The sequence below is a fragment of the Manis javanica genome, chromosome 7 (assembly GCF_040802235.1).
Source record: "Manis javanica isolate MJ-LG chromosome 7, MJ_LKY, whole genome shotgun sequence".
Taxonomy (NCBI): Eukaryota; Metazoa; Chordata; class Mammalia; order Pholidota; family Manidae; genus Manis; species Manis javanica.
In genome coordinates, this window is record NC_133162.1 from 77,432,412 (window position 1) to 77,504,500 (window position 72,089).

Here is a 72,089-nt window from a genome sequence, read left to right on the forward strand (position 1 = left end):
CCTGTCAGAACGTGGGACCTCTGTGGGCCTGGCATGTTGTGCAGACTACCTTCTTCAAGCCCAGAGGGACTCAGCAAGACCCCCACGGCACTCAAAACGCAGGCTGAGGTTTGATTCCGCTCTGACCGGAGTTAGGAAGGTGAGGCCCCAGGGGCCCACCAGCAGTTATCTCAGGAAACCCGAGAGACAAACGCTCAAGCTCTCCTTCCTCCCTTCCTTTCCCGCTGCCCCGTCTCCCACCACCCAGCCACCAGCAGCCCCCACGAGTCAGGTCCGCCGACACAGCTGCCCGAGGCTCCGCAAGTGGAACCCCGTCCTCGGGGAGTGGGCACTGTGTCCTGCGCTGCCTGCCAAGCCACCGGCACAAAGTCCTCCTGCCCCCACCCCACCCCCACAATCTGAGCCGAATTATACATTTTAGTGGGAATCTGAAGACCCTGGAATAAGCCAAGGGAAGAATAACAGACCTGAGAAGGGAGCCTGGCATCTGGCCCTGACTACATCGCTGGAGACATGCTTTGGCCTCCATCTACCACTCTCATGGGATATTCCTCTATTTGTTCAGAACTTGGACATATGGGGATGTATTTACTGTATCTGCTCAGAGACCCCAACACTTCCCGAGTCCTGCCCCGATCCTCCTCTTCTCAGTAAAGGATTGGGAACTGACAGTGAAGGGTCATGAGAAAGGCCCCACCTGGCTGCGGCCCCACCTGAGGCCCCACCTGAGGCCTGGGGCTTCCACCCCCCAGGGGCACAGAGGAGGAGTGAGATACAAGGACGCGGCCCTGCTCCCTCCACTCAGAGGGCTCACTCTGGCCCCAGCGCCAGATGGGCAGTTGTGTCAAGCCCTGTGCTCCCTGGTTAGAATCAACCCAAGAACGAGGGGAGGAGGATTCAGACAGTTTTAAACCTAAAATGGTTGAGCAATCACTAACTCGGCAGAGTTAACCAGGAAGTGGTTACTTTACCTCTATCAATCATAGAAGACAAAGAAGCCAGACTGGAACTGGGAAGATCGTGGGAGCTGCACTTCTCTTATGCCCAAGCCTGTGGGCAAGCTCTGGCCAGCCACAAAGGCCCTTCCTGCAGCCTGCGGCTCTAACCCTCACGACGGTGCGTGCCACGGCTGCACCTGCGGACGCCAACTCCCTGCCCCTCCCGCAGGCCGTCCTTGTGGCCAGCTTGTCACACAGTGTGACATATGTCACACGAAATTGCAAAGGAGGGTAGCAAGTTCCCTTGGATCCACTGATTATAATCAATGTTGCTGCCTTCCGGTAGGAATGGCCCATTTGCACGGAAAGTCCATGAACTTCAGACCATAAACAAAGATCTAGCCTTCCAAGCTTTCCGAGGATTCTGCCCCAAGGAGACCACGCACCGCCTCGCCTGCTGCTCCACCGCCCCTGCTGGGTTGTCGTGCGCGCCCCTCAGAGCCGCTGGCCTTCGGGGGACACCATCCCCACTCCTGGAAGGTGCTGTACGGCCGACCCTCCAGGGGACACCACCCGACACTGACGGGCCAGTGGGCTGCGCAGGGCCCCATACAAGCCTGCAGACACAGAGCTCTCCACTGTGGCCGCCAGGTCTGGGTCAATGAGCAGCCCAAGTAGGCAACAAACGTGCTGTAAGGACTGCGGGTTGTCGCCACTGGGGTCCCCCATCACTGTTCCCTCTGCCATCCACCTGCACATTGGAAGAGCCTCCAACGGCAGGAGAGGGGATCGTATATGAGGTGGCCTCTGAGCCCCAGGAAGTGAGAGAGATTGTGCCCTAATCTCGATGGGTAGGAGAAGCTCTGAGGACCTCCCAAAGGAGGGGCCACAATAATGTAAAATAGCCCTACAAACCTTTAAACGGTACCCAGCTTTAAAGTGCACATTTGAAACCTCCTAAGTGTCCAACAACCTGAGCATAGTTATAATTAATAATAACTGTTTAACTGAGGGGGCCGTTTCTATTCACTAATATGACCACATTGCATCTTTAAGCATCCAAGAAACGGAAATGTTCATGGTGATTTTCTCTGATAGTAACAAATTTTTCCTCCTTGCATTTTTCTGTATTCTTACAAATTGTATTGTTCCTAAAATCCTAAAACCATCTTTGCTTTAAAAAAGAAAGGACGTTTGGAAGCAAGTGAGGATTATATAAAAGAGCACGTTCCCCAAGAAGATAAGCAGTTGGAGTGTTTGACCTTGGGCAAAAAGAAAACACCATGTGCTTCCAACAGAGGCAGTGGGTGGCCCCAGGAAGCCTGCTCTGGTGGCTGCATTTGGAGGAGCTGGGCCAGGCCTGGAGGGTCTCCCTCCCAAACAGGACCAGATGCTGCCTGCTGAGGGAAGAGCTCCCATGGTGAAAGTGGAGCATGAGGGGTGGCATGGCAGATGGAGCTGAGAAAGGGACATGTGGGGGCAGGGGGTCCAGTGGTCAGAGGTGCAAACCTGGGGCTGACTTCCTGGCTTCAGGGTCAGGGGCAATCTCTTTAACACAGCCTCCCCAACAAGGCTTCTCCCAGGAGGGTGACGGTGCCCCCAACACATACCCCACTGCCACTCAGAGCACAGTCCCTCCCACCCCAGTGCTCCTCAACTGTACTTTAACAGCTTGAGCCAGCATCTTTTTCCTGTTCAAATCCCCTACTCTTTTCATAGAAACTATATCAATTTACCAATCATGCTATAAATTGCATGTCTTTTTCTTTTCCCAGAAGGTCCCTAGGACTGTCATTCTGATGTTCCCTCCAGTGGAGGGTGAGCAACCAAGAATCTCCTTGATCCCTTTGGAAAATGAGCATTTAAGCCTCTAGCAGCCTTGCTGCTCCCACTCTGTCGATGAAGTAAACTGCCTAGAACTCATCCAGGACTTTGCAGGAAAGAAGAGGGCGAAAGAAACTTAAAAGTGCTATGCCTTCTGGTGGTCATGAGTGAGACCAATCACACCAAAATACCTATTAAATTTCCCCAAAGTACTTGAGTTACAACCAGTATTTGCTTATAATTTTATAAAGTAAATTATACCATTGCCAGACCCCTTAATTATAGTACTGTTTGTACATATTTATCTGTCCTTGACCAATTTTTTTAATGAGTTGTCTTTTGTGAGGTTTATAATTTTTAGTTTCTGTTTTCTAACTTAATGTTCCTTTTATTAATGTTATTTTTGTCTGATACTTCTTTGAATCCCCCTTTCCAAGAAATGAATGTTGAGTGTTTTCTTCTTTTGTTTTTTTCTTTATTGATGGTAAAAAAAAACACTTCATGTGAATTTTTTCTTAGTATTACTTTGATAAATACTGCAGATGTTCATATGTAGTGTTGTCATTCAATAAATATTATGTTGCTGTAGTCTCTAATTTCCCACTCTAGCCAATTATTACTTGAAATAGAAATGAGCAATTTTAATGCATAGTTTTGTAATTCCATTGAAATATACGTTGTGACCAGTTTTGCTATATTGTGGAAAGGGTTTATAGCCTGCAAAATTTTCTACTTTTGTAATGTATTGGTTCTTTATAGATCATAATTTATAAAGATTTCAGACAGTAGGAAGTCTCTAAAGCTCAAATCCTGTCAATTGATTCTGTTTTATTGTTTTGTAATCTATACCTATTCTTGCCAGCTTAACTTAATATAAACTGATAATAGTAAATTCAAGTTTCTAAATAGCACATTTTGTCAAATATTCCTTAACTCTTAATGTTTATGTCAAAATCTTTGTCAAAAAATAACAAAATTCACAGTTTTAAAAACAGTGTCTTTAGTATTGATTATAATTTTTGTTAAATGCTGCATATATAATCCAATTTCTGTTGACTAAATAATGCTTTTTTAATGTTAACATTAATGTCAGTGTTTTGTTTATACTTGATAAAGCCTTTCTGGGTTATTTTGTTTCAAGGGACCCTGGTGCAGTCCAGTGCACACCCCATCAAGACAACTCAAGTGAGTTGGAAGGAGTGAGGCCCTTGGAGTCAGACCTGGGCAGAATCCCAGACTGACCACTTTGGGAGACCTTGAGCACAAAATGGGTGCCTTGGGTGGAGGGAAAGCCAGTGCCTGCAACATAGGGTTATTGTGAGGATTACATTATATGTAACATGCATAAATGTGTACATAGACACACCTGTTTCTAGAAGCATCAGACTTGGGACTGCTCCCAAGTCCTTTCTTGGGAGTTTTTGTCTAGCCACTAAGGCTTATTATTTATGGGGTACCTAATATGCATACTGAATTATAATTTGTAGACAAATCAACATTGAAGAACCTATGCTGGAAATCTCATGTTGTGGAGAAGCAGAGAGGAAAGAGAGGAGGCAGCAGATCGATCCAATAGTTAGGAGTAAAACTGGGAGGAAGCAGTGTCTGATGGACCGTGGGAGGGGGAAGGGGCTTCTGTGCCACCAGGGAGGTGCACTGTGGATGTTCCCAAACCACACCCAACTTTTTATGCTTGTCTATTTCTTGTTTTTATATGAGTGAATGTATTCCCATTCACTTCTACCCTTTTTAAAAGGTTAAGCAGGAAAACAGCGCAGTTTTGATCCTACAGTTGTTATCCTGAAACAGTATCAGCCTCACTTAAAATATATCTTAAAATAACAATAAACATGCAAAACTGTATTTGCCCTTCATGAAATGTAGGACTTCAGTGTTTCTTTATGTCTCTCAGTCCAGTTTCCCATCCTTTCCTATTCTTTTATTATTTAGTCTAAATAATAAATACTTATTATTTCTGTTTAAAAATTATAGAAAAAATATTGTCTCTAATTTTATTTGTAAGCACTGCTAAATGTAGAATATTTTCCAATTAAATATTTTAAAGTTTTATCCATGAAGGTATGTCTGAAAATGTTTATCAGAAAAATGTAGGGAAAGAGCTTTCAGCAGCTCATTTTATGACTTAAAAACAACTCACTTCAACTCCTAGCACAATAAATTTTATTTTAAAAGTATTGTAATTAATAAGGCACCAAGTTCAGAATCAAATACTGGAAAAGTCACAAATAAAAGTTTACTAACATATAAAAAGCTAACAGATGACAAATAAATATTTATCATTCATTATGGAGTCTAACAACTCATCTTAAATGCTGAGTTCAAAACTCATTTCCTTTGCAATACCTGTGTGTGGGAGGGGGTGTGTGGGATGGGGCAGGGGTGTGGGGGTGTGTGGGGGTGTAGGGTGTGTGTGTGTAAGGTGTGGGTGTGTGGGGGGTGTGGGTGTGTAGTGTGTGTCAGTGTGGGTGTGTGGAGGTGGTGTAGGGTGTGTGTGTGCATGTAGGGCGTGTAGGTGTGGGTGTGGTGTGGGTGTGTAGGGGGTGTGGGTGTGGGTTTGTGTGTGGGTATGAGTAGTGCTTCATCTATTTATCTTGGTCCATCAGATTTGTTAGTAATACACCCTCTCCTACTGGGGCTTGGTAATTTTTTTTAACTCCCCATTCTTTCAAGTAGTTTTGAGGCCACAAAGAATTTTTACCGCCCAATAAGACTAACAGTTCTGTCATATTACTTAGCCCATGTAGTATCTTCTTTTGGGCTCCCCAGAAAGTAGACCCTGAGACAAAGACTTGAGGTCAAATATTTTGAGAAGCACAGTCAGACATTAGGAAAATGAGCCACCAAAAGAAGGAAAATCAATCAAGGGTGTGTGAAAGAATGTGAAGTACCATTGTGGGTAAATGGGATGCAAGCCTACTGGGGCCTCTAAGGGAATAGAGAACACACTCCAGAGTTGTCCCATGGAGAAGGGGGCAAGCTGAGGTATTTCCTTTCCATGAATTCCTTCAGAGAGCCAGGCAAATTCCTGTGACTAAAGAAAGTCCCCAGGCAAGGAACTCAGAATCTTAAGGTAGGAAGCCCTCCATATATGGGAATACTGTCCCCTGAAGTGTAAGGTGAACCAGGAGAGAGGGTGGGCACCAACAGCATCTACTATTTATATTATAAAATCCTACAAGGAGCACTGGGAGCTCTGCCAACTGAATGTATTTGAAAGCAACTGCATTTCAGAGCTACTTCAGTGTCTTTGGATCTATGCCACCAGAACACCTTCCCATGAGGACCCCAGGTATGTGAACAAGAATGGAATCCCAAAATTACAGCAACTTCTTTAGTCGTAGCAAGAGTGCAGAAAAAATATTGTCTCTAATTTTATTAGTGAGCACTTTTAAATGTAAAATATTTTCAATTAGATATTTTAAAGGTATTTCTGAAAACATTTATCAGAAAAATGTAGGAAAAGAGCTTTTAGCAGCTCATTTTATGACTTAAAAATAATTCAACTTCTAGTGCAATACATCTGATTTTAAAAGTTACAGTTGATAAGACAGCAAGTTCAGAATCAAACACTGGAAAAGTCATGAATAACAGTTTACCAGCATCTAAAATCCTAACAGACTACAATAATTTTTAATAGCTGGAATTTTTAAATAGTTGGATATCAGGAATAAAAAAGACAAAAGCATAAAAAGTGATGTGTTCACATGTCCCCACTGATACATTTGCCATATATTTTACATTTTTAAAATGAAAAATATGTTCCAAAACACCATAGCATAAACCATTTTCTCAATTAAATCCATTTTCATAGCACTCTGAAAACAGCTGTCTTTGATAATGTGACACATCAATTGTGCATTGACCCTATAATTTATCTCTTCTCTTTTTAAGTCAACACTGAGACTTCTATTTTCAGAAACTTAATAGCCATCAAGGTACACTTTCGTGCCTGAAAAATACTCTGTACATGGATGCACCTGGTTGCCATAATGAAAACACACACCCAACTCAGCAATCCTATTAGATTTGAACATTTGGGAAGATCCTCTTGTTGCCAAACTGCACCACCTCCCCTCCACTGGAATCATAGAACTGTATCAGCACTAAGATGGAAGTTTCTGAAAGAAAATAGCTCTATAAAGCTGCTCTTCAGTCCTGAAGAACTTAGATCATGGCAAAACAGTCAAGACATTCTTCAAAGCTCTGCAGTCTAGACAGATATGTGTGTGACCTGCCAATAAAGGCTGGCAGAGATCGTGACCAAGGTCTTTCAAGACAGTTCTATGTTGGGTCTAATTTCTACCATATTTAGAAGAACTCTAGTGTCTCTTGTACATTTAGAAGAAGTGGGGTCATATCAGGTCTGAAACTGACCAGTTCTTTTTTATTGTATTCTTATAAATGAAACCTGTTGAAATATATGGAAGGAAAGTTTAGTTGAAATGGATCTGCTAAATATAAAATGATACTTTACAGGTAACAATCTCTCATTTTTCTTGGAAAAAGAAAGTTTTTATCTTTAAGTGCCAAGAATCATGGGTTTCACATTCAATTTTTAAAGTCATTGCAAAAGTCCAGACCAATTGAATGTGAAAGGAGCCAAGATGGCGGCTTGAGGAGAGCAGCAGAAATCTCCTCCAAAACCATATATATTTTTGAAAATACAACAAACACAACTATTCCTGATAGAGTGATCAGGGGACACAGGAGAGCAGCCAGACTACATCTACACCTGTGAGAACCCAGTGCCTCACGAAGGGGGTAAGATACAAGCCATGGCCTGGTGGGAAATGAGTGCCCCTCACCCCAGCTCCATGTGGGAGGAGAGGAGTTAGAGAGGGAAGGGGGAGGGAGCCCAGGACTGCTAAATACCTAGCCCTAGCCATCCGCACCGGGAGCACAGACACACAGTGCATGGGGTGCTGGACACTAAGAAAATGGGACAGTAAAACCTGTGAGTGGGTCCCCGTAGCTGGCACCCCTGGGACAAAGAAAAGTGAGTGCCCTTTGAAAGTCTTAAAGGGACAGGGACCCCACACCTGGATGGAAGCTCCCCAGCACACTCAGCCCAGGAGCTGGGAATCCCGGGGAACTCCAGGTGCCCTGAGCCGCTGGGTGGCAGCACAGCTTGGAGGGCCCTCATGGAGATAAACAGCTTCCCACCAGTTCCCCCTCCAACGCGGTTCCGCCATAGCAGAAGAGCAGCCTGAAGCCAGCCACACGCACAGCAACCATGGAGCTTACCCCAAAGAGACCAGGAAAAAATAAGAGGTCCCATCTGCATGCAGCTACCCAGCACAAGCCTCTATGGGTTGATGTTCTCCCAGGAGAGGAAGGCCACAAACTAGTAAGAAGGGACATTCTCCCAGCCGACACACACGCCAGCTCCCCACAACTACTTCTATTGCCATGAAAAGGCAGAAGAATTTGATCCTGACCAAAATAACAGAGACAGCCTCTGAGAAGGAGCTTGGAGAGAAAGACCTAACCAATCTTCCTGAAAAAGAATTCAAAATAAAGGTCACAACCATGCTGATGGAGCTGCAGAGAAAAATACAAGAGCTAATGGAAAGTAGGAAGGGAGACTACAGAAATAAAACAATCTCTGGAAGGATTTAAAAGCAAAATGGATGAGAAGCAGGAGGGCATAGATGGAATAGAAAACAGAGAACAGGAACTTATAGAAGCTGATGCAGAGAGAGATAAAAGGATCTCTAGGAATGAAACAATATTAAGAGAACTGTGTGACCAATCCAAAAGGAACAATATCCACATTATAGGGGTACCAGACGAAGAGAGAGAAAAAGAGATAAAAAGTATAATTGAAGAAATAATTGCTGCAAACTTCCCCAAACTGTGGGAGGAAATAATTGCTCAGACCAAGGAAGTACACAGAACTCCCAACAGAAGGGACCCAAGGAGTACAACACCAAGACACATAATAATTAAAATGACAAATATCAAGGACAAGGACAGAATTTTAAAGGCATCTAGAGAGAGGAAAAAGGTCACCTACAAAGGAAAACCCATCAGGCTATCATCAGACTTCTCAACAGAAACCTTACAGGCCAGAAGAGAATGGCATGATATATTTAATGCAATGAAACAGAAGGGCCTTAAACCAAGAATACTGTATCCAGCACGATTATCATTTAAATATGAAGGAGGGGTTAAACAATTCCCAGACAAGCAAAAGTTGAGGGAATTTGCCTCCCACAAACCACCTCAACAGGGTATTTTAGAGGGACTGCTCTAGATGGGAGCACTCCTAAGGCTGAACAGATGTCACCAGAGAAAATAAAATCACAGCAAAGAAAGCAGACCACCCAAATACTAACTAAAGTCAAAAAATAAAATCAACTACCCACAAAAGCAGGTAAAGGAAACACAAAAGAGCACAGAATAAAACACCCAACATACAAAGAATGGAGGAGGAGAAATCAGAAGGGAGAGAAAGAAAGAATCACGAGACAGTGTTTATAATAGCTCAATAAGTGACTTAAGTTAGACAGTAAGATGCAAAAGAAGCTAACCTTGAACATTTGGTAACCATGAATCTAAAGCCTGCAATGACAATAAGTACCTATCTTTCAATAATCACCTTAAATGTGAAAGGACTGAATGCACAAATCAAAAGACACAGAGAAATAAAATGGATTAAAAAGCAAGACCCATCTATATGCTGCTTACAAGAGACTCAACTCAAACCCAAAGACATGCACAGACTCAAAGTCAAGGGATGAAAAGACATATTCCATGCAAACAAAAGGGAGAAAAAAGCAGGTGTTACAGTACTGGTATCAGACAAAATAGACTTCAAAACAAGGAAAGTAACAAGAGATAAAGAAGGCCATTACATAATGATAAAGGGCTCAGTCCATCAAGAGTATATAACCATTGTAAATATATATACACAAATACAGGAGCACCAGCATATGTGAAATAAATAAAGAATTAAAGGAAGAAACAGAATGCAATGCATTGATTTTAGGAGACTTCAACACACCACTCACGCCAAAGGATAGATCCACCAGACAGAAAATAAGTAAGGACACAGAGGCACTGAAGAAAACACTAGAACAGATGGACCTAATAGACATCTATAGAACTCTAGATTCAAAAGCAACAGGATACACATTCTTCTCAGTGCACATGGAACATTCTCCAGAATAGATCACATACTAGGCCACAGAAAGAGCCTCAGTAAATTCCAAAAGATTGAAATTCTACCAACCAACTTCCCAGACCACAAAGGTATAAAACTGGAAATAAATTGAACAAAGAAAGCAAAAAAGACCCACAAATACATGGAGGCTTAACAACATGCTCCTAAATAATCAATGGATCAAAGACCAAATTAAAATAAAGATCAAGCAAAATATGGAAACAAATGACAAAAACAACACAAAGTCCCAACTTCTGAGGGACACAGCGAAAGCAGTCTTAAGAAGAAAGTATATAGCAATTCAGGCAAATTTAAAGAAGGAAGAACAATCTGAATTGAATAGTCTAATGTCACAATTATCGAAATTAGAAAAAGAAAAACAAATGAGGCCTAAAGTCAGCAGAAGGAAGGACATAATAAAGATCAGAGAATAAATAAATAAAATTGAGAAGAATAAAACAATAGAAAAAAAATCAATGAAACCAAGAACTGCTTCTTGAAAAAATTAAAAAAAATAGATAAGCCTCTAGCCAGACTTACTAAGAGAAAAAGAGAATGAACACACATCAACAGAATAAGAAACAAGAAAGGAAAAATCACGATGGACCCCACAGAAATACAAACAATTATTAGAGAATACTATGAAAACCTGTATGCTAATAAGCTGGAAAACCTAGAAGAAATGGACAACTTCCTAGAAAAATACAACCTTCCATGACTGACCAAGGAAGAAACAGAAAATCTAAACAAACCAATTACCAGCAAAGAAATTGAAGCGGTAATCAAAAAACTACCCCGGAACAAAACCCCCGGGCCAGATGGATTTACCTCAGAATTTTATCAGACATACAGAGAAGACATAATACCCACTCTCCTTAAAGTTTTCCAAAAAATAGAAGAGGAGGGAATACTCCCAAACTCATTCTATGAAGCCAACATCACCCTAATACCAAAATCAGGCAAAGATCCCACCAAAAAGGAAAATGACAGACCAATATCCCTGATGAACATACATGAAAAAATACTCGACAAAATATTAGCAAACCGAATTCAAAAATACATCAAAAGGATCGTACACCATGACCAAGTGGGATTCATCCCAGGGATGCAAGGATGGTACAACATTCGAAAATCCATCAACATCATCCACCACATAAACAAAAAGAAAGACAAAAACCACATGATCTCCTACATAGATGCTGAAAAAGCATTCGACAAAATTCAACATCCATTCATGATAAAAACTCTCAACCAAATGGGTATACAGGGCAAGTACTTCAACATAATAAAGGCCATATATGATAAACCCACAGCCAACATCATACTGAATAGCAAGAAGCTGAAAGCTTTTCCCCTGAGATCGGGAAGAAGACAGGGATGCCCACTCTCCCTACTGTTATTCAACATAGTACTGGAGGTCCTAGCCATGGCAGTTAGATAAAACAAAGAAATACAAGGAATCTAAATTGGTAAAGATGAAGTTAACTGTCACTAATTGCAAATGACATGATATTGTACATTAAAAACCCTACAGACTCCACTCCAAAACTACTAGAACTGATATCAGAATACAGCAAAGTTTCAGGATATGAAATTAACACACAGAAATCTGTGGCTTTCCTATACACTGACAATGAACTAATAGAAAGAGAAATCAGGAAAACACTTGCATTCACAATAGCAGCAAAAAGAATAAAATACTTAGGAATAAACCTTACCAAGGAAGTGAAAGACCTATATCCTGAAAACTATAAGACACTCTTAAGAGAAATTAAAGAGGTCACTAACAAATGGAAACTCATTCCATGCTCTTGGCTAGGAAGAATTAATATCATCAAAATGGCCATCCTGCCCAAAGCAATATACAGATTCAATGCAATCCATATCAAATTACCAACAGCATTCTTCAACAAACTGGAACAAATAGTTCTAAAATTCACATGGGAACACCAAAGATCCCGAATAGCCAAAGCAACCTTGAGAAGGAAGAGTAAAGTAGGGAGGATCTTGCTCCCCAATGTCAAGCTCTACTCCTAAGCCACAGTAATCAAGACAATTTGGTACTGGCACAAGAACAGAGCCACAGACCAGTGGAATGGAATAGAGACTCCAGACATTAACCCAAACATATATGGTCAATTAATATACAATAAAGGAGCCATGGACATACAATGGGGAAATGACAGTCTCTTCAGCAGTTGGTGTTGGCAAAACTGGACAGCTACATGTAAGAGAATGAAACTGGATCATTCTCTAACCCCATACACAAAAGTAAATTCTAAATGGATCAAAGACCTGAATGTAAGTCATGAAACCCTAAAACTCTTAAAAAATAAAAAAACATAGGCAAAAATCTCTTGGACATAAACACGAGCAACTTCTTCATGAACATATCTCCCCGGGCAAGGGAAACAAAAGCAAAAATGAACAAGTGGGACTATATCAAGCTGAAAAGCTTCTGTACAGCAAAGGACACCATCAATAGAACAAAAAGGCACCCTACAGTATGGGAGAATATATTCATAAATGACAGATCCGATAGAGGGTTGACATCCAAAATATAGAAAGAGCTCACACACCTCGACAAACGCAAAGCACACAATACAACTAAAAAATGGGCAGAGGTGCTGAACAAACACTTCTCCAAAGAAGAAATTCAGATGGCCAACAGACACATGAAAAGATGCTCCACATTGCTAGTCATCAGAGAAATGCAAATTAAAACTACAATGAGATATCACCTCACAGCAGTAAGGATCACCCTCATCCAAAATACAAAACAACAACAAATGTTGGTGAGGTTGTGGAGAAATGGGAACCCTCCTATATTGCTGGTGGGAATGTAAGTTGGTTCAACCATTGTGGAAAGCAATTTGGAGTTTCCTCAAAGAGCTAAAAATAGACTTACCATTTGACCCAGGAATTCAACTCCCAGGAATTTACCCTAAGAATACAGCAGCCCAGTTTGAAAAAGACAGATTCTCCCCTATGTTTATCGCTGCACTATTTACAACAGCCAAGAAATGGAAGCAACCTAAGTGTCCATCAGTAGATGAATGGATAAAGAAGATGTGGTACATATACACAATGGAATATTATTCAGTCATAAAAAGAAAACAAATCCTAACATTTGCAACAACATGGATGGAGCTAGAGGGTATTATGCTCAGTGAAATAAACCAGGCAGAGAAAGACAAGTACCAAATGATTTCACTCATCTGTGGAGTATAAGAACAAAGAAAAACTGAAGGAACAAAACAGCAGCAGAATCACAGAACCCAAGAATGGACTAATAGTTACCAAAGAGAAAGGGACTGGGAAGGATGGGTGGGAAGGGAGGGATATGGGTGGGGGAAAGAAAGGGGACATTACGATTAGGATGTATAATGTGGGCGGGGGGCACAGGGAGGTCTGTGCAACACAGAGAAGACAAGTAGTGATTCCATAGCATTTTACTACTCTGATGGACAGTGACTGTAATGGGGTTTGTTGGGGGGACTTGGTGAAGGGGGTAGCCTAGTAAACATAGTGTTCTTCATGTTATTGTAGATTAATGATACCAAAAAAAGAAAAAAAACAGCATGGGATTTTGACTTCAGGTCTATCAGATACCAAAGCTCATGTTAGTGAGTCCTGTATACATCTACTGTAATACTTACACTAGCAACACTGTGAATGTGCACAGGCAGAGGAGAAAGCCATGTATCTGTTGTGCTTTGCCAAGGTCACAAATCTTGGTGTGACTGCAATTGCAATAATTTCCATTTAGAGTCTCCATGGCAGCTTCACAGGTAAAACTTAATCTAAGCACTTCTAGGTTATATTATGCTCCGTCAAAATCAGCAAACCTCCTCCCCTGTCTATTTCTCTTTGGAATTAATTCTAACCTCAGGAGTTTCCACAGTCTAAAATTATTCATGGGGACAAACAATGCTGCATGACCTTCAGTTGTTTATGTTCAACAGAACTACAGGACTAGCTGAGAGTACCAAATCAGCTCCCAGATATCAGCAGTTGCTTTCTAATTCTTGGTGGGCTTATAGGTTGTGTTCAAGCTTTTGCAATTACAAACAATTCTGCATTGAACATCCTTGTTCATATGTTTTTCATATTGTTGGAAATGTATCTTCATGGTAAATTTCTCAAGTTGGTATTCCTGGGTGAAAAAATACATGTATAATTTTGCTGGATATTGCTAGCTATTGCCAAGTTCCCCTGCCATTTGGGTTGCATTCCCACCAATACTGTCCTAGAAAGGCTTTCTGCACAGCCTTAACAGAATGTGCTGTCATACTTTCTAATTTTTGCCCATCTGTTAGGTGAAAAAATAGTATGTGTGCTGTTTTAATTTGCTTTTAATTTCTGAATATTTTAGCATATTTTTCTCAGGTAAGTGCCATTTTTCTTTTCTTTTTTCAATCTTCATTATCGAGCTTTTGATCTTTTGCCACTCAATTATGAGGAGTCCTTTAGGTGTGAGGGATTTTAGTCATTCCTCTGTGAGACATGTTGTACATATTTTCTTCTGGTTTGTCCATTGTCTTTTGACTTTATTTATGATGGTTTCTTGGCCATGAAAAAAGTTTATTTCTGTGTATTTAAATTTATCAGTCATTTCTCTTAATGTTCTGTATTTTGGGTCCCAGACTTTTTCCTACAGTGAGGTTACAGAGGAAGTTATTCATGTTTTCTGCTATTACCTGTACGGTTTCATTTCTTACATTTAGATTTCAATCCAGTTGGAATTTATTTTTATGTCAAGTGTTAGGTATGGTTCTACTTTTATCTTTTTCCACATGGTTAACCAGTTGTTTCAGCACCTTTTCTGTAAAAGCCCATTTCTGTACCATTTTCTTGAGATGCCACCTTTATCAATATTCTAAATTTCCAAATAGATAGGGTCTATTTTGGGGCTTTCTCTCCTATTCCACTGCTCTGTTTGTCTACCCATGCACTGATACCACACTGTTTTAATTATAGAGGCCTTATAGTGATGCCAGGGTTCTTGTTTGCGGAGCCGAAGAATGAGCTTTACAAACAGCCAAGGTAGGAGAGCAAGGTACAGGCTTTTATTTAGAGATAAAGTGAAAGGACAGAGCTCCTGGCTCATGCCAGGAGGGGACAAGAGAGTCAGTCCATAGTGGTGCGTTGTCTAGGGGGTTTTATAGGCAGCTGAGGATTTTTCGAGAACATGGAAAAACTTAGGGGTGTGAACTTATTAAGTGGTCCCTGAATATTTAGAATTAACTTAACACAAGTAACTTCTCTCTGAAATACTAGCATCTTGGCCTGGGAGCATATGAAACTAGGCCACCTGCTCAGCCCCCAAGGTGGGCCAAGGTATTGTTTGCTAAAGAGTAGGTTAAGAATTTCTAACGTCTCAACTTCTTGGGTATTAAAATGCAATCTTATCTTTAAGATGGAATCCTTCCTGCCTTTTACTGTGTTGTTTATGCCTGGGCTTACTTGCTAAATTAGTTACCCAGTTTGCAAAATCACTTCATCAGATCTGAAGGAGGAAAGACAGCACATAGGCCTGGGCCTTTTAGTATGCTAAAGAGAACCTTACACATGATTATAAATGGTTAGCATAATAAAACATGTGCTACTCTTCTTTATCTGGGGAACATTAACTGATTTCACTGAACAATGATTTAGAGCTCAATGTTTAACCTAGAGTTTTAGTAGGGAGGTTTCCTTGCATGTAGTTACATTGCTCTGACTGCAAATATCTCTCCCTGCCACCTCCGGAGGCCCTCACCCTACTCTGACTACATCCACGGTCCCTGTCTCAATAGTACGTTTTCATGTCTAGTAAAGCTAGTCCCCCTCAGCTTTCCCTGTTCATTGCTTTCCTAAATATTCTTGCATATTTGTTTTTTTTCTGCACTGCATTCTTACTAAAAGAGCATAACCTGAATTTAATGAGGAAACAGAGAAACCAAATTTGAGGGTAATTTTATAAAACAATAGGCTAGTAGTCTTCAAGAGTTAAGGTCGTGAATGAAAAAGAAAGATAAAGGAATTTTCCAAGATTAAAGGAACCTAAGGAAACATGACAAGTGAACTGTGTGCTCCTGGATGGAATTCGTCACGGGACACAAACAAGGGATGAGATTTGAGTGAGGACTGTAGGTTAGATTATAATAGTGCACTAATACTAATTTACTGGTTTTGATTGTACTGTATTTATGTAAGTGTAAGTCCAGGGAGAGGAAATTCCAGGGCAAAATACCTCTAAAAATCAAAATCAGTCAAAGGGAGAAATAAAGTTTAAAACCTGTTTATTGCTTACAAACCGCACTCCAGGGTTCTCTCTCTTCTCTGCTCTGGAGGAAGTAAGCAAGCAAGCAAGCAAGCCCCTCCCTTTAACCTCTCTGATTCAGAAACACCCTTGGTTGCCCAGGTAATTACCCATTGATATGAAGATGAACTTCTCTCCAGCCCAGAGGATATGCAAATGTACTAAAGCCAGGCAAGATATTCTGGAAATGTTACAATTTTACCCACAGTAACTTACAAACGTTTGAAGAAACTGGATAAAATATATATGGGAATTCTTTGTACTGTCTTGGTAACTGGAAAACAAAACCTGAAATGAATTCAAATGAAAAATAAAACATTAAAAGAAAAATTCAAATCATATATAATAATTACATATAATAAATATACTCTATATAATACATACTCATTATAAGCATTTAAATATACAGATTATAGCTTATATATTTTATATATATATACATATATTTCTTTATATATAAAGCCAATCTTTTTACCAAATGCAGGAGTTTCAGATTTGCAAATGGAAAGAGTGAAGCATATGGATGAGCAAACCTAATCCTGATAGGGAACATTTCCTACAGTAATTTAGGTTTAATTAAAATGTCCCTTCAAGAATTGGACTCATAGGAGGGTTGCAATGTTTTTTGATAGATGTAACAGCCACTTCTGACAAAGATTTTGGTTATTATTTGAGGGTGCAGGCTGAATGCCTGACTTATGATGTATTTGGGTGAGTAGCTGAACCAAGGGGAGGTAGGTGCTTAAAAGAAAAACAAAGGATTGTTGGTTAAACTGAAGATTTCACTTGAAGACCAACAAGATGACAAATAATCTCTTAGATGTTGAAGCATGTATTTTCCCTGAAAAATATGCTTCTTTTCTGGCAAAATCTTGTGTCAGATCATATTATTGAGAGAGAAACTGCGATAAATATATGGGAGTATTACTTAATATCTTGTAGTACCAAAAATCTAAAGACCTGTAGCCGATTTAAAATTCCAACACTTGTAACTATGTTAAACGGTTGTGAACTTTTCAAAATGCACATGAATTTAAGTTTTATATACTATATGATGCGTAGATTTTTATGAATTTTCAGGCATGGTTATGGCAGTGCAAGAATTCTCTAATGTGAACAACTTCAATAAAAGACATGACTGAAAAACACGAAAAGGTCTATGGGAGAAGGGCCAGTAAAGACAGCAGATTAAACCACAGGTTTATCCCAGGAAGGGGAGTTCAAGACGGCACCATCCCAGGGGAGGCAGGAGGGGTTCTGTCAAGAGCATGGTTATCAGTCCTGGGCAAGAGCAGGGATTGCTTTACCAGACTGGAAGAAAGGGGTTGAGGGAGCACAGAGCCTGTTGTTTCTGTTTGCTCTGCATTGCTTCTCACTGCTTTTGGTTAACAGTCCCAAATGTATGTTTGGAGACACACTTCTTTCCATTCTGTGTAGTCTTGGTAGAAGTACTAATTAGAGGAGTGGGAAAATAACCTAAGAAATGCCAGTTAGATTCTATTTATCTTAGGAATTTGAAACTTGAAAAGAGAAACACGAAGGCAAATGATTAGAGCTGAGTCCTTCTGACGACAGTGGCTCAAAGGACATTATGAGTTTCTCTAGTTATGCTCTTCCCAAAACCTGTCTGCTTAACTGTTCCTTAAGTTCTGTAAGCTTTGAACTATCTTTACAAAAAATTGTATTTTGAGTTTCCAGTCAAATTCTGTTTTGTGCAAATAAAGAACTGTGTGAGATACGGAAAGTGTACACACAGAAACCCTTTAGGTACTAGGTGAGAAGAGGAAGTCTGTTTTCTCTCACAGAGGCAGGTGGGTTGGATATGTTGAAAAATGTGATGAAGTTTATAGAAGGGAGCTGATCAAGGATAAGTATAAAGATCAAGGATAAGTTAAAAGACTGCTAATCAGTGCTGAAGGTCCAGCCAAATTTGCAGAATATGAATGAATTTGTGGTGATTTCTTTCAGGAACTTAGGTGCAGAAAAGGAGAAAGGGTATAGTTGGACTGATTTAAAGTTAGGAGCTGGCAGAGAGTATGTGTCAAAACATAAAGTGAGGATATTAAAGGACTGTCAAGGAAGCTGAAGGCTAAACCATGGGCTCTAGGCAGCACAGGCAAGGAAGTAAAGCTAAAAGGGTGGAAAGGGCGGGGGGAAAGAGGCATTGAGAGACTGAGGCTTGGGTTAGTTGAGAACAGACCAGTGAACAAGAGAGAGATCTGAAAGTTTAAGAGGCTTTTCTATAGATTTAGAAGTAAGAAAGTTTCAGGTGGTAAGATCCAGGTGCAGGTGATGAGGAGCTTTGAGAAGTGGGATATAGAGTAAGGTTGTTAATACACCTTGAAGCCAAGTTCATCCACACAGCGACCGAAGTGGCCCATGATGATGTTAGATAACTCGATAACTCATTCGCCTCAATTTTACTAATCAAATTCTGAAGTTTTTGGATTTGGGTTTTTTTTAATAGTGGGATGTCAACATATTGATTTCAAAAATAAATTTATATATGAATATATAAATTCTTATGAGTAACTATTGCTGAATGTTTTTTGTCATTTTAGCTACACCTTTAGGAGATACTCCTATGTAGGACTTTAAATTATATTTTTGGACAATGTCATTATCCATAGTTTCATACATTTTTTTTTAATTTTAAAATTATTTATTTTTGTGAAGTGATTTTATTTTTAAAATTTTAAAATTTTTTATTGAAGTGTAGTTTACATAGTTGACATACAATATAGTATTAGTTTCAGGTGTACAACATAGTGATTCAACAATTACCCTACTAAATGCTCGCCATTGTAAGCATAGTTACCTTCTCTCAGTATACAAAGTTATAATATTTTTTACTATAATCCTTATACTGTATTATTTTTAATGATGACTAGCAGGTTGGTAGATGGCAACTGAAAAATGTAGTTCCCTTAAGAAAGACTAGCTACACTGTAACATAACGGCTAACTGTGCGGGTTCTTGGTTCTGCCTCTTTACTGACTGTCTAACCTTAGTTATCCTCCCCTGAAGTCACTTAGCTTTTTGTGCCTCAGTTTCCTCAACTACAACATGGGAATAATAGTACCTACCTCCTAGGGTCACTGTGAGAAATTGGATTTAAATAAAATGGGAAATACTGAGCACTTCATATATGTTTGCAATTATTAAGGGGGAGACAAGATACCTATGTAAATGACAATACAAGGTAATCCTTTGATATTACATATGAAACATATAGAAAGTAACTGAGGGGCATATAAACTATACTGGGGATAATCAAGGGAGTTTTGTGGTGATAGAGGCAAAAACAAAGAAGTCCAAGAGTTAGACAAATGGCACAGGAGAAGTGGTCAGATCTGTTGAATGCCCATGGTATGGCAGGCACCGTGCTAGCTGTTATACAAATATTATCACATTTACTATCACATCCCTGGGGATAATTTATTTGTCTTTCACTGCGGAAAGCTCAGGGAGGTTCGATAACTTGGTCTTGGGCACAAAGGCATGCGACGAAATTGGGATCTTTACTTTAAAAAGTAAGTTTAAGTAGCACAAGAGGGACTCAGCAGAAGGAACTTCAAGAAAGTGTGAGATAAAATAGCTGATCATTGAGCATAGTGGGGAGCTGGGAGAGTTGAAGATGCATTTGCAGGAAGGGATCAGATTATATAGGGTTTTTGCCCGCCGTATGCGAAGCCTGGACTTGAATCTCTGGGCAATGCCAAGGGAATAAAGTATTTTAAGTAGGCCCTACAAAGTGAGTTGACATTAAGCATGTTACCAAAAGCATGATGACAGCTAGATAGGTCATTCTCCATTTACTGAGCACCTGTATACCGGCTCTGGGACAGGCAACGGAGGTGCAGCATGGAAGGGGCTCAGCAGGGACGAGCTTTTCCTCCTGCCACATCGCCGACGTCTAAAGCCCTAGACTGGTTCCACAACTGCCCTTTGCGCTCCTCGGGACGCGTGGGCTGGCTGTGTGCTCCAAAGGCTGATGACGGCGCAGTCATCTGCGCTCTTCGGTGAAGTGTGACCGGACCGACCCCACCCCTCCAGCGCCGCCTGGCGTCCGAAGCCTTCCGTTTTCCAGCTTCGCCAACCCAGCTTGCATGCCGCCTACCTCACTTCCCCAGCGGAGGCCGCAGCTTCCTTCCGGCTGCGCCACACGCCCGGTCACGTGCGTGTGAGCCCGACCTGCTTGGAGCTCGGCTTCCGGAAATCTGCGTGTGTGGGAGGGTGCGGTCCCCGCGCGCGCCGGCTGAGCCTCACTGCGGGAATGGTGAGGAGGGCGGGCCGTGGTCTGGCGGGGGTGGCTCGGGGCTACGGCCTCCCTGCGGCTCAGCCCCTCTTCTCGTCCTTTTCGCTGCAGAACGGGACAACCCCCGACCAGGAGCGGACACCGGCGTCGGAGCCCGTGTGGGAGCGGCCCTGGTCGGTGGAGGAGATCCGCAGAAGCAGCCAGAGGTGGTCGCTGGCGGCCGACGCGGGCGTGAGAGGCTGGCCCCAGGGACGGGAGGGGAGGGCAGGCCGCCTGGGATGGCCCCCGGCCTGCGAGCGGGAGGATGGAGCCTTGATTCCCTCAACATCCAGTGCGCCCCGCTGCTTCTGGTCTTAACGCATCCCTTCTCTCCCTCGAAAACTCCACTGTGGCGGTCTCTTGGCACCAGGGCGGGGGCTGACCGTAGCCGCTGAGCGCCCCCACTCTGCCTGCTGCCCAGACGCGGAGTTCTTTGCCTGATTTGGGGTTCTTAGCGATGCACCTGAACGGGGCAGATAGGTTTCCGCCGCGCCGGGGGATGACTGTGGCACTGGTGAGGCGGTTCCAAGTTGGGACCTGGACTGATTCGGGGGTAGAGCCGTCAGTATGTGGATATCCTTGCATGGTACTCCTCAGGGCAAGGACCCAAGACGCTCAGAACTGTGATTCTTAAGTCCCATATGAATAGCACTTTCTGGATCAGAGTGGCAGTTTTATTTTACTCTTTGTGATCCCTGTACAATGACAACCAAATAGGACTTGAAAATTCCTCCGGAAATAAAATAGCAAGTACTCGTTGACTCCTTGCCACTGTTTTGATGAGCTTTGGTGATGTCTTTGAATTGTTTGGTTTTAGTACCGTCAGAAATTATCACTTTCACATTCCAATACACATCAACACACAGAGGTGAATGGGAATGGGTTCTTGTTTTGACACACAATAGATGCATAAAATAGTGATACTACTGTACGTTTATTTTTTAAATAGCTACTACAGTTTCTGCAGGAATTTTCACAGCAGACTATCTCTAGGACCCGTGAAATCAAGTAACAAGTGGATGGACTAATTCAGGAAACTAAAGCCACAGATTGTCGCCTACATAATGTCTTCAATGACTTCCTTATGCTGTCTAATACCCAGTTCATTGAAAACGTGAGTTATTACTTAGTTACCTCGAACTTACACGTAATACTTTTTCCTAGGAGCAGGAGTCATTGTGATACTATGTAATCTATTAATAGGGCCCCTCCCAAATTTTGATAGACACAGTGGTTCTGGGTAATTGAAGCTTCTTTCTCTAGGGTTAATCCGTTTTTTAAAATCACTAAAGTGAAGAAAATATTTTTTCGCCAAGCCTTTAAAAAGTTTAATAATGAAATTTCCTCATATTCTAGTCTTTCCCTTAGTATTGAGAATAGCTAGCAGTTGTGCTGAATTGTGTGGCCCTCAACCCTTGTGCACATTCTGTAAGGAGAGCCATACTCCTGCTCTAATCCTTTGGACACCAGCATGTGGTTGCAGTCACTGTGTCCATATGTTCTGATAAAGTATATTATAGGCCTATATGTTTACTTGGAATATTCTCATTAATGTTTTGTTGTTATGGCCAAATCTGGTAAGACTCATCCTTAAACAATTATTGAGCTTTAACCTGTGTGTGATTTTTGTCTGTATATTGTATTTCAAAGTGCTAGGCCCTGGTAATACATAAATTAGAGCGTTTTTTTAGAGAAGATTACAGTTTTCTGTTATAGTAATAGAAAGGGCTCAAGTGTGGCTGGAGCTGGGTGAGTGAAGAGGCTGTTAAGAGATGAGGATGGAGTGGAAACTTAAGTTGATCTGAATTTCTCATAGGGTGACTGACTATCAGCATTACTTAATTTGTGAAAAAATGATTTTGTTAAAGTTGGCTATCTCCTGAGACTGTTAGATGTACAGTAATAGGAAAGATTTGGAAAATGGAAGATTGTAAAAAGCCCAAGAATCAGGATTAAGATCAAATACTGTCATGTAGGTATCTTATGCATCATTGTGCATTTTTTAGTAGTTTGGGTTGAAATACTACTGCTAGTAGCTTTTTTAGGCGCTATGTGTGAAATAAAGATCTTAATAAAATTCTTAGAAATCTCTTTGTTAGTAAGTTTAAAATGTAATGAGAATTCTAGTAAACTCTGTAGTTATTTTCTGATTGTACAGAATGTCCGTGCTTGGTCCTGAGCATCTTTCTTACTGGAAGAGGAAGTTTACAGGACTCACCTCTACTACTGATAGATGCAGCCCCATCAGGTTTTCACTAAGCTGAATTTGGTGTCCTCTTAAATATACTTGTTGCTCTCATTCTGTGCCTTTTCTTGCCGAATTAGGTGCCCAGCTCTTCTCTGTAGTCAGTGTTGCAGCTCTAGATTGGGCAAGGAATAGAATTTGGAGGCTTCTTTTGTACCTGATGTGCCTGTATCCCATTGGTACTCGATTGATACCTGATTGATCTTTGACGATGGGGGTGAGTGGGGATTACAAATTTCTCTTTCTGAATCACAGCCTTTAGGCCTTTTTTTTCTCCAGCTGTTTTTTTTGGCCAAGTTTTCTTAGATTCTGAGTTTTCCATGATTTAGTTTTTGTGGGGTTTTTTGTGTGTTTTCTTGACCTTTTTCTTCCTTTTTTTCTTTTTCTTTCTCTTTTTTTCTTTTTTATAATAGTTCTTTATTTCTGTTCACTTCTTGGACTCCGTTTTCCATCCATCTCTCCTGCCCCTTATGCCTCTTCCCCTTCCACCTGCCGCCAGAATTGCACACTAGATGGGCCTGTTGTCATTGGCAAATTTATCTGTTCCCCAGGCCTCCTTATGCCATTACATGTTCTTTTCATTTGTGGCAGAGCATAATGATGTGGCAGAGCTAATGCTTAATAGAATTCTGAAAAAAATCTACATACTGGAAATACATATGGCAGTGATTTAGCTTTTTATGTGTTTTCTTCAAACCCTGCCACTGGTACTCATTCATGTATTATACTTCTGGCTTGAATGATGGTGCTATTTGGTTCATGGCAGTTTATTGGAAAGAAATTCAAAGTCAGGTTTCTGGATTTTAGTAATTAACCTGGAGTAGCTACCAGGTTGCAAACTGCATTACAGAGTTGTGAAACTGAAGAGCAATCAGGACTTTCTAGGGCAACAGAAATTAGTACCTTTAGTAAAGGCTCAAGAGAGGACTCTGAAGGGGGAGAAAGACTAGTTAACAGTGGCTAGTGCATAAATGTGTTATCAGAAAGGAGTACAGTTCTTAAAGCTTCATTAATCTGTTAATTTAGGAATTTGACCTGAAACATTGTGACCTAGTTAATGACTTCATTAGTAGCATGCCCCACAATTACAAGTCTACATTTTTTTATGTGATTTGATACATTAAACTCCCCTACTAAATCAAGCCCCATATTTTTGTTAAATGTTTTCCTTGGGCTCGGCACAAGCCTTATATGTGGGGACTCATGAGTATTTGGATGAAGGAATGAGAAAACAGATGAAAAGGGCAAGGGCTGTATATGATCTGTTAAGAAGTCCCTGGCTTCTAGTCCCTTTTTCTCCAGTTCCCTACCTTCCCCTCTTATCCGGTCTCCCCAAATGAGGAAAAGATCCTTTGAGGGGAAATACCAAAAATTGTTCACAATTCTGGGAATAACTACCTGATTTTAAAATTACCAAAAAACATGTGACGCTTTGAGTTCAGCCTGTTAAGGGCGAAGGAATTTAGAGTTAATTGTCTGCTGGGTACTGAGTACTTGAGATACATTGTGCAAGTCACCCTTGAAAGATCCCAGGGGATTCATGTATTTGTTGGTTTCTTAGATGTCCTGTTTGACTTTTCCAGCTGGAGGCTGCTGATGTGATATGAGGCAGTTTTTAAAGGTGGGCAGGAAAAAAAGTAGGGTGTTGGTGCTGTTTAGACTTCAGTGTGAAGCTCAACCTTTTAGGTGAATTGGTCTTGCTATTTAAAGTCTAAGGTGACCTTGGTAGCTGCTATGTCTAGAAGTCTCAGTTTTAAGATAAATATTTTTTTGTTCTTGTCTGAAAATCATCCCCCAAATTTTTTATTTTTATAGAACCATTAGGAAAAAACCTAGAAAAAGAAGCAGCATCAGAAAATTTCAGATGCTAGCCAGGAGGCTAGCATCTTTTTGGCGTATAGTCCGAATGCCTTGCAGACGTTGGGCTTTCAGTTTTTTCCTTTCTTGTTAAAAAAGTAATGAACACTCTTTGTAGGAAGGATTGACATAGTTAAAAAGTATGAAAGTGTAAGAGACATACCATTGAATGTTTTGGCCTATGTCTTTCTTTCTAGTCTTTGCTTTTTTTTACTTTAACCTTTTCTTTCTTCACCCCATCTCTCTCTCTCTCTCCATGTGTGTGTGTGTGTGTGTGTGTGTGTGTGTGTGTATACATATATATATATTATTTTTTTTGTAGGCCTCATTTTTCTTAATATTAACATAAGTCTTTTAACACGTCTTTAAGACTTGTAAACTAGTTGTTCTTAATTCCTTTATATGACTGTCATAATTTAACAATCCTTCGATATCAAATTCTTTAATGAAATTTCATGTCTATGAAAAAATGGGTAATAGCCACACTGCTAATAATACACATCATCCTGCACTGACAGATTTTAATAATTTGCCATATTTGCATCAAAGGAACCAACTCCCTATTTTTATTTTTGCCTTAACTCTACACATTTTGGGTGAGGGTTCCTTTGTATCTCTGCCTTTTTATTCTTCCTCCCTAGAGTGGATACATCTGTATGGCTGTGTAGGAGTGCGTGTTGTGTAGGCTGAGGTAGGGGTTGTGTTTTGTGTTTTTCCCTTTTCACTAACTGTGTGTATGGGTGTATATGCATTTGTGTGTGTTCTTATGAATCTAAAATCATGCTTACATGTGACTGTCGGCCTGTCTCTTGTTTCTGTCTTTTGTTTATTTGCTGTATGTGAGCATCGCAGTCTTAAATAGGAGATTTCTCGTAATAGTCTTATAGGTACTTAATAGGTACTTCTCATAAGTCTTAATAGGCAAGTCCCCACGACTTCTTTTTTTCGGAATTGTCATGGTTATCCTTGGATTTGTGAATTTGAGGATTTTGCTAAATTCCACAGAAAATCCTATGGCATAGTGATTGGAATTACATAGAATTACAAATTCAGTGTTTGTGACTGTCCACTAAAATTTGTTATAAGCATCTTACTGTTTGGATTTATGATTATTCTTCTTGTAACTAAATTTCAAGAAAAAGAATTCTTGAGTCAGAAGATAGGAATATTTAAAAACATTGATTGGATTGGCAGATATTTTTAAAAGGTGGACAATATCCACTGCTGGCAAAGGTTTGGGAAATGGGTATTTGAAGACATTGGTGGTGACAGGGTGAGTTATTACACATTTATGGATAGTAATCTGGAAGTACCAAATAAGATTAAAAATCAGCTTTGTCTTTTGGTATAGCAATCCTATTTTGGGAAGCCTGTAGCAATAAAAGGGCTAGGGCCTAAGAATATATGTGTTTATATGTTTACAGCAGTTTATAACACCAAAAACTGGAACTCTCCTTAATGTTTACCAATGAGGAGCTGTCAAATTAGTTATGGTGAAGTTCATGCCAAAGAATATTACGCAGATATTTAAAAAACTGAGTCAAATCTGTATTCATTGATCTGGAAAGTGGTTTATGAGAGCTTTAAGTGAAAAACTGGGGCAGAGGAATGTGATTGGTTGCATTTTTATTCAGAGGCAGAAAGGATGGGAAAACTCTGAATATTTGCTTATGTCTGTGTGTATTTGCATTAGAGCCACAGAAAACGTAAAGGCACCCACACCAAGCTTACCTTGGTTATTCTGAGGGTTATGTTGGATGTAGGGATGGAATGTTTTTAAATATATTCTTCTCACATATATCTTTAAATTGACTTAGTTTTAATTGAGTACAATTAACATACCATAAAATTCACCCATTTAACAGTTAATACAAGCCAGTAGGTTTTAGTATATTCATGTTTTGTAACCATTACCAGTATCTAATTTCAGAGTGTTTTCATCACCCCACTATTTATAACACACATATTTTACATTGGTAGCTTAAAAAACAATAAAAAGTTAAAAGAAAATCACAACAAGTTGCCAGAACAATAGCCTTATTTCAAAACAGAGGCCTGCCTTCCCATGCTGTCTAAGTCAGTCAGATGCCTGGCCTTCTAGCAGATCATTCGTGGGGTTGGCCTGCTTTCATATAAATGGGATAATAAAAACTTACCAACCATTTTAAACAAGAGGGTGAAAATAACTTTAACCTTTACCATTTCCATTGCTTAAAATACTAAAAGCTCTTGTTACCTAGTAGATAAGTTCTCCTGGATGACGACCTCAGTAGCCTCACATTTGAGTACCTGTATCATTGCTCTGTCTGCATAAAAAAGGTATGAAAACTGGTATCTTACTGTTTTGTGACTCTTTGGTCAGCAATGAGTTTGAGCTTTCCTTTTTTCCTCTTTTCTAGTCATTTGAAGTTCTTAATATCTTTTTGGCGGGGGGGGGTAGTTCTCTTTTTTTTTAAATGATTTTGCTACCATTAATGTACAATTACATGAACAACATTATGGTTACAAGACTCCCCCTATTATCAAGTCTCTACCACATAGCCCATTACAGTCACTGTCCATCAGCATAGTAAGATGCTGTAGAATCACTACTTGTCTTCTCTGTTATACTACCTTCCCTGTGTCCCCCCACCCCGCCACATTATGCGTGCTAATCGTAATGCCCCTTTTTCCCCCCTTGTCCCTCCCTTCCTACCCATCCTCCCTGATCCCTTCCCCTTTGGTAACTGTTAGTCCATTCTTGGCTTCTGTGAGTCTGCTGCTGTTTTATTCCTTCAGTTTTTGCTTTGTTCTTATACTCCACAGATGAGTGAAATCATTTGATACTTGTCTTTCTCCACCTGGCTTATTTCACTGAGCATAATACCATCTAGCTTCATCCATGTTGTTACAAATGGTAGGATTTGTTTTCTTCTTATGGCTGAGTAATAATATTCCATTGTGTATGTGTGCCACATCTTCTTTATCCATTCATCTACTGGTGGGCACTTGGGTTGCTTCCATTTCTTGGCTATTGTAAATAGTGCTGCGATAAACACAGGCGTGTGTATGTGTTCTTGAAACTGGGTTCCTGTCTTCTTAGGGCCTAGGAGTGGAATTCCTGGGTCAAATGGTATTTCTATTTTTAGTTTTTTGAGGAACCTCCATACTGCTTTCCACAGTGGTTGAACTAATTTACATTCCCACTGGCAGTGTAGGAGGGTCCCCCTTTCTCCACATCCTTGCCAACATTTGTTGTTTATCTCATTGTAGATTTAATTTGCATTTCTCTGATAATTAGCAATGTGGAGCATCTTTTCATGTGCCTCTTGGCCATCTGAATTTCTTCTTTGGAGAACTATCTCCAGCGCCTATGACCATTTTTTAATTGGATAATTTGATTTTTGTTGAGGTGCATGAGCTCTTTATGTAATTTGGATGTCAATCCTTTATCAGATATGTCATTTATGAATATATTTTCCCATACCGTAGGATGTTTTTTTGTTTTACTGATGATGTCCTTTGCTGTACAGAAGCTTTTTAGTTTGATATAGTTTCACTTGTTCATTTTTGCTTTTGTTTCCCATGCCTGGGGAGATATGTTCATAAAGAAGTTCCTCATGTTTATGTCCAAGAGATATTTGCCTATGTTTTTTCTAAGAGTTTTATGGTTTCATGACTTACATTCAGGTCTTTGATCCATTTTGAGTTTACTTTTGTATATGGGGTTAGACAATGATCCAATTTCATTCTCTTACATGTAGCTGTCCAGTTTTGCCAACACCAGCTGTTGAAGAGGCTGTCATTTCCCCATTGTATATCCATGGCTCCTTTATCGGATATTAATTGACCGTATATGTTTAGGTTTATCTCTGGGCTCTCTGTTCTGTTGATCTATGGGTCTGTTCTGGTGCCAGTACCAAATTGTCTTGATTACTGTGGCTTTGTAGTAGAGCTTGAAGTTGGGAAGTGAGATCTCCCCTGCTTTATTCTTCCTTCTCAGGATTGCTTTGGCTATTCGGAGTCCTTTGTGGTTCCATATGAATTTTAGAAGTATTTGTTCCAGTTTGTTGAAGAATGCTGTTGGTATTTTGATAGGGATTGCATTGAATCTGTAGATATCCTTAGGCAGGGATGGCCATTTTGACAATACTAATTCTTCCTAGCCAAGAGCATGGGATGAGTTTCCATTTGTTAGTGTCCTCTTTCATTTCTCTTAAGAGCATCTTGTAGTTGTCAGGGTATAGGTCTTTCACTTCCTTGGTTAGGTTTATTCCTAGGTATTTTCTTTTTTTGATGCAATTGTTAATGGAATTGTTTTCCGGATTTCTCATTCTCCTAGTTCATCGTGTATAGGAAAGTAACAGATTTCTGTATATTAATTTTGTATCCTGCAACATTGGTGAATTCAGATATTAGTTCTAGTAGATTCAGAGTGGAGTCTTTAGGGTTTTTTATATACAACATCATGTCATCTGCAAATAGTGACAGTTTGACTTCTTCTTTACCAGTCTGGATGCCTTGTATTTCTTTGTGTTGTCTGATTGCCATGGCTTGGAGCTCGAAAACTATGTTAAATAACAGTGGGGACCAAGTGGGCATCCTTGTCTTGTTCCCTATCTTAGGTGAAAAGCTTTCAGCTTTTTGCTGTTAAGTATGATGTTGGCTGTGGGTTTGTCATATATGGGCTTTGTTATGTTGAGGTACTTGCCTTCTAAACCCATTTTGTTGAGAGTTTTTATCATGAATGGATGTTGAATTTTGTCGAATGCGTTTTCAGCATCTATGATGATAATCATGTGGTTTTTGTCCTTTTTGTTGATGTAGTGGATAATGTTGATGGATTTTCGAATGTTGCACTATCCTTGCATCCATGGGATGAATACTACTTGATCATGATTGATGTTCTTTTTGATGTATTTTTGAATTCGTTTTGCTTATATTTTGTTGAGTATTTTTGCATGTATGTTCATCAGGATTATTGGTCTGTAATTTTCTTTTTTTGTGGTGGCTTTGCCTGGTTTTGGTATTAGAGTGATATTGGCCTCATATAATGAGTTTGGGAGTATTCCCTCCTCTTCTACTTTTTGGAAAACTTTAAGGAGGGTGAATAAAAGGTCTTCACTAAATGTTTGATAAAATTCAGCAGTGAAACCATCTTGACCAGAAGTTTTGTTCTTAGATGGTTTTTTGATTACCAGTTCAGTTTCCTTGCTGGTAATTGGCCTGTTCAGATTTTCTGTTTCTTTCTGTGTCAGCCTTAGAAGGTTGTATTTTTCAAGAAAGTTGTCCATTTCTTCTAGGTTATCCAGTTTGTTAGCATATAATTTTTCATAGTATTCTCTCATAATTCTTTGTATTATTGTGGTGTCCATAGTGATTTTTCCTTTCTCATTTCTGATTCTGTTTATCTTTGTAGACTCTCTTTTCTTTTTAATAAGTCTGCCTAGGGGTTTATCTATTTTGTTTATTTTCTCAAAGAACCAACACCTGCTTTCATTTATTCATTCTATTTTATTCTTCTCAATTTTATTTATTTCTGCTCTAATCTTTATTATGTTCCTCCTTCTACTGACTTTGGGCCTCACTTGTTCTTCCTTTTCTAGTTTTGTTAATTGTGAGTTTAGACTGTTCATATGGGATTGTTCTTCTTTCATCAGGTAGGCCTGTATTGCAGTATACTTCCCTCTTAGCACAGCCTTCACTGTGTCCCACAGATTTTGCTGTGTTGAATTATTGTTCTCATTGTCTCCATATATTGCTTGATCTCTGTTTTAATTTGGTCATTGATCCATTGATTATTTAGGAGCATGCTATTAAGCCTTCATGCATTTGTGAGCTTTTTCGTTTTCTTTCTTTATTTGTTTCATACCTTTATGATCTGAGTAGCTGATCGGTACAATTTCAATCTTTTTGACTTTTCTGAGGCTCCTTTTGTGGCCTAGTATATGATCTATTCTTGAAAATATTCCATGTGCACTTGATAAAAATGTATATCCTGTTGCATTTGGATGAACTGTTCTGTAGATGTCTGTCAGGGCCATCTGTTCTAGTATGTTGTTCAGTGCCCCTGTCTCTTTACTAGTTTCCTGTCTGATTGATCTTTCCTTCAGAGTGAGTGGTGTGTTTAAGTCTCATAAAATGAATGCATTGCATTCTATTTCCCCCATTAATTCTGTCAGTATTTGTTTCACATATGTTGGTGATCCTGTGTTGGGAGCATAGATATTTATAATAGTTATGTCCTCCTGTTGGACTAACCCCTTTATCATTATCTAATGTCCTACTTTGTCTCTTTCTGTGGTCTGCCAGCCTTTGGGGGAAGCTGCGTCTCATGAGAGACTTCTCTGAGGCCAGCCACCTGGTCATGAGCTCATTGGCCATCTCCCCTACTCTGGGCCCCAAGATTTTGGCCCATTGCTGACAGTTGGTCTTCAGCTTAGTGCCTGGCAGGTGTCTGGTTGAAGGCCTCCACTTCCACTGTCCTTAGCCGAGCCTCCCACCCCACTGCTAACTCCATCCCACCCATGAGCTCACCCATCTTGGAGATGGTCCTTCCATCTCTGTGAATCCAAAGTAATGGTGAGGCTCCATGGCCCAGTTCCACCTGCTATTGCTTCCTGGAGCAGGAAAACAGTCCTCTCTGTCAAGGGACCTGTGTTTAGAAATCACAGTATGTAATAACAGAGCCCTATCAGGTACCTTCCACTCCCAGGCACCAGGCAATCTTTTCTATTATCTTATCTTCCCACCCACCTCCTGGAAGGCAGCAAATGTGCTCTGCAGCCCATGGTTCCCGGGACCCAGTTCAGTGACTGATCAGGGACTTGCTAGACATCTCCTACTGGTGGCTGCCAGGAGGTGGCACCACAGCACTGGGATGCCTTTGCCCAATGAGAGGAATCTTTCAGTGCCCAGTGGACGGATGGAACCAGGTTCTCACCTCAAGGAACCAAAGTATCAGAGGAGGACAGAGGTCTCCCTGGGCTTCTTCAGGGTGAATGCTTGCGTTCCTGGCTTGTGCAGGGAGCTATCCTCAGAGCCATAGAGGAAGAGGAGCAGGAAAAGAACTGCAGAGAGGCCTCTGCAGACAGCTCAGCTCAGTGGTTTCCAGCCCTATCTGTGTAAACTTTTTGGACCAGTAGCTGCTTGTCCAGAAGAAAATGAGTGGCCTCAGACGGGGAAGAGATGTAAGCTTTTGTCCTTGAAGGATGAAAGACAGGCATGGCAGACCCTGGGAGGGAACTGGATTTCCAGAGATGAAGAGCAAAGGAACTATGGATTCCAAATAGCAGGGCCAGGAATGGGAGATGTTTGCACACGGAGCCCCACAGATTTAGGAGCTGTAGGGAGAGGGAGGTGGCCGAGTTTGGCCTGGCAAGTGCCAGAGAAGATGGACATACACGAGAGGACTGGGCAATGGGCAGCTCTACGGCAGAGAAATGAATGATTGCCTGGAAACTAGAGGTCCGTTCTCAAATGATGCCAGCTAAACGACTGAGACTAAATGTTCCTACAGATTTAATTTTACATATTATTCAATTTTCCAAAATCATAAGAAATGTTATTTTTTTTACCTAAGTATCAGGAAACAATTCTTGTGTTTTATAACATAAAACCCTAAGACCCTTTCCATGGTTTTACCAGGACTTGTAACATGTATTATCTCATTTGCTCTTAAATGCAGCTGGCATCCTGGTAATCTGTCATCTTAATGGGAAAGAAATTGGATCCTGATAGTGATCATATAAATATGTAGAATTCTCATTTTTATCCTAATGTTTTCAAGTGAGAATCCTGACATCCAGACAAACTGACTTGTCCCAAATGAAACAGCTTGTAAATGCTGGGGTTTGAACCTAAAATCCCAGCCTCGTAACTAATACAGAAAACAACAACCTCTCTTGCTGTGAGCTGGAGGGCTTGGGTCCCAGCAGGCCTGCCGGTTCTTTCTGTGAACTTGGGCCTTCACAGTCCTTCCTCAGTCTTACGTCAGAAACAGCAGGCGAAGTGCCTCCTTATTCATAAAACGTTCAGGGCAGGTAGCATGGTGAGCAGAAAGACAGCAAGCTTTGGTGGGGTCAGTCTTAGTTCTATCACTTACTGGCTATATACTTTTGAGAAAGTTTTTCAAACTCAAAAGGCTTCCATTTCCTCACTATAAAGTGATCTCTAGTAAGACCGATGTCACAAATCTATTTGTAAAGATCATAAAGAATGACTTCATAGAAGTGGAGACACAGTAGACCCTCACAGAAAATAGTTGTTTTGCAACTGGACGCTAGGAACAAGAATCGTTTTCTGATTTCATTTGTCCCAGAAGGAGGCAGAACTCCTCCCTGTCAGTGGGATGACTGCAGAGCTCAGCCAGTAAGTGTAGTCCAAGGAGAGGAGCCTGCCAAGAACCTGGGTCTTAACAGCCCACAAAAGGGCATTGTAAATGGACCTGAGGCTGTTAACACTGACACATGCTGAGGGACATTCCCTGTGGTGAGCAAGCCCATTGAACTGATGAAACCAGAAAGACTTTCTTCTGCCTGCAATGGTTCATTACGAACAAAACACGAGTTCATTTGACTGGGGGTTAATGGTGAACAGATGTCTGGCAAGGCAAAGACCACAGAATACTGTCTCCAAAAGCACAGATACCTGCTCTAAGCGCTGGACCTGGCCTCACTCTCCTACCCCTGTAAGCAGCTGGGCTTGAGGAAGGTGGCTGAGCAGAAGGTGGGCAGGGCTGGGAGAGTGTTTATGCTCCTGAGACATTAGGATACCGAGGCCCAGAGGGTATTGGCACTCCTGCCCCTAGCAATGTAAATGAAGTACATGAGAAAGAAAGGGGCCAGCACATGGCCCTCCAAACCAATCCAAGAGGCATCCACATGTGAATGAGTTCTTAAAATCAGTTCTCATACTGGCATAAGGTGATGATGACCCAACAAGGAAGAAAAAAATGAACACTTACTGAACCAGTGTCTAGACATTTGCTACACCAGATTTTGCACACACACATTATAATGACAACCACCTTCCCAGGTTGGTGCCAAAATTTTGTTGATACCACCAAGTGGTATGAAGTTTGGAGCAGAGTTTAGAGACCTGAGAATCAGTGGAAATGGCAGAAGACAGTACACTCCGAGACCCTCCTAAAATTAATTTGACTTAATTGCATGGAAATTCACAAATAATTTCAATTTCACATCTGGGTTGATGGGACAAAATAGAGACACCGTAATAGGAACCAAATATGGGAGAAGGGATTTGGCTTCCCAGGACATGGGATTGGGGATTTAAGTAAAACCAAACTGACTTTCTTCCTTTTACATTATTTTATTTCCTTAAAATTGATAAAAATCCTATGGTTGGAGATTATTGACCCCTTGTTATGAGGAAATTTGAAGATTGAAAGAATAAAGGAAAAAAACAGTGAGTGAGGGAATTAGCATGTGATTGCAATTCTTTTTCATTGTAAAAATTCTGACATCAAAACTACAAGACCGCTACCCTTTTGTCCTGGAAGAATTTTGAACACATTGCAAGAAATTTGACCACATGCACACATTCCCACCCCCATCGTGGAAGCTACTGACACTGATTTAATCTTCCCCCTAAGCTGCTTTCTCCCTAATGCATTTAAAGGAACTAAAACTTTTTTATTTTAAAAGTGGACACCTACTCATTATAAAAATAAGGACAAACTTAGAAATACAAAAATTATATTTTAAAAAATGTGTCAGTCAAAATCCCACATAGGGACATTGCTATTATTTAAGAGATGGTGACCGTCATTATTGGCATCTTCCTACGTAGGCACCAGCTATATAGAGGAAATTCTATAAAATTGATATCAAAATTTGTATGAAAATGTATTTATTATGAAAATACAAATTTTCCCAAAATTAATCTATAGATAATACAGTTACATTAGAAAGCCTAATAGGATTTATTATAGATTTGACTACTTCTGAAGTTTATATGCAAGAGCAAATAGACAAAAATAGACAAATAGAAGATAAGGAGGTAGAGAGTGCACACTACCAGCTATCAAGATTTCTGAAGATTTCAACGAGATAGAGAAATGATGACTTGGTTCAGAGATATGCAAACATACAGAAGTTCCTCTGTAAGGCCAAAAATAAAATTGGAACCTATACAGTACCATGCTATGCACAATAGTGAATGACTAACCCCAATAATTACAAGTGAATTAAAATTTAATAAAGTAGTATAAATCCAGAAGAAATATAAGTGCTTATATTTAATAACTAAGGGAGGAAGAGAAGATTTAAAAATATTATAAACCATAAAGGAAAACTTAGTAAATTTACCTATATTATAATTGAAAACAGGTGGGACTTCTGGCTATGGCAAAGAGGATAGCAAACATTCTGCTCCACAAAACCCAAGTTGGAAACAAAACAGAACTATCAAAAGCAAGTATTTTAAGGCCTCTGGAGAGTGACCAAAGGCAAAAAGCAAATTAAGTGGCATTTATCCATGAACAGCCACTGAAAATTTGGGTAAAAACTAGGGGAGTCTGAAGCTACTTGCCTGGGGCTTCTCCCATTCTTCCTACTCCCAGGGCAGTTGCTGTAGTTTTATAGTCAGGAAAGGACGGCCTGTGAAAGCCAGTAACTTTGTTGCCAGGAGTGGCTAACATGATTTGGAGTGGAAGGTAAAAACCGATGGCTGATGGCATCAGTAAAAGTGAAAAACTAAGTAGGGAAAAAAAATGCTAGCTTAACTTTGTTAGTCCTGTTTGTAATGAGTGGCAGACCAGTCAGAAAATTAAGGGGAATACCTTCCAAATTAGAGAGCCATGGGAAGGTTACATAAGCCCTACACACATGGTTGGAATTTCGGGGAAATTGCATATGCGCATAGCAGACCTGAGAGGGCTCAGTGGAACCTGAGCGCCCAGGGCAGACATGGGAACCGCCTGCACTGTGCCCCCTTCCCACACACAGATCCATTGCAGAAGGTGGGACAGACAAACAAAAAATCCAGACTCTTCTCACGACAAAAAAGTTTCAGAAAATATAGTTGCTACAGTATATTTTCTCACAACTCTCTTTTTTTTTTACAGCAAAAAATTATGACAAAGAAACAGGAAGGTGTGACCCATACTCAGGGGGAAAAAGCAGTCAAAAGAAAATGACATAAAGTGGTCCCAGATGTTGCTTTGCGCAGGCACAGACTTCCAGCTATGAAATGTTAAAAGATAAAAGGAAATGGCGTTTAAAGAATTAAAGGAAAATAAAATGACAGTAAATTCCCAAATAAGCTATCCCTATAAAAAAATATATAAGAAAAGAAGGAAATGGAAATTTTAATTACTGAAATGAAAAAAAATCGTTGAATAATTTCAAAATCATATTTGAAATAAAATTGTCAGTGAACTTGCTGGTTGATTTTTAGAAATTATCTGATGTGAAAAATACAGAATAAAGTACTGAAGAAAAATGGGCAGTGCCCCAGAGAACTGGACAGCATGAAACAATCCATCTCCGCATCTGCAAGACCCTTCCTGACTGTCAGTGGTCAGATTTAGGCATGGCCGGTGATTCCCCGATGCCTTTTTCTGCAGTCTCTGCATCTTTCTGTGGGGTTTCTTTGAGAAAACAAAACAAAACTATTATTTATTGATTAAATAAATGTATTATTGACTCTTTTAAAATAATTATTATGTAAAACTCTCACCATATGTCATTTGATACGTACTGTTCATAACTGACATTTACATTACATTTGCCTCACTTCACATCTTTTTTTTTTAAATATTTAATATTTTCAGAGCTGTTTTAGGTTCAGAGCAAAACTGAGAGGAGGGTACACAGATTTCCCTTACACTCTGTTCCCAGACATGCATAGCCTCTCCCACCATCAACACTCACCAGAGTGGGATATTTGTTACAACTGATGAACAAATATTCAAGGACACATCATGATCACCCTAAGTTCATAATTTGCATTACAGTTGACGCTTGGTATTGTACATTCTACAGGGTTGGACAAATGTCTAATGACATTTATTCATCATTATGATGTAATAAAGAGTATTTCCACTGTCCTAAAAATCCTCTGTGCTACACCTATTCTCCCCACACTAGCCCCTAACCCCTGGCACCATTTGATTTTTTTTACTGTATCCATAGTTTTGTCCTTTTCAGAATGTCATATAGTTGGAACTATACAGTATGTGGCTTTTTCAGATTGGCTTCCTTCACTTAGTAATATGTATTTAAGTTTCCTCCATGTCTTTTTGTGGATTAATAGATCATTTATTTTTAGTGCTGAACAATACTGTATTTTCTGGATGTAGCACAGTTTATTCATGCCCTTACCCACTCAAGAACACCTTGGTTGCTTCCACGTTTGGCAATTATGAATAAAGCTCCTATAAATATTCATATGGGCATAAGTTTTTTATTCCTTTAGGTAAATACTGAGGGGTGTGATAACGAAATCATAATATAAGAGAGTATGTTTAGTTTTATAAGAAACTACAAACTGTCTTCTAAAATTCCTGTGCCATTTTGCATTCCCACCTGCAATGAATGAGAATTCCTGTTGCTCCACAACCTTGCCAATATTTGGTGTTGTCAGTGTTTCAAATTTTTTGTCATTCTAATATGTGTATAATTGTATCTTGTTTTAATTTGCACTTACCTGATGTCATATGATGTGGAGGATCTTTCATTAGCTTATTTGCTATCTGTATATTTTTTTTTAGTGAGTTGTCTGTTAAGATCTTTAACCCATTTTTTAATTGGGTTGCTTGTTTCTTATAGCTGAGTTTTAAGATTTCTTTGTATATTTTGGATAATAATCCTTTAGTAGATGTGGTTTTGCAAAAAGATTTTCTCCATGTGACTTGCCTTCTTATTTTGACACTGTCTTTCCAAGAGCAAAAGTTTTTAATTTTAATGAAGTCTTTTTCTTTTATTTCTTTTATGTGTTATGTCTTTGGCATTTTATTTAAAAAGTCATCACCAACCCAAGGTTATCTAGGTTTTCTCCTATGTTATGCTCTAGGAGTTTTATAGTTTTGCATTTTACATTTAGGTCTGTGATCCATTTTGACTGGAGTTAATCCTCCCACTTTGTTCTCCTATTGGTTATTATTTTGCCACTCCATGTAAACTTCAGAATCATCAATTTGTCAGTATTCATAAAATAAGATGCTGGAATTTTGACTGGGATTACACTGAATCTATCCAGTTTAGAAGAACTGACATCTTGAAAATACTGATTTTTCCTACCTATGAAAATGCATGTAGTTTTTCTTTTATTTCATTAGAGTTTTGTAGTTTTCTTATATATAGATCTTGTACATAAATTTTGTTAGATCTGTATGTATTTCATTTCATGTGGTATTTATGTAAATGGTATTGTTTTTAATTTCATATTCCACTTGTTTTTTGTTGGTATATAGGAAAATTATTTGCTTTTGTATGTTAACCTTGTATCTTGTGATCCTGCTGTAATTGTTTATTAGTTTCAGGTTATGTTGATTCCTTTGGACTTTCTACATAGACAATCATTGTCATCTGTGAACAGAGAGCTTTATTTTTTCCTTCCCAATCTGTATACCTTTTATTTCTTTTTGTGGTCTTATTGCATTAGTTACTGATTCCAGTATGATGCTGAAAAGGAGTGATGAGAGGCTACATGTTTGCCTTGTTCTAGATCTTAGTGGCAAAGCTAGTTTCTCACCATTAAGTATGATTATATATAACCTAAGTAAGCTTTAGGGATTTTGTAGGTAATTTTTATGAAGTTGAGGGAGTTCCACTCTATTTCAACTTTACTGAGAGTTCTTATCAGGAATAAGTGTTGGATTTTGTCAAGTGCTTTTTCTGCATCTGTTGATATGGTAATGTGATTGTTCTGTTTTAGCTTGTTGATGTGATAGATTACATTAATTGATTTTACAATGTTGAACCAGCCTTGCATGTTTTGGATAAATCCCACTTGTTTGTGGTGTATATTTTTTTATATATTGTTGGATTTGATTTACTATTTTTGTTGGGGATTTATGAAGTTTTCTTTTCTTCTAATCTCTGCCTGGTTTTGGTATTAGGGTAATGCTGGCCTCATAGAATGAGTTAGGAAGTGCTCCCTCTGCTTTTGTTCTCTGAATGAGATTATAGAGAATTGGTGTCATGTCTTCCTTAAATGCTTGGTAAAATGCACCAATGAAATTTTGTGGGTTATTGTTTTTGTTTCTGTTTTTTTACTTTCTCATGAAGCACAAACTGGAGAATTGAACTTTATACTAAAATTTTCTGTTGCAAACCTTTTAAAGTGATAACTTGGGTATTTCTGTTCCCTTTCTTTTGTCCTGGGTGTTTCAAAGTTGAGGCATGCTGAGGCACCAGAGTGGGTTTGTTGGTTGCTTGTCCTTCCTTCCCTTTCGTGGTCTCGTAAGGAAAGGGAGTGAGCATAAGGGGCTATCTTCCCAGGAGACTGTACGCAGGTAGAACTGAAATGGCCACGTTGGGGAAGTGCTGTATAAGGGGAGAGGAAACTGTTTTTTCTCTTTCTTTCCTAAGAGGAGGGTAAATGTCTGTTTTACACAGTCCCTGCCCTTTCTAAGCTCTTAAATCACCTGGAGAGAAGAAAATATTCAGAGAATTAAAATACATTAAAAATATGTACAAGCTCCATTACTCAATGTAATAGATTTAAAATAGGTAATATTTATTTTTTTGTATAGGAGATTTTGAACTATAACTGGGAATTTAATGAGATTTTTTTTTCCTTTGTGTTATGTAAAGAGGCACCAAACTAACTTTTTTTACAAAGGCTTTGTGTTCAAATTTGTATTTAGCCCCCAGAAGTTTCACTAGAATGTAAATGTAAATAATAAACATTACATTCTTTAAAAAAATACCATTTCACACCTACAAGACTGACAAAAATATTTTAAGTGTGAAAATACCAAGTATTGGCAAACAAATATTGAAAAGGGAGCACTCATATCCTACCAAGGAATGTAAACTGTTATAACCACTTGAAAAACAATATGGCAATATCCAATTAACAAGAAGACCCACCTACAGCTCTCTGTGACCCAACAGGTCCTCTCCTGATTATGTAACTTGGAAAAACACCTGTATACACACTCAACAGAAACACGAAGTCCTGGCATCAGCATTTCTGAGAGCACAAGACTGGAGCCAGCTGAAATGCCCATCATCAAAAGAAACTGTAATTAAATCTTGATGGACTGTTTTTAATACAACATCTTCAGCCATGAAGATAAAATGAATTAGATCTGCAATTATCAACAAACATAGAACCTATAAACGTAATAGTGAGTGATAAAAACAAGTTTCAGAAATGCATGTGCAGGAAGATTCCACATACAAAATGTTTAAAAATATGCAAAACAAGATTATATGTATGTGGTAAAAGATAAAAGAATAAAAAGAATGGCCTATAAAATACTCAAGAGAGAGTGTCTGCCCCTGGGAGAGGGAAGGAATGATAGTGAGGATGGGTACACCAAAGGCTTCGACAATATTTGCAGTTCTTTACTTATTATTCTGAATGGTTAATACCTAAATGTTTATTATTTTTTTACAACTTTGGTAGACCTGAAACACTTCATATAATTTTCCAAACACATTAAGCCAATTTGAAACAGTGCTACTTAAAAATATTAGTAAAATTTCAGTGTATACACAAAATTGAATAATTGAGAAACCCAAAACTTTCATTAAAGTCAAATATTGAATAATCTCTAACCTAGGGGGCACCAAATCCATGACAAATGTTTAACTTTATTATATCAGAGCAGCACTAACTACTTCAGCTGATAAACAGAAATTCCTACCATTCTCTTTCAGGATGTCAACTCCCAGAACAACCTCTCAGAACATCTGTGAGATTTCTTAATGATTTTACTGTGGTTATTAAACATTCAGTGTTGTTAGAATATGACCTGCTTTTTTGTAACAATATCATTTGTGACTTCATTAACTGATGGAAGCTATTAGAGTCCCAATAACAACATAGTAAAAATAAGTGCATTCTTACCAATTGGATTTTATATAATCAGGGCAGGCTAAACATTCGGTATACTAAAACCATGCATGTGTCCCCAGACCTAGTTCTTTACCTAAGTCTGGTTTTCTAAATGCTGGTGATAAACTAAGTCTGATTTATATGATGCATCTTATGTGAGAAATGTCGGTGACTAGGTGTCTGATCAAACTAGATAAATGAATAGTATAGCTAGTAATACCTTTTGAAGATAATCATTGCTAATTTGATGATTACCAGTTCCCATTAAATGAATTGTAAAACTATTGTGTTTTATTTTCTAAAAACAAAAAAAGGGAACTTCAGAACAGAATCTACATGTGATAATAGATTATAAAGGATGCCAAAAATTGCTGTGATACTTTTGAAACAGTTTGTTTCAAAATATTAGAGACAATGGGAAAATAAAAAATAGCACTTAATCTCTATTCCATTTAGTTTACTAAAAATGTTGTATGGAAGTAGCATAGCACAGTATTATTAACCTCTAGGTTAAGATATGCATCTTAATCCATGTAGCTATCCCCATCCCCACCCCAGCCATCTGCTCCCATTAATGACATCTGAACCATAGGAAAATCTGGCAAAACAGAGCCTTCATTCCATCACAACCATGAGTGGAAGGAGCCGGGTAGAAGCTGCCACGGCCAATGGGGTATACTTTCTCCTTGCATCACACTCTTTATCAGTTCCTACTGTTTATACCAGGGGTGCTCAAACTTTAGTTTGGATCAGGATTACCTGTAGTGTTTGTTCAAACAAAGATTGCAGAACCCACCCCAGAGTATTGATTTAATAGGCCAGTGTGGGGCCTGAGAATTTGCATTTCTGACAAGTTCCCAGGTGGCGCTGATAGAGCTGGTCCCTAGGACCAATGTCTGCTGCATCTGTCTTTACTACACAGTCCCTCTTGGCACTGAGGTTTGTGGCTCCCCCCAGTCCAGATGATACAGAAAATGCAAGTGTTCACAAATAATTTATAACAGAATAGTTATCCCTATAGTAATGCTATTCTATTCATAAGTGTTTCAATATATTTTCCTGAGTGACTGAGAAGAAGTGAAGTCATTCCCTGTATTTCTGAGTAAAGGCCTTGGAACAGGTCTCATTTATGGAGACCTGTGAGTCCTGAGGAAGGAAGTTCAAGAGCCCTTGGCTTCCCTGTGTAATGCTCTGTGTGCTCCAAGGGTTGGGTGCATTTGGGAATTTGTACAAGTAATTCAAGTCTTTTCCTCAGTGGAAACTGGGGATAATAATATGCCCTCATATAAACCACTGATGATATTAAAAAGAGATCACATGTGCCCATATAGGAGCTAAAGGCATATTCATTCCCATTTCCTGTCTCTCTCCTCTGATTGAAGTGGAGGGAATTTGGAAAAATGTCACAGAGGACATAACCATTGAGTGACAATCCTCCCTTAGAGGCCAGGGAGGATTGGAATGTGCCAATGTATTTATTTCCACAGTTCAGACTGAAGAGCCCCTCCCGTCCTCTCTCCCCACTTACATGACTGAGGACATTTGGAGACAGAGGGTGACTCTGTTTGGGTTGCAGTGGCCTCGAAGAGGGAGTGTGCTGCAGCTCAGGGCTGTCTGATAGGTCCCCTGTGTTGGTGGGGAGATTCTACGCCTGGGCAGTTAGCATAGTCACCATTACCTCTGTGTGGCTTTTGAGTACTTGAAATGGGGTGAGTGTGACTGAGGAACTGAAGTTTTTATTAGTTAGATTTAAATGTATAAATAGCTACATAGGCTAGTAGCTACTGTACTGAATTGGATAGGTCCAGATTCAAATGTCCTTCTGATGCCAGGGTCTCATGCAAATTACACTGAGCACAACCCTACTCCCCTGGGCCCCATGTGGTTGTCAAGAGGAAGAAACCAGGTTACTGATGTAGAGTGCTGAGCACAGAGGAGGTGCTTAAAAAGTGTCGACTGCCATCCTAGCACTAATTAGTAGTTTGAATATTGATAAAGTTTCTTTTTGGGAATTGTCCAGCAAAGAAAAGCAAATGAATTCTGAGTAGTTCTTTAGGCTATAGGCAGTTGACTGTGCATGAAGATTTGAGGGATCTCAGAACTTTGTCATCTGGACCTTTAACACGTAAGATGTCTTCAAGCAACTGGATCCTGCACTTTGTAGCTGCTTTGAAAAAAACGCTTGGTTTGTGTAGATTTATGACAAGAGTTAATGCATGCAATAAAACTGATTTTGCATGAACTAAGTTGAGGCTCAGTTGACTCATACTGCCGAGCCAACGCCCTGCTAGAAAATTTACAGATTTGTAACATGGCATAAACCCATGTTCTCTACCTTTAGATTCTATGTGCACGTGATTGTATATGACATGGAAGTGGACGGAGCCACCACCCTGTGAGCAGAGTGACCTGTTTTACCTCAGATCACCTGAATTCTGATGGGAGAGGTAATTGCTAGCCTGCCTGTCTCGGTTTCCTTCTCTATCTAACATGGAGGCCAAGTACATCACAGTGCTGTCTGCTTTGGAGGAGGATGGAGGCCATCCAGTAAGTCATGGGAATGAGGCATATGGAGCCTTAATGAAAACAAAGTACATAACAGGAAAAGAAGGTGCAGTATATTTTATTCAGCTCTCCCATGTGGTCGTGTGCATGATTCTTCCCAAGGGAGCATCTAGTAGTGGAGCATTTAGTTGCAGATATCAAGTGAATGTAGCTTCTAGCTGAATATTTTCTCTGGCTTTATCCACATGAAGCACAGATGTCATACAAATCATTTTTATATTAATGCTGAGATAACACAACTAGGTTTGAAAATGATCACATTTTTCAAATTATGCAGTTTCCCAAGAAGAGTATTCCAGGAAGAGATTTGTTTTCAGAAGATGATTCCTAATGTGGCTCCTGGGTCCCTAGTCCAGGAGCCTCAGGGAGCGAGGGCAGAGTTGGGCATCTTCTGACACAGGGAGCAGCCACACATCACACACTTTGTGCCAGGCCCCAAGGGGCAGGGCCTCCTTTCACGTGACGACAATGGGGAGACATGGCCACAGGCAGCTTCAGGGGAAAGCAGGTTAAAACAAAACCCCTGTGAGCAAGTTGTAGTCCCTGCTTTTATGAGTCAAAAACCTGCCAGGGCCTGGGAATGGAAGGGCCTTCACTGGCCACCGCCTGGGCCACCTGGTTCCATGTGGCTGTGCTGGAGTCGGGAGAAAACAAGCTGTCTACTGGTTTACCGGGCAGCATCTTTACCTGACAAGAAAGTCCTCTGATGTTGATGAGAGGCACAGCCACAGACTGAGGTCAGATCTAGGCTGCTGTGGTCCCAGCTGACCTGTGTGACACCGCTGACCCCTCCAGCACCTTCCTCCCGGGCCCTTGGTGTCATAGCCTAAAGTCTTTCCTTTAAGCTAGTGGCTCCCTTGCACTTGACAAAGGAGCCCAGAGTGTAATTGGTGCTGGGAATGTCTACACTTTGGAAGAGAAATTATCCCACTTGATGACAGGACTGTAGTCTTGGACCCAGTGTACTAAGAACACAATAGTCCAACACCGATACATTTGGAAGAACTGAGTTCCTCTGGAGGCTGACAACCATCCATCCTCAGGTGGAGGGGAGTGGCACAGATGTGTTTGCTTTCAGCCTGACCTCCGTTTGCACAGAACGCAGGGCCCAGGCCAGGGCACCCCAGTGCAGTCTGGCTCCCGGGTTTGCTGGGGCTGACTGTGTGAACGTGAACATGCCATCAGTCAAGGGCTCACACAGACACACACTGGCCTGCTCTAAAAAAATCAGCAATAATCTGGTATCACTGACATCCATGGAGAAAATAATTTTTTTCCCCCAAAACTTAAAGGCCTTCCTAACTGCACTTGGTCTACTTCACCAAACAGGAACCTGTCTCAGCATCTGTACTTAGGTTAATGATGCGTTTGGTTTACCCCAAACCAAGGGCTTTCCTAATCAAATTGCAAACTCCCAGCAGGGCATTTCAGGAGTGGGAACCAGCTTCCTCAGGTCATTCCCAGTTTCTGCCCATCAAGGGGTCAGACAACCTTGGTGTCAGTTATACACACTGACATACCCTCAGGTGCATGATTTTATCTATGTGCAAATTACACCCAAACATTTTCTCAAGGTCCTCATTGGCCAGTAACAAGATAATCTGACATGAAATCCAGTGGGATGTACCACACTTTGCAATATGCCTTATAGCTGGTGCCTGGTGATTTCCTCACCAGTGGGAATTCGTGGTCTCGGGAGGCCCCCAGCAGCATTTCCCCCCAGCCTCCCCTCATCTTGTAGAGGGGACCTGAGTCCCATGAGGTCCTGAGGTCTGGGCGAGCTCACAGAGAAAATGACCAAAACGCAGGCCCAGGAGTCCAAAGACCAGGCCTCTTGACTTGGTTCAGGCAGCTCCGCTCAACCCAACTTTCATTTTGTGGAAGAACATAATGTGGTCACAGCTGCCAAAACTCTATTCCTTTAGGGAATCTTTCATTTCTCCAAGGTGATAAGAGTGTCAGTTTTCAACAGGCATTTGATATTCAGGGGCCTTGAAGATCCAGTGAGATCATTAAAGAGAACACTGAATTTTGTTCCTTTTCACCACATTTTCTGTCTTACAAACAGGAAATTAAATTTTTGCTGACCAGTTCAGGGTTCCAAATCAGACAGCTTCTGTTCACAAGAGGAATGTGAGCCAGCAATGCAGCCAGTGCTGAAGCACAAGGGACTTTCCGAATTTTAAGACAAAATAGTTTAATGTTAAAAATACCTGTTAAAGTTGTACTGCTTTCATTTGCCTAATCTGTGCTGCCTTCCTCCCTCTGTTGTAGGCAAACTGCACACTTCAGTGAGAAAAACAGGGCTGGAATGAAGGACTTCCTCCCCATGGTCTGGCTGGACTTGGGGCAGTTCTGTGACACAGATATATCTGGCAAGCTACAAAACGCCCCTGCGTGCAGGCAGCACTGGGAGGGTGAGGCCCCGGCTTGGATTACTGTAAAAGATCACTCTGGTGTGGTTCACGTGCAGCAAGTGTGGACAACCACCTGGACAGAGTGCACTTGCCCTTTGGCTTCTCACGCTGGCTGTGCATCCTGTCACGGGGCTTGATGAGGACAGAGATGTGAACCCGCAAGCTACCTACAGATCACTGTGATTGAACAAGTGATGAAGTTCTTGGGATAGAAAGAGATGGTCCTGGCTGCCTTTCAAACCCAAATTCAGGGCCAGCTGAATCATCCATCAATCATATTCCATTCCTTCCAGGACCAGGGTCCGTGGGGTTTCCGCTCTGGTCCTGCCCCAAGAAGGCCCCCTAGCATCAGCTAGGCCCGTGTCCAGCAACTGATTCCTCTGCCTTGGTCTCCTTACCTGTGAATTATGGTGCCACTAGGACCTGCCCTGGGGCCTCTCCTGAGCACTGGGGCAGCCCCCTGCTGGTAATGGAAAAGAACCCAATAAACATCAGCTGATTCTAATCATGGACCTTTGCTGGAAAATGGTCCCATTCTGCTCACTGCTCAGAAGAATCCAGAGCACACTGGCTCATCTTCCCTGTCTCTATTTTGAGTTTCTCTTCTTTAAGGTGTGTGGAGTCCATTAGGACTTCTCTTCCACATCACCTCTTGAATGAGAGTGTCATCTGGCCTCTGCCAGCCCCTGGGTCAGGAGACCCTGACTGTTTGGAGCCCAGAGGCTTGGTCCTCTGGGTGGTTGGCTCCCAGCAGACTTATTTTCTTCTTTTCAACTGCAGGTTTTGCTGTCTGGAAGGAGCCTTATGGTAATAATTCAATGCCCCATCAGCCCAGGATTCCCTCTGACAGATTACTGTACTGCCTCTCCTTGAAAACTTAAAGTGACAGAAGATTCCTGAATTCCCAATGTAAACTCATTCCATTCATAAGGAATTCCAACTGTTCTTCTTTAAAAAAGCCTTCCAACTGGACCGTGGTGATGAAGACAAGGAAGCTACCTCGTGGCTCCCCAGGAAGTGGAAGTGGGGACCCTCAGCCACCTCTGGTCTGGGGCAGCCCATACTGCAGACCCGGTGGCTGATCGCAGGCTAAGCCCTCTTCCATGTAGCAGTTCTTCAGCTCAATGTTTCTAGGCCTGCTGAGTGTTCGACTTTTCAAATTAAACATCTTGATTTTCTTCATGCCTCTTTTTTGCACATTTTTCTTCTCTTTTTTCTTTTGGTGTTTTTAATATTGTCAATCTCAGCTTAGGTCTGACCAGTGCATGTAAAAAAGGAATTGTTTTTCTTGTTTTTCCCAGGACAGTCTTCATCCATAACATTTGACACTCATCTCTGTTTTGGGGGTGTCCCTCCACCTTGTTGAATGTCTTCATCTCATATTCAGTTTCTTTATTATTTGGGCCTCAGACACCATTTTGCATCTGATTCTGTCCTCTGCTGTCTTCCCCTGTCTCCCTGCTTTGATGTATCTGCAAATGTGATCAGCCTGGTGTCAACGCCCTCATCCAAGACCCTGCAGGGTTTGTCTTCCGGGCTTTCCATCAGCACTCTGTCCTCACACCATGCATTTCACAAAACTCTTATGCTCTTAACTGGCTCCAACTTAAGATTCCAGCCAATGTCTTTGTAAACCATAACCCTTCCTGTGGTGTTTGCGTTTTAATAAAGGGCTCTGGAGGCCCTTGTGTTGTTATTTCGGGCAGCAGCACAAGAATCGAGGGGCACTGAACCTTGCAAGAAGACAGGGCAGGTGGATCACACAGCTGGTTAGGACCAGAGCCAGGAGGGCTTGTGTGCAAAGTTCCAAGTCCCAACAGGGAGCTGAAATGTGTCCGGGAGCAGTGGGAGAGCATTCTGTTCATGAGATGAGTCATGGCTGCTTAATGGTCTCCAGCTCCCCTCTAGTTCTGCTCCCCTGGAAGCTCTCGGCCAGATCCTGAATGACAGCTCCCAGTTCCTCCATGTTGGATGGGGCAGGTTGGTGGGTGCATCTTAGGGCATCCCTGCACCCCACCAGCCAGAGAGTAGACCTGCTTCCCTTCTTTGGGATGATGATGTTGCTCAGTGGACCCACCCACACCCTACTGTGATCACACATAATCAAGTGTGGCTCCCTGTCCATCTACCACCCCGGAGCTCGGAGCACCAGGCGTGGAGAGAGTCCCATACTTCCCTGAGGAGCTGCTTTGTTAGTGACTATCTTCCTCTTTGTGACTCCCAGGCAATCTGCCCCAATAGTCTAAACTATATATTAATTGTACTTTCAGTTACAAGAGGAAGAAATCCTAGTTTAACAATTGGAGGTATGATTTTTTTCTTATTTCTACTTCATAAAACAGCAGACTTTGAAAAGCCACTTCCCAGAGGTTGAAGACTATAACCAGTTTTCTTGAAAACAAGGAAATGGTGTCAGCAACATTGTGGTTACTAGACTCCCCCTATTATCAAGTACCCACCACATACCCCATTATAGTCACTATCCATCAGTGCAGTAAGATGTTACAGAATCACTACTTGTCTTCTCTGTGCTATACTGCCTTCCCCGTGTCCCCTCAAACATTATTGCGCTAATCGTAATGCCCCCTTTCCACCCATCTGTCCCTTCCCACCCATCTGCCCCAGTTCCTTTCCCTTTGGTAACTGTTAGTCCATTCTTGGGTTCTGTAAGTCTGCTGCTGTTTTGCTCCTTCAGTTTTTTTTTTGTTCTTATGCTACACAGATAAGTGAAATCATTTGATACTTGTCTTTCTCCACCTGACTTATTTCACTGAGCATAATACCCTCTAGCTCCATCCACGTTGTTACAAATGGTAGGATTTGTTTTCTTCTTATGGCTGAATAATATTCCATTGTGTATATGTACCACATCTTCTTTATCCATTCATCTACTGATGGACACTTAGATTGCTTCCATTTCTTGGCTATTGTGAATAGTGCTGTGATAAACATAGGGGTGTATATGTCTTTTTCAAACTGGGCTCCTGCGTTCTTAGTGTAAATTCCTAGGAGTGGAATTCCTGGGTCAAATAGTATTTCTACTTTTAGTTTTTTGAGGAACCTCCATACTGCTTTCCAGAATGGTTGAACTAAATTACATTCCCACCACCAGTGTAGGAGGGTTCCCCTTTCTCCACATCCTTGCCAACATTTGTTGTTTGTCTTTTGGATGTTGGCCATCCTAACTGATGTGAGGTGATATCTCATTGTGGTTTTAATTTGCATTTCTCTGATGATTAACGATGTGGAGCATCTTTTCATGTGCCTGTTGGCCATCTGAATTTCTTCTTTGGAGAAGTGTCTGTTCAGCTCCTCTGCCCATTTTTTAATTGGCTTATATACTTCTTGTTTGTTGAGGTGTGTGAGCTCTTTATATAATTTGGATATCAACCCCTTATCAGATATGTCATTTATGAATATACTCTCCCATACTGTAGGATGTCTTTTTGTTCTACTGATGGTGTCCTTTGCTGTACAGAAGTTTTTAGTTTGATGTGATCCCACTTGTTCAATTTTGCTTTTGTTTCCTTGCCCAGGGAGATATATTCATGAACAAGTTGCTCATGTTTATGTTCAAGAAATTTTTGTTTATGTTTTACTCTAAGAGTTTTACAGTTTCATGACTTACATTCACATCTTTGATCCATTTTGAGTTTATGTTTGTGTATGGTGTTAGACAATAATCTAATTTCATTTTCTTACGTGTAGCTGTCTATTTATGCCAAAACCAGCTGTTGAACAGGATGTCATTTTCCCATTGTATATCTATGGCTCCTTTATCATGTATTGATTGACCATATATGCTTGGGTTTATATCAGGGCTGTCCATTCTGTTCCATTGGTCTATAGGTCTGCTCTTGTGCCAGTACCAAACTGTTTTGATTACTGTGGCTTTGTAGTAGAGCTTGAAGTCAGGGAGCCTAATTCCCCATTTTATTCTTCGTTCTCAGGATGGCTTTGTCTATTTGGGATCTTTTGTGGTTCCATATGAATTTTAGAACTATTTGCTCTAATTTGTTGAAGAATGCTATTGGTATTTTGATAGGGATTGCATTGAATCTGTAGATTGCTTTAGGCAGGATGGCCATTTTGACAATATTAATTCTTCCTATCCATGAGCATGGGATGTGTTTCCATTTACTGATATCTTTGTTAATTTCTCTCATAATTGTCTTGTAGTTTTCAGAGTATAGATCTTTCACTTCCTTGTTTAGGTTTATTCCTAGGTATTTTATTCTTTTTGCTGCAATTGTGAATGGAATTGTTTTCCTGATTTCTCTTTCTGCTAGTTTATCATTAGTGTATAGGAAGCCAGCAGATTTTTGTGTATTAATTTTGTATCCTGCAACTTTGATGAATTCAGATGTTAGATGTAGTAGTTAGGGTTTTTTAATGTACAATATTGTGTCATCTGCAAACAGGGACAATTTGACTTCTTCCTTACCAATCTGGATGCCTTTTATTTCTTTGTGTTGTCTGATTGCCATGGCTAGGACCTCCAGAACTATGTTGAATAAAAGTGCAGAGAGTGGGCATCCTTGTCTTGTTCCCAATCTTAAAGGAAAAGCTTTCAGCTTCTTGTTGTTAAGTATAATGTTGGCTGTGGGTGTGTCGTATACGGCCTTTATTATGCTGCGGTACTTGCCCTCTATACCCATTTTGCTGAGAGTTTTTATCATGAATGGGTGTTGAATTTTGTCATATGCTTTTTCAGCATCTATGGAGATGATCGTGTGTTTTTTATCCTTCTATTTGTTGAAGTGATTGAAGATGTTGATGGATTTTCAAATGTTGTAACATCCTTGCAACCCTGGAATGAATTCCACTGATTGTTTTGATGTATTTTTTAATTTGGTTTGCTAATATTTTGTTGAGTATTTTTGCATCTATGTTTTTCAGGGATATTGGTCTGTAATTTTCTTTTTTTGTGGTATCTTTGCCTGGTTTTGGCCTTCTAGAATGAGTTTGGGAGTATTTCCTCCTCTTCTACTTTTTGGAAAACTTTTAGGAGGATGGTAATTAGGTCTTAACTAAATGTTTTATAAAATTCAGCAGTGAAACAATCTGGTTCAGGGGTTTTGTTCTTAGTTAGTTTTTTGATTACCAATTCAATTTCTTTGCTGGTAATCGGTCTATTCAGATTTTCTGTTTCTTTCTGGGTCAGCCTTGGAGGGTCATATTTTTCTAGAAAGTTGTTCATTTCTTCTAGGTTATCCAGTTTGTTAGCATATAATTTTTCATAGTATTCTCTCATAATTCTTGGTATTTCTGTGGTGTCTGTAGTTATTTTTCCTTTCTTATTTCTGATTCTGTTTTGTGTGTAGACTCTTTTTTTCTTGATAAGTCTGGCTAGGGGTTTATCTATTTTGTTTATTTTCTTGAAGAACCAGCTTCTGCTTTCATTAATTCTTTCTATTGTTTTATTCTTCTCAATTTTATTTATTTCTGCTCTAATCTTAATTATGTCCTGCCTTTTACTGACTTTGGGCCTCATTTGTTCTTCCTTTTCTAGTTTCATTAACTGTAAGTTTAGACAGTTCATTTGGGATTGTTCCTCTTTCCTGAGGGAGGCCTGTATTGCAATATACATCCCTCTTAGCACAGCCTTCGCTGTGTCCCACCATTTTGTGTTGTTGAATCAGTGTTGTCATTTGTCTCCATATATTGGTTGATCTCTGTTTTCATTTGGTCATTGATCCATTGATTTAGGAGCATGTTATTAAGCCTCCATGTGTTTGTGGGCTTTTTCATTTTCTTTGTGTAATTTATTTCTAGTTTCATATCTTTGTGATCTGAGAAGCTGGTTTTCACAATTTCAATCTTTTTTAATTTACTGAGGCTCTTTTTTGTGGCCTAGTATATGACCTATTCTTGAAAATCTTCCATATGTACTTGAGAAGAATGTGTATCCTGTTGCTTTTGAATGGAGTGTTCTGTAGATGTCCGTTAGGTCCATCTCTTCTAATATGTTGTTCAGTGCCTCTGTCTCTTTACTTGTTTTCTATCTGGTTGATTTGTCCTTTGGAATGAGTGGTGTGTTGAAGTCTCCTAAAATGAATGCATTGCTTTCTATTTCCCCCTTTAATTCTGTTAGTATTTGTTTCACATATGTAGGTGATCCTGTGTTTGGTGCATAGATATTTATAATAGTTATATCCTCTTGTTGGATTGACTCCTTTGTCATTATGTAATGTCCTTCAGTGTCTCTTGTTACTTTCTTTCTTTGAAGTGTATTTTGTCTGATACAAGTACTGCAACTCCTGGTTTTTTTCTCCCTGTTAGTTGCATGAAATATCTTTTATATCCCTTTACTTTCAGCCTGTGTATGTCTTTGGATCTGAAGTGAGTCTCCTGTAGGCAGCTATAGATGAGTCTTGTTTTTTAATCCACTTAGTGACTCTATGGCTTTTGATTGGTACATTCAGATCATTTACATTTAGGGTGATTATCGGTAGGTATGTACTTATTACCATTACAGGCTTTAGATTTGTGATTTCCAAAGGTTCAAGGGTAATTCCCTTACTATCTAACATTCCATTTTAACTCAATTCTTATGCTATTACAAACACAACCTAAAGGTTCTTTTTTTCCCTCCTTTATCTTCCTTCTCCATTCTTTATATGTTAGGTATCATATTCTGTACTCTTTGTCTATCCCTTGATAAAGTTTGGGTGAAGTTGATTTGATTTTGCATCTGCTTAGTAATTAATTGTTCTACTTGGCTGTGGCTTTATTTCCCCTGGTGACATCTACTTAGATTAGGAACACTTCCATCTATAGGAGTCTGTCCAAAATGCACTGTAAAGGTGGTTTGTGGGAGGTAAATTCTCTCAGCTTTTGCTTATCTGAAAATTGTTTAATCCCTCCTTCAAATTTAATTGATAACCTTGCTGAGTAGAGTATTTTTGGTTCGAGGCCCTTCTGATTCATTGCATTAAATACATCATGCCACTCCCTTCTGGCCTGTAAAGTTTCTGGTGGGAAATCTGATGATAGGCTGATGGGTTTTCCTTTGTATGTGATCTTTTTTCTCTCTCTAGCTGCTTTTTAAAATCTGTCTTTATCCTTGATCTTTGCCATTTTAATTACTATATGTCTTAATGTCTTCCTGGGACCCCCTGTGATGGGAGATCTGTGCACCTCCATGACTTGAGAGACTATCTCCTTCCCCAGATTGGGGAAGTTTTCAGCAATTACCTCCTCAGTGACACTTTCTATCCCTTTTTCTCTCTCTTCTTCTCCTGGTACCCCTATAATGCAAATATTGTTCTGTTTGGATTGATCACATAATTCTCTCAATATTCTTTCATTCTTAGAGATCCTTTTTTCTCTCTGTGACTCAACTTCTTTGTATTCCTCTTCTCTAATTTCTATTCCATTTACCATCTCTTCTACTACATCCAATCTGCTTGTAAATCCCACCATTGTATATTTCATTTCAGATGTGGAATTTCTTAATGATTGAATCTCCATCTTAAATTTGTTCCTGAATTCTTGAATATTTTTCTCTACCTCCATGAGCATGTTTATGATTTTTATTTTGAACTCTTTCAGGAAGATTGGTGAGTTCAGTTTCATTTGTCGCTTTTTCTGGAGTTTGTGAGATTTTGGTCTGAACCAGGCTCCTTTGACATTTCATATTTCTATGTCACTTTCTAGTGCCTAGAAGCTCTAGTCTCTGGAGCTGCTCCGCCCCTAGAGTGAGGTTGGACATCAGAGGGGAGCAGTGCTGGTGCCTGGGGGTAGGAAAGGTTTGTTTCCTGATTCTCAGTTGCAGTGCCTGCCTCCAGTATCAGAGCCAGTGGGCAGAGCCCACAGGTGTAAGCCTCTGTGCTTTGCATCTCTAGCTGTTGTAGGCGGGGCCTCCCTCTGGCTTGCCTGATGCCAGTGCAGTGACTGCTGGTTTGTGAGCCAGTGCCTGCAGGCCAGGAGGAAGGTGCAGCAGGCTGCATGTCACAGTGGGGGGCCTTGGAGCTGGGTAGCCAGCCAGGGGGATGGAGTGGCTGAAGCTCCTCAGAGTTCCCAACCTGCTGGGCAGAGCAGGCCCAGACAACCTTGTCCACCTATCTGTTCTCCCACATAGCAAGCTCCATGCAAACCCTACCCCTTCAGTAGCCCTCTTGCTGCTAGGAAGCCTCTCAGACTGCCTGCCTTTCCTTTGTCCCAGAGCAGCTGGGTGTGGATCCCCATCCCTTACAAATGGCTGGAATTTCAGTCTCTCAAGCACTCTGCCTGTCCCAGCTCTCCAACCCCACCAACCTCCAGAGCACCACACAGTGTAGGTTTGTGCTCCAAAGCAGACCTCTAAGGCTGGGTATTCAGCAGTCTTAGGTTTCCACCCACTCCCTGCTCCATTTCTCTTCCTCCTGTCAGTGAGCTGGGGTGGGGGAAGGGCTTCGGTCTCACCATATCAAGGCTTTTGTACATTACCCTGTTTTGTTAGGTCTGATCTTTTCATGAGGTCTGTATGCAGTCTGGTGCAGTCTTACCACCTGTTGTTGTTCCAGGGTTGGTTGTATTAACTATATTTTTATACTATATGTGGTTTTGGGAGGAGTTCTCTGTCTCACCTCTCACGCCGCCATATTGAATCCTATGAAATGGTGGATTTTGATATCATGGTCATGTTATCATATTACCTACAAAACTGATGTGTATGATAAATTGTAAAGTCATGGAAAAATGTGACAAATTACTATTTTATCTGGCACTTTGTCTACAAAGATGACATTTTCCATGATCCGACAGTGCTGCTCCAGTAGTGTGCTTGTTGAATACGTCCTTGTTGGGTTTGTCCTACATGCGACACTGCCCTGTAGGTAGTGAGCAGCAGATGGCCAGGTGAAGACAGTGGGGTAGAATGTGGTGCTTCCTTGCCTAAGGCCTAGAATGCACACCATAGTATCCCTGGGTCTGCAAGGAGTGTGCCATGACAGTCAGGAGGTAGTATTTACAGTAAATAGCTTTCAGCAAAATATTAGCCCTGGTGGTTACCATGGGCAGGGGTTGTGGTTGGAATTAGGAATGAAATAAGTGAAGGGGATAAAGAGGCACAAAACCTCAATCATAAATGAGTCATGGGGATGAAAGTACAGCTTAGAGAATATAGGCAATGGCTCTGTTAACATCTTTCTATGTTGACAGAGAGTAACTCCATTAGCTGGGGTCAGGATTTGATAATGTAGATAGCTGTGGAATCACTATGGAGTATACTTGAACCCAATATAATATTGTATATCAATTATAATTCAATAAAATATAATAGTAATAAAAAACTAAACAAACAAACATTAGCCCTCAGTCTCGTTAGCTGTATGGCTTCTGCTTCCTTCTGGATGAACTGCAATGGTAAGAACATCTTCCTCCCACATGTGGCAAAGCACACATAGGGCTCGGCACACAGTAAGGAATCCAATAATGACAATTCTTTATTCCTATGGTGACAGTGGCACCAATAGTCCCAATGCTAATGGTGAAATGCCCTGGAAACCCCTCTTGTCTTGCCAAAGTCAAATTTACTGCTAAGTAAGCTGAATATAATTGCATTCCACTGCATATGTTCCAGGGATAAGCAGCAAATTCCTAAACACAGGCCTTCTTGAGATTTAGGAAGATGGAGTTTCCCAAAGAAAGCTCTTCCCATCACCTACTTGGTGGGAAATCATTAGCTGGGAATTTAAGTAGCTCTTGGTGGGCAGTTGACCCTCAACATACACTGAAATAATAGGATATTTATGGCTGACAACGGGCTCTTGCCCAAGTGGCCTATGAAGTGTAGGGCCAAGCACTCATTTTACAGTCCTTTTAAAAGAGGGCTCCAAATGTTGCTGGGCGTCTTAAAGTCTAAACTGTCACATGTGGAGGGGACCACCGTGCATGCTCAGGGCTTCCCTTTTAGAAGCAGGATCACGTTCCAAAAGCTGTGCATGGTGTGTCTTCCCAGGCTGTTAGTATAAATTAGTTCTTGGACACTGGACTTCATGCTCATCTGCTTAAGCTGGAATATTTTCATTTTCCTATAAATGGAAGGCTTTAAATGAAAAGCTCAGATACTGAATTGGTGGGCTTTGAGCCATCTCTGAGACGAGGACAAGATTTGAGCCTAGTGGTGGTGTTGGTAACCTCTGTAGGGCACCTCGTGGCCAGAAATGACGATCCAGTCAGCTCCAGGGGCCTGAGGGCATGGTGAGGCTGTGACATGGCAGCACTGAGGCTGTGATCATCAAAGACCTCTGCTCATGCTTGGCAGGCTCATGGCCTAGTTCCCTAGGAGGAAAGTTGTAAAGACCAATGGTGGCCATCAATACCAGTCTTACACTGTGTTATGGAACCAAGAGGAGAAGGAAGCCAGTCCTGGATAACAACTTCGGAGTGGTTTCCTACAGATGGTGAGTGTGCCTGGATGTGGATGGACAGGGAACATCACCAGGAAAAGGATAGAAAAATTCTGTGAGGACCTACAGCTTTTAAGAAAACAAGTGTGTGTTATAATGATAAAGCTAAAATTATGCTAGTGAAATAATGCAATTGTCCACTCTAATTCCTCTAACCATGTAACTATGAATAATAGACATATTAAAGGAGTAATTTAACTCTTCCATATGTATCCAAAAGGGCATAACAATTTAGTTTCCAAGGAATGAACATGGAAATCCCTACAAAGGGCCATGCAGAGGGTTCACGCAGAGAGGAGCAGGTGCGCCTCATCGCCTTTCAAGGGGCACATGGAAGGCAGTTCCCAGCCAGGGAGGAAAGTCACACTTTCTCATAGAGCTGTCTCCTGGCCAAGAGGAGGCAGAGTGGGCAGCCCGGTGGATGTCCCCTGAAAGAGCCTCAGAGACCTTCACCATGTGGTGTCCCTGGGACCACACTGAGCTTGCCAGCTGGAGCACGATGCCTTTAGAGCAGGAGATGGAGAAGTGTGCCAGGACTCAGCTTCCCCGCTGTTCCCTAGACTGACTCTTGCCATATCTCTGCCCAACCTTTCCCTAACTTCTGCTCCAACAGCCGTGAATGCTGCTACTTTAAAAGCAAATGGCCAGCCCTCTGAGCTGGACATCCCATCCAGATAGTTAAATACCATGTCTTCCATTTAGTTTCAATCCTCAAAAATCTTGTATGTGTGGCCCCTGGGATGTAGCTGGGGCTATTTCTGAAGACAATGCCCCTGGGGTTTTGAGAGAGAGCACTTCATTGGCCCTGTCATGCTATACCTTCCTGCTGTGTGGAACAAAGTCAACATGTCTTTCCTTCCTCATGGCCCACATCAAAGAGGAAAAGCACTGACCCCAAGCTACTCACATGAATTGGGTAAATAACTATCTCTGAGGCACCCCTTTTAGGATATTTCTTGTCTTTCCCCTTCCCTTGGTGGAAATGACCTCTCCTGTCCAGTGTCATTCCTACATTCCTGGAGCCCAGGGCTGGTGCCAGGCAGACCGTGGGCCACCCCTACACTCAGGAAATGGGTCCCTTACAGAGCTAGCCGATTCAGGCTGACGCTGGGAAGTGGGTGCAGGACGTGAACTGTCCCTAAGCCATCCTCTAGCTGTCTCCTGACTTTGAAGAAGAGTTGTAGCCACAAATCTCTTAACTACAGGGAAGTCACATAAGTAGAGGGTTGCTTCCTGTGAAGTACCACTTCTTGGGGAGGGATTGAGAGAATTATCAAGACACTGCTGCATGCCAGGGCCTGCACCTGGGCATTATGTGAGTTGTCTCCTTCAATCTGCATAGAATCATGGAGAGTGTTAGTATGGCCACTTCAAAGATGAGTAGAGTGGTCCAGAGAGATGGAGTGATCTGACCCAAAAGTCACTGGCAGAAACCATGTGGGAATTGGGCCTTGACTTGGCTGCACAGGGATTGCTGGCTCCTGTACAGAGGGAGCTCTGCCCATGAAGATGCTCTGAGCCATCCCCGTGGCCCCTGCACACATGATCCTGGGAGAACAGGCACCTCAGCCTCACTGCTCCAAAGCTGAGCTCACGTTCTTCTCCTCAGCTTGCATCCCCTCCTGTAATGTCCATCTGTGGTCGAACGTCCAGGGAGAAGCTAAGCTACAGCTTCTGAAGCCAGACCATGTGGGTTTGAGTCCTGGGCCCACCACTCACCTTGTGAGCCTGGGCAAGTCACTGAATGAATCTCTTTGGGATTTGGTTCCTCATTTGTAGAATAGTGATGAGCATCGGACCTGCTTACAGGGTATGGGAGGCTCAAACGAGTTAACAGGCATAAAGGGCTTAAAACTGAGCTTGGGCAGAGCAAATGCCATGAGCATTGGCCACCATCATGATGTCATCACTGCGATAAACACCATCATCAGAATGAAGCTTTATAAGATGTGAGTGCACCCAATTCCTCACTCCCCATCCTTCTGGGGCTGGGCAGCTTTACTCCTAAACGTTTCTGGAAACCATCTCTTTTTCCTTAGTCTGTTCTGTTACCTTCACCATCACCAACCTACTTAACTCAACCACATCCCACCTGGTCTCCTATGATGACTAGTATCTTACCTTCCCATTCATCACCTACAACCCTATCTTTCTATGAGCAAGAACACATCATCTAATTCAAATGAGTCTCCCCAAAACCCAGAGGATCGATCCTAACACCTAAGTCTGGAATTTGCATTGCTTTGAATGTGACCCTTTTGATGGTGTACTTTGTCTCTTCTGCCATCAGTTTGCCTCCCCCTTCGTGGAGATGCTCACAGCTTCACACATCCACACCCTGTCTGGTCAGGCACCAAGGGGCTGGGATGGAGAGAAAGGGGGTGGGGTGAAAACAGGGGTGTGGACAAGGAACTCTCAGGCAAGTTGTTGGACTCCCCTGGACTCCAGGTTTATCACCTGCCAAAGAATGGCCTTGCAGCCTGAAATTCTAAATTTTTAACCCAAACCATTATACATCCCAATGCAAAGCTAAGCGGATTTTTATCCTGACCCACTCTTTTTAAGATGACTTTTTTTTAATGACCCAGAAGTCCAATCTATACTGAACTCACTTATGCACAAGTAGGAAGTATGGTTCCTCTCCCAGGTGCCGTTCTCTTTCTCTTTACCTGGCAAACACCTACTCCTTCTCTTTTGTCCTCTGAGGACCATTGTGAGTTCTTTTCGGAAGCCTTGTGACTCGCTCTCTGGCTCCTGCACCCCTCCCACCCCCAAAACTGAAGAACGCCCAGCACAGCACTCAGCTTCCTCTCAAAGCTCCCTGCTTTGTTCCCCTCCATTCTATGAGTTTCTTAAGTATTTCTATATCCCCAGAAGCTAGCAGAGGGCCTCACCCAGGGAAAGTGCTTGGTAAATGTTTGTTGATTGAAAGCTTACATAACATTTGGGTTGGAATGGAGAGGAAACTCCCTAACCGTTTCATTTTCAGAAAAAGGTACAAGGGGGGGGAAGAAGAAGGGGGGTATTAAGATTAGCATGCATGGGGGGGAGGGAGAAAGGGGAGGGTGGGCTGCACAACACAGAGAGGACAAGTAGTGACTCTACAACATTTTGCTAAGCTGATGGACAGTAACCGTAATGTGGTTGTTAGGGGGGACCTGATATAGGGGAGAGCATAGTAAACATAGTATTCTTCAGGTAAGTGTAGATTAAAAATTTAAAAAAAAAAAAAAAAAGAAAGAAAGAAAGAAAAGGGGGATTACTCCTTAACAGGATAAAACTATTGGTAAATCAAAGATCAACGCATGCTTTAAATATCCTTAATGTTGATCACTTAAAGGGTGTCAGATGATCAGCTATGGAGGTACTCTTTTCTGATAATATTCCTTTCTCTTAATTAAAAAAAAAAAAAAAAGCAGTTACTGTGTGCTGACCTCCAATGAGTTCTGCACAGTGGTATAGAGGGCATGTCAAAGTGTGGGCAAAGGGTCTGTTTGTTTCTACGCAGAAGATCAAGGCCTAGCTTGGATACCCAGAAAATGAACTAAGATACGATATGAGGAGGAGCTTCCGGCATCAGCACTCTCTGGAGGACTCGTGCCGGGGGATGATCATCAAAAAGCCTCCACAGGGATCCGGACGATGCTGCGGTTGTGGCTGCATCCAGCCCACCTTCTCCTGGACTTGCCATGAGAAGGAGGAGGGAGATGTCTAGGCTGGCATGTGCATACAGTGAGACAACGAATTTGACTGGATCTGTACTGTTGGAACTCAACCAGGAGTTGGGAGGGGTGCAAGTTGTAGCACCCCAAAATCTCATGACTATAGACTATCTATGGTTAAAAGAACATATGGGATGTGAACAGATCCCAGAAATGGGCTGCTTTAATTTGTCTGATGGTTCAAGTACAGTTGGAAAATATCCATCATATCATAGATAAATTTTCACAAATGCCTAGGGTGCCTAAATGGTTTTCTTGGCTTCACTGGAGATGGCTGGTATAAAAATGCACCAGGGTCAGTATATTTAGGGCTTTGGATTCAACAAATGTTTCAAAAATAGGTCTTAAAAGTTTTGCTTAGTTGTTTTCTAACTACACTTTCTTATCTTCCCCATCCACCTTCAGGTTCAAGCCCAGGTGGCACGTCTGTAGGGAAATTGACTCTGTGATCTTTCAGCTCTTTTTAATAAATTTATCCCACTACTGTTGGTGGGAGCCCATCAGAAATCCAGGATGCCTAGACTAAACCTTAAAAAGAGCAGGAAGTCTTCATTTCTAAGAATGCAAGTAAGTACAGATAAATGGGCTTAAGCTCCAAGGATTTTAAAACGACTGGAAACCCAGGCCCAAGAGACACTGGTCCCCACACCCGGGAGCGAGCCCTTTCCCACCGCCTCTGTGAACCGGCCGCTGGAGAGTCAGTGCATGTGCTACACACTGGCCTTCTGGGTCATTAGAAAGGAAGCCATCTTATAAAAAGTGGGTCCGGATAAAAATGAGCTCAGCTATGTGTTGGGATATGTAATTGTTTGGGTTAAAATTTTAGAATTTCAGGCTGCAAGGCGGTTCTTTTTGTAGGTGATAGACCTGGAGTCCAACAACTTGCCTGAACGCTCCTTGTCCACACCCCTGTTTTCACCCCACCCCCTCTGTCTCCACCCCAGCCCCTTGGTGCCTGAGCAGGGACTGAACCTGGGCTCTTCACTCTTCAGCCTGGGCTTTCTCCAGGGCTTGGAAGAACAATTTCCTCCACCTTCTCTGACCTTCTCCACTTCTGTCCTGGCCACTCCAACTGCAGGGTCCCATTGCATCACTGCACTTGAAGCAGTGTCGAGATACTCTTGAGACAGAGAGGCAGCAGGAAGATTCCTGGTAGCCTCAGAAGGGCCTCGTGCCAGCAGTTGGGCTGCACCCTGAGCCAGAGTTGGGCCTAGATCTATAGGTGTTGTGTCTGCGGCTGGGACAGGGCACCCTGACCTCCAGCCTCACGCAGAGGGACAGGCTGCAGGCTGATCTCTTCCATGCGCAGAGGGATACCTGCTTCTGAAGCACTGTCCAGCCTGAGGGCTTGAGTAAGAATGATCCAATTCAGCAAATATTCAGCGATGACCACCATGTCTGGGTCCTGCACTACATTCTGGGGAAAAAGGCCCAGTGTGATTCCTGTCTGCAGCGGGCTCAAAGTCCCGTGGGGAAGACAGATGAGTAAACAGTGAGCCACACAAAGTGTTGGGCCTTATGCCCGCATAGTGAGCAAAATGTGATGGGAACAGAAATGAGAGAGGGACAATTCACAGAGATGAGGTCCAAGAAGAGGCTGGAGGCTCTGGTTGGACTGGGGAGAGAAAGGGGGAGGGACAGAGAGAGGGAACAGGAGCGAAGACCAGCAGTGTGGCACCCGGAGTGGGGCAGGATCCCTGGACCAGGCAGGCCACTGTGTCCCAGGGCTGGGCGTGGGCAGGAGACTTGATGATGTGGAAAGGGACCTGGGAGAGAAGGCCCTTGAACACTCAGGAATCTGGAGCATTTCCTCTGGGTTAAACCCACAGGGCTGAGACAGAAGTATTTTCCCAGTTGCCAAGACCTGGGCCCAAAACGCTCAGGATAAGGGCAGCGCTCTGCTCCTGGAGTAAATTAACAGCAACAGCAAACTTTGCTTTCATTGCAGACTCACCGTACTTGGTAGCAGTGTTGTTTGTTTTAACATGTGCTGTGGTGTTTTAATGGGGGGATTGATAGTGAAGACCCTGGACATGGAGAGGCAGGGCCAGCCCTGGGTGCAGTTTCCTAGGCCCCCGGGGGAAGGTCTCTTGACCCCTTCCCTCGCCTGACTCCTGCAGCCAGGCTTCAGTCTGTCCCTTCATTTAGTAAGTTTACCCAGGGGTCTTCCTTCACTTCCCACCGGCCAAAAGGGCAAATACTTGGCAGGTTTCTGCTGACACCTGATTCATCCTGGACTTTTGGAAAGAAGGAGGTGCCGCCAGGGCTTTGGGAATGTAGACACAGAGAAGACCCACCGACCCAGGATGCAGGGATTCGATGGCAGGCCGGTATTGAGACAGGGGTGGCCCCCACTCCCTGCTAGCCGCTAGGCGCATGGCACAGCCTTCTAGCCAGTGGAGGGGCTCCTTTCACAGGCTGCTGGGACCGAGATGGCCCGAGAGCCCCCGTGTCTACACCTCTCATGTGCTAAGTAGGAAAACTGAGGCCTAAAGGAGTAAAAAGTCAAACGTGTTCATCTAGATGTTTGGGGAAAAGGTGTGGTGAAGTCAGGGGGCACCAGGTGAGGCAAAGAGGCTCGGAGGAGAATCCCACCTCAGGACAGACTTCCACTAACAAGGTCACAAAAGACTGATGGACAAACCAGGAAAGTGGGACATTGAGCTGCTGGAGAGGCCCGAGCGCCAGCTCCCTCTGCCTGTGCGTGTTAATCTGGGTAAGATGGCAAGTAAAACTCATCTCACTTAAACATGAGCAATGGAAAAAAATGTTTAAAGAGGCAAAACTTCAAATTAAAATTTAAATAAATTGTAAGAATGGAAAGGAAAAAGGAAAAAGTGGTTTTCAGTCACACAGAAAGTTATTGATAAAAAAGGGAATACAGAGCAGAATCATGATCTTGACAGAGAATTTGAGGATCCACAAATAGGTAAGGATCCATAATTTAGTAACGAAAGATGAGTTAAAAGAAATGAGAAATGATAGATTATATAAAACAATAGCATATGTTAGGATTAAGAAAAAATGAGAAATGAGATTATGGGAAGAAAAGATTTGAAAAGACACCTAACCAACTCAGTAAATAGTTAGAAATAGAACAGCATTGTTTTGTTTCAAATTAAATACTAATTTTAGTTCAGAAATAAAGATTAGAGGGAGCACTTTTTTTTAATTTTGGTATCAATTAATCTACAATTACATGAAGGAGATTATGTTTACTAGGCTCCCCCCTTCACCAAGCCCCCCCCACATCCCCGTTCACAGTCACTGTCCATCAACATAGAACATAGTAAGCTGCTGTAAAATCACTACTTGTCTTCTCTGTGTTGCACAGCCCTCCCCGTGCCCCCCCCAACACTATACATGCTAATTGTAATGCCCCTTTCTTGTTCCCCGCCCTTATCCCTCCCTTCCCACCCATCCTCCCCAGTCCCTTTCCCTTTGGTAACTATTAGTCCATTCTTGGGTTCTGTGGTTCTGCTGCTGTTCTGCTCCTTCAGTTTTCTTTTGTTCTTATACTCCACATATGAGTGAAATCATTTGTTACTTCTCTTTCTCCACCTGGCTTATTTCACTAAGCATAATACTCTCTAGCTCCATCCATGTTGTTACGAATGGTAGGATTTGGTTTTTTTCTTATGGCTGAGTAATATTCCCTTGTGTATATGTACCACATCTTCTTTATCCATTCATCTATTGATGGACATTTAGGTTGCTTCCATATCTTGGCTATTGTAACTAGTGCAGCGATAAACATAGGAGTGCATCTGTCTTTTTCAAACTGGAGTGCTGCATTCTTAGCGTAAATTCCTAGAAGTAGAATTCCTGGGTCAAATGGTATCTCTATTTTGAGCATTTTGAGAAACCTCCATACTGCTTTCCACAATGGTTGAACTAATTTACATTCCCACCAGCAGTGTAGGAGGGTTCCCCTTTCTCCACAACCCCGCCAACATTTGTTGTTGTTTATCTTTTGGAAGGTAGCCATCCTTACTGGTGTGAGATGATATCTCATTGTGGTTTTAATTTGCATTTCTCTGATGACAAGCGATGTGGATCATCTTTTCATGTGTCTGTTGGCCATCTGAATTTCTTCTTTAGAGAACTGTGTATTCAGCTCCTCTGCCCATTTTTTAATTGGATTATTTGCTTTTTGTTTGTTGAGGTGCATGACCTCTTTATATATTTTGGATGTCAACCCTTTATCGGATCTGTCATTTTCGAATATATTCTCCCATACTGTAGTGTACCTTTTTGTTCTATTGATGGTGTCCTTTGCTGTACAGAAGCTTTTCAGCTTGATACAGTCCCATTTGTTCATTTTTGCTTTTGTTTCCCTTGCCCGGGGAGATATGTTCAAGAAGAGGTCACTCATGTTTATGTCTAAGAGATTTTTGCCTATGTTTTTTTCTAAGAGTTTTATGGTTTCATGACTTACATTCAAGTCTTTGATTCATTTTGAATTTACTTTTGTGTATGGGGTTAGACAGTGATCCAGTTTCATTCTCTTACATGTAGCTGTCCAGTTCTGCCAGCACTATCTGTTGAAGAGACTGTCATTTCCCCATTGTATGTCTGTGGCCCCTTTATCAAATATTAGTTGACCATATATATTTGGGTTAATGTCTGGAGTCTCTATTCCGTTCCACTGGTCTGTGGCTCTGTTCTTGTGCCACTACCAAGTTGTCTTGATTACTGTGGCTTTGTAGTAGAGCTTGAAGTTGGGGAGTGAGATCCCCCTCCACTTTATTCTTCCTTCGCAGGATTGCTTTAGCTATTCAGGGTCTTTGTTGTTTCTATATGAATTTTTGAACTATTTGTTCCAGTTCATTGAAGAAAGCTGTTGGTAATTTGATAGGGATTGCATCGAATATGTATATTGCTTTGGGCAGGATGGCCATTTTGACGATATTAATTCTTCCTAGCCAAGAGCATGGGATGAGTTTCCATTTGTTAGTGACCTCTTTAATTTCTCTGAAGAGTGTCTTATAGTTTTGAGGGTATAGGTCTTTCACTTCCTTGGTTAGGTTTATTCCTAGGTATTTTATTCTTTTTGATGCAATTGTGAATGGAGTTGTTTTCCTGATTTCTCTTTCTATTAGTTTATTGTTAGTGTATTGGAAAGCCACAGATTTCTGTGTGTTAATTTTGTATCCTGCAACTTTGCTGTATTCCGATATCAGTTCTATTAGTTTCAGAGTGGAGTCTTTAGGGTTTTTTATGTACAATATCATGTCATCTGCAAATAGTGACAGTTTAACTTCTTCTTTACCAATCTGGATTCCTTGTATTTCTTTGTTTTCTCTGATTGCCGTGGCCAGAACCTCCAGTAGTATGTTGAATAACAGTGGGGAGAGTGGGCATCACTGTCTTGTTCCCGATCTCAGAGGAAAAGCTTTCAGCATCTTGCTGTTCAGTATGATGTTGGCTGTGGGTTTATCATATATGACCTTTATTATGTTGAGGTACTTGCCCTCTATACCCATTTTGTTGAGAGTTTTTATCATGAATGGATGTTGAATTTTATCTAATGCTTTTTCAGCATCTATGGAGATGATCATGTGGTTTTTTTCTTTCTTTTTGTTGATGTGGTGGATGATGTTGATGGATTTTCGAATGTTGTACCATCCTTGCATCCCTGAGATGAATCCCACTTGGTCATGGTGTATGGTCCTTTTTATGTATTTTTGAATTCAGTTTGCTAATATTTTGTTGAGTATTTTTGCATCTACGTTTATCAGGGATATTGGTCTGTAGTTTTCTTTTTTGGTGGGGTCTTTGCCTGGTTTTGGTATTAGGGTGATGTTGGCTTCATAGAATGAGTTTGGGAGTATTCCCTCCTCTTCTATTTTTTGGAAAACTTTAAGGAGAATGGGTATAATGTCTTACCGGTATGTCTGATAAAATTCCGAGGTGAATCCATCTGGTCCGGGGGTTTTGTTCTTTGGTAGTTTTTTGATTACCACTTCAGTTTCATTGCTGGTAATTGGTCTGTTTAGATTTTCTGTTTCTTTCTGGGTCAGTCTTGGAAGGTTGTATTTTTCTAGGAAGTTGTTCATTTCTCCTAGGTTTCCCAGCTTCTTAGCTTATACATTTTCATAGTACTCTCTAATAATTCTTTGTATTTCTGTGGGGTCCGTCGTGATTTTTCCTTTCTCGTTTCTGATCCTGTTGATTTGTGTTGACTCTCTTTTCCTCTTAATAAGTCTGGCTAGAGGCTTATCTATTTTGTTTATTTTCTCGAAGAACCAGCTCTTGGTTTCATTGATTTTGCTATTGTTTTATTCTTCTCAATTTTATTTATTTCTTCTTTGATCTTTATTATGTCCCTCCTTCTGCTGACCTTAGGCCTCATTTGTTCTTTTTTCCAATTTTGATAATTGTGACATTAGACCATTCATTTGGGATTGTTCTTCCTTTTTTAAATATGCCTGGATTGCTATATACTTTCCTCTTAAGACTGCTTTTGCTGTATCCCACAGTAGTTGGGGCTTTGTGTTGTTGTTGTCATTTGTTTCCATATATTGCTGGATCTCCATTTTGAGTTGGTCATTGATACATTGATTATTTAGGAGCGTGTTGTTAAGCCTCCATGTGTTTGTGAGCCTTTTTGCTTTCTTTGTACAGTTTATTTCTAGTTTTATGCCTTTGTGGTCTGAAAAGTTGGTTGGTGGGATTTCAATCTTTTGGAATTTACTGAGGCTCTTTTTGTGGCCTAGTATGTGGTCTATTCTGGAGAATGTTCCATGTGCACTTGAGAAGAATGTGTATCCTGTTGCTTTTGGATGTAGAGTTCTGTCGATGTCTATTAGGTCCATCTGTTCTAGTGTGTTGTTCAGTGCGTCTGTGTCCTTACTTATTTTCTGTCTGGTGGATCTGTCCTTTGGAGTGAGTGGTGTGTTGAAGTCTCCTAGAATGAATGCATTGCATCCTATTTCCTCCTTTAGTTCTGTTATATCTGTTTCACGTATGCTGGTGCTCCTGTATTGGGTACATATATATTTATAATGGTTATATCCTCTTGTTGGACTGAGCCCCTTATCATTATGTAATGTCCTTCTTTATCCTTTGTTACTTTCTTTATTTTGAATTCTGGTTTGTCTGATACCAGAATTGCAACACCTGCTTTTTTCTCTCTGTTGTTTGCATGAAATATCTTTTTCCATCCCTTGACATTAAGTCTGTGCATGTCTTTGGCTTTGAGGTGAGTCTCTTGTAAGCAGCATATGGATGGATCTTGCGTTTTTATCCATTCTATTACTCTGTGTCTTTTGATTGGTGCATTCAGTCCATTTACATGTAGGGTGATTATTGAAATGTATGTACTTATTGCCATTGCAGGCTTTAAGTTTGTGGTTACCAAAGGTTCAGGGTTAGCTTCTTTACTATCTTACTGTCTACCTTAACTCGCTTATTGCGCTTTTATAAACACGGTCTGATGATTCTTTATTTCTCTCCCTTCTTATTCCTCCTCCTCCATTCTTCATATGTTGGGTGTTTTGTTCTGTGCTCTTTTTAGGAGTGCTCCCATCTAGAGTATGCCATCTAGAGTGCCTGTAGTATGCCCTGTAGAGGTGGTTTGTGGGAGGCAAATTCCATCAACTTTTGCTTGTCTGGAAATTGTTTAATCCCTCCTTCATATTTAAATGATATTCGTGCTGGATACAGTAGTCTTGGTTAAAGGCCCTTCTGTTTAATTGCATTAAGTATATCATGCCATTCTTTTCTGGCCTATACGGTTTCTGTTGAGAAGTCTGATGATAACCTGATGGGTTTTCCTTTGTAGGTAGCCTTCTTTTCTCTCTGGCTGTCTTTAATACTTTGTCCTTGTCTTTGATCTTTGCCATTTTAATTATTATGTGTCTTGGTGTTGCCCTCCTTGGATCCCTTGTCGTGGGAGTTCTGTGTACCTCTGTAGTCTGAGAGGCCATTTCCTCCCCTAGTTTGGGGAAGTTTTCAGCAATTATTTCTTCAAAGACACTTTCTATCCCTTTTTCTCTCTTTTCTTCTTATGGTACCCCTATAATGCGGATATTGTTCCATCTCGATTGGTCACTCAGCTTTCTTAGCATTCTTTCATTCCTGGAGATCCTTTTTTCTCTCTCTGCATCATCTTCTCTGCGTTCCTGTTTTCTGTTTTCTAGTCCATTAATGGTCTCTTGCGTCTCGTCCATTCTGTTTTGAAGTCCTTCCAGAGCTTGTTTTATTTCTGTATTCTCCCTCCTTAGTTCTTGCGTATTTCTCTGCAAGTCCATCAGCATGGTTATGACTTTTGTTTTGAATTCTTTTTCAGGAAGACTGGTTAAATCTATCTCCCCAGGTTCCTTCTCAGGGGAAGATATAGCAGATGTCAAAGCTGTCTGGGTTAGTCTTCTCTGGGTCAAATTTTTTTTGCTTTTCATATTGATAGGTGCAATGATGAGCTATTGACTTTCTGTCAGCTGGGAGAGCCAAGGCTTTCCACTTGCTCCTGGCCTTTCTTTACTGGGACAACTGCAAACCCTAGTGTCTTGTGTTGGGCAGTTGCGTGTAGACTGGGTCTCTGTATCTTGCCCGGCCTGTATGGAGGAAGCTCCCTTGATGTGGGCGTGGCCAGCCTCAGACCACTGCTCTGTTATGGCGGAGCCCCGGAGGGGTAATGGACAGGGTCTGTTTGGCTGTTTACCTCCATGAGGGTTCTCAGAGCTGTTGCCCAGGGGGTTAGTGCACCTGGAGTTCCCTGGAATTTCCAGCTGCTAGACTGTGACCCAGGATGCTTCCATCCAGCTGTGGCGTCCCTGTCCCTTTTAGACTTTCAGAAAGCACTCGCTTTTCTTTGTCACAGGGGCGCTGGCTTTGGGACCCACTCAAAGGTCTTGCTGTCCTGTTTCCCTAGTTTCCAGCACTCCACACATGCACTGTGTCTGCGCTCTGGTGCGGATGGCTAGGGCTGGGTGTTTAGCAGTCCTGGGCTCCCTCTCCCTCTCCGCTCCGACTCCTCTCTTTCCCCCGAGAGCTGCAGTGAGAGGCGCTCGGGTCCTGCTGGGCCGGGGCTTGTATCTTACCCCTTTCACCAGGCGCTGGGTTCTCTCAGGTGTGGATGTAGTCTGGCTGTCGTCCTATGTCTTCTGGTCTCTCTTTTAGGATTAGTTGTATTTTCAAAAATATATATGTTTTTGGGAAGAGATTCCCACTGTCCTACTCATGCTGCCATCTTGGCTCCACCCCCTAGAGGGAGCACTTTTACGAATAACATCACTGGTCATGACTTAAGAGAAATAGAAGATGGGAAAAAGTGAGCATAAAAAAATGACTCAAGAGAAAGTGATGAGTATGGGAGGCAGGCAATGAGGATCCAGTATAATGATGACAGGGGAAAGAAGAAAAACAAAGCAGCAGAATAGAAAAACAATATTGACAGTACAGCTGACTCAGGAACACAGTGGGAGTTAAGGGTGCTGACACAGAGTCAGAAATCTGCCAGTCTTTTGACTCCTCAGAAACTTAACTATGAACAGCCTACTGTTGACCCTATGGTAGTAAATAATACAATAAACTAGTTTTTACTTATATTTTATGCATTCATGACAAGTCTAATTTTTTTAAGAAGTTTTTTCAAAGAGTTGTAAGTCTCCAAAAAATTTTCCAGTATGTTTATTGGAAAAGATCTGTGTATAAGTGCACCCATGCAGTTCAAGCCTGTGTTGTTCAAGGGTCAACTGTTGTAGTTTATTAGTCAGGGTTCTCTAGAGATAGAAAGAGAATTGGCAGACACTGTCCATATAGTAAAAGGCACACACTCACACACACACACAGGCACAATTCAAACATTATGTACACCAAAGAAACAACATGATACATACATCCTTTGCAAATGTAAGCTGGCATAACATTAAAAATAAACATGTTTGTACATTGGCTAACAAAGTTAAATCCAGTATTATCTTGCATGCAAAAGACCTAAACAAAGAGATTCTGTAGCATTAACAATAAGAAGAGTGGTAAAGACATCAGGCAAATGAGAGAGAAAGTAGAAGTTATACTCCTGATGCCCAATGAGGTAAAATTCACATGCAAAACATTAAAATAAATAAAGGGCGTTTTATATGATGAGTTTATAATTCACAGTGAATTTATAGTGGTTATTAATATTCTTAAAAACAACAACAAAATAGCAATGTTCCTAAAACAGAAATTTCAGGAAATAGAAGAGAAAATAGAATCATGCTAATAACAAGATATTTTATACTTTGTTACATCAACACAGTTAAAATGGACAGAACACTTATGGGATATAAGTGACCTAATTAAATGAACTAGAATTTATCGGTTTGTCACAGACTGTGAACCTCGATAATAGATAATATATCAAACTTTCAGGTGAAAAGTTCATGAATATTGGCTATATCCTAGACTACAAGAACACTTTTACACATTCCAAAGAGCAGAAAAAAATACCAATAGATTTCTCTGAACACAGTGCCATACCTTTAACATGATTAATGGCCCTTTGGTGCAAGGAAATTAAAATTATACATACATGTGGACAAGGTGCTGAATGTCGCACTCTTTATCTTTATCCAGCAAAAGACTGGAAATAACCCAGTGAATAAACTACAGTACCTCCACTTATGAAATCAAATGAGGAATATTTATTTATAATGCTCTGAAATGATCTCCAGTAATTATTGTTAAGTGGGTTAAAAAACTGATGTGATGATATAATGCATAAGCTGTGTTGTTTTTTATTAAAGAAAGAGGAAGACAAATACATATACATAGTTGCACATATACATATAAATAATATATATTAATGGAAATGTAAATCCCCAAAGTGTGTAAAAGTGGTTAACTACCTGTTTCCGGATTGTCTAACACTCTACTTGCAATAACTAGAAAAAAACAGATAAACTATAAATTACATTTGTGAAGTTGTCAGAAGACTGTGGAAGCAAAAATGATTATACAGGCTAAACTTCTAGACAGGAACAAATTCCTGAGAGCTGACACTCTCCCATTGATGAAAGATATAAAAGAACTAAATAAATGAACAGATATTTCACATTCATTGACTGAAAGTCTCAATATTGTTAAGATATTAATGCTTTTGAATCTGATGTATGGATTAAGCACAATCCTAATCCAAATCTCAGAATTGTCGATAATGACAAACATCTAAAGCTTATACAGAAAGGCAAAATACTGGGGGCAGCCAGCACAATACCGAGGAGCAACATGCAGTATTGAAGACCAACACACAATGCTGAGGAAGTAGAAAGCTGAGGAAAGTTACACTACCTGATTTCTAGACTTCTTAGAAAGCCCCAGTAATCAAGACAGCATGGGAGTAACTCAAGAATAGACAACAGAAATCAATGGGACAGAATAGAAAACCCTGAAATAGACCCATGCAAATAAAAGCCACTGATCTTTGGCAAACGAGCAAAGGCAATTAATTCCATGGAGACAGCGTAGTTTTTTCAGTATATGACTTGGACACTTGGACGTATGCAAAAAAGTGAATTTACGTACAAACTATACCTTTCACACAAATTAACAAAAAAGTGGATCATAGACCTAAATATAAAATGCTTACCTAATAAAACTGCCAGAATTTATATTGGAGAAAATCTAGGTGACCTCGGTTTGGGGATGGGTTTTTACATAGAATACCAAAAGCATGATTTATAAAAGAAAAAAATTAGTTGGACTTTACTAAAACTGAAAACTCCTGCTCTGGAAAGAAGCTGTTAATAGAAAGATAAAGCAAGCCACAGACTAGGAGAAAATATTGTAAAATACATACCTGATAAAAACTAGCATTCAGAATATAAAAAAGAACTCTTAAAACTCAACAATAAGAAAACAACTCAAATTAAAAAAAGGGCCAAAGTACTGAACAGAAACATCACCAAAGGAGATCTACAGATGGCAGAGAAATGTCTGAAAATAGGCGCAACATCATTTGTCATCAGGGAAATGCAAATAAGTATCAATAAGATTCCAATAAACAAAATATCTGGAGAGAAAGTGACAATGAAGATGCGGTCAGCATCAAGTAAATATTTACAGGCAGAACCAAGACTAATGAAGGTTATGAGAGTTAAAGTGTTTTATGTTGGCTACATGCTCTCTAACAGCTGTATCCACTGACAAAAGATTGAAATTCTCAGTATGTTTTCTGAACACAATGGAATTGAGCCAGAAATTATCATTAGAAAGACAACTATAAACACTCAATTATGTGGAAGTTAAGCAATACACTTCTAAATAGTCTATGGATCAAAAAAATAAAATAAAATGGAAATTAGAAAATGTTTTAAATTATAATGAAGGCTCTTTACCAGAAT

General features: G+C 40.9%; 1 long non-coding RNA gene and 1 other non-coding gene across 4 annotated transcripts; both read left to right on the plus strand.

Annotated features, from left to right (window-relative positions):
- The first annotated feature begins 20,359 nt into the window (after positions 1 to 20,359).
- LOC118967720 (uncharacterized) lies at positions 20,360 to 46,822 on the plus strand. Of its 3 annotated transcripts, XR_012133284.1 has the most exons (7): positions 20,360 to 20,531; positions 20,622 to 20,716; positions 21,499 to 21,663; positions 35,717 to 40,519; positions 43,004 to 43,109; positions 45,502 to 46,256; positions 46,425 to 46,822. It is a non-coding gene; the product is annotated as an uncharacterized lncRNA (long non-coding RNA). The 3 variants fall into 3 exon arrangements; XR_012133283.1 differs by having other exon boundaries at positions 43,004 to 43,209; positions 45,502 to 46,822; XR_012133282.1 differs by having other exon boundaries at positions 20,361 to 20,531; positions 45,502 to 46,822.
- Positions 40,659 to 40,789, plus strand: LOC140850638 (small nucleolar RNA SNORA72). Its single transcript, XR_012133589.1, has one exon. It is a non-coding gene; the product is annotated as a small nucleolar RNA SNORA72 (small nucleolar RNA).
- Positions 46,823 to 72,089: the final 25,267 nt, after the last annotated feature.